Source organism: Ascidiella aspersa, chromosome 3 (assembly GCF_963924565.1).
Source record: "Ascidiella aspersa chromosome 3, kaAscAspe10.2, whole genome shotgun sequence".
NCBI classification, from domain to species: Eukaryota; Metazoa; Chordata; class Ascidiacea; order Phlebobranchia; family Ascidiidae; genus Ascidiella; species Ascidiella aspersa.
The window spans coordinates 37,770,085-37,842,173 of NC_139449.1; the positions used below are offsets into that span (position 1 = coordinate 37,770,085).

The 72,089-nt window shown below is 35.4% G+C and overlaps 3 protein-coding genes across 3 annotated transcripts; 2 read left to right on the forward strand and 1 right to left on the reverse strand.

The window, feature by feature from the left end:
• The first annotated feature begins 16,092 nt into the window (after positions 1–16,092).
• Positions 16,093–22,701, forward strand: LOC146162849 (uncharacterized). The gene is made up of 7 exons (XM_083385315.1): positions 16,093–16,100; positions 16,322–16,411; positions 16,782–16,838; positions 17,350–17,439; positions 20,732–20,791; positions 21,367–21,456; positions 22,052–22,701. The coding sequence occupies exons 1-7, from the start codon at positions 16,093–16,095 to the stop codon at positions 22,116–22,118; spliced, it is 462 nt and encodes a 153-aa protein (XP_083241441.1). The 3' UTR covers positions 22,119–22,701.
• A 5,736-nt stretch (positions 22,702–28,437) lies between these two features.
• LOC146162850 (uncharacterized) lies at positions 28,438–37,217 on the reverse strand. Its single transcript, XM_083385316.1, has 5 exons — positions 36,334–37,217; positions 36,014–36,177; positions 34,761–35,947; positions 32,035–32,076; positions 28,438–29,317 (listed from the first exon to the last, which is right to left on the reverse strand). The coding sequence occupies exons 1-5, from the start codon at positions 36,349–36,351 to the stop codon at positions 28,575–28,577; spliced, it is 2,154 nt and encodes a 717-aa protein (XP_083241442.1). The 5' UTR covers positions 36,352–37,217; the 3' UTR covers positions 28,438–28,574.
• Positions 37,218–53,754: 16,537 nt separating this feature from the next.
• On the forward strand, positions 53,755–69,754 carry LOC146162851 (uncharacterized). Its single transcript, XM_083385317.1, has 14 exons — positions 53,755–53,794; positions 53,886–53,961; positions 55,720–55,785; positions 56,134–56,223; positions 58,627–58,716; positions 59,736–59,792; positions 60,214–60,303; positions 60,644–60,700; positions 61,216–61,305; positions 61,936–61,992; positions 62,507–62,596; positions 66,625–66,684; positions 67,627–67,716; positions 69,327–69,754. The coding sequence occupies exons 1-14, from the start codon at positions 53,755–53,757 to the stop codon at positions 69,391–69,393; spliced, it is 1,020 nt and encodes a 339-aa protein (XP_083241443.1). The 3' UTR covers positions 69,394–69,754.
• The last annotated feature ends 2,335 nt before the right edge of the window (positions 69,755–72,089 follow it).

Sequence of the window (72,089 nt, forward strand, 5' to 3'; positions counted from 1 at the left end):
TATACTGTTTAAATCTGGCAAATCTGTGGGTCGTGCATAAGTCTTTTAGGGTGACGAGTAGGCCTACATTAACTGTGTTTCAACAAATGCATGCAGAAAAGCATTGTGTTTATCGCTGTAAATCGTAAAGGGTGGCGATCCTTTAAGGGAAATTAAGAGCTCACAGACTAAAAGTTCTAAAAACCCTGGTTAAACCAATATAAACCATGCCGAAAAGCTTTCTGCTAAACTCCTGTAAGCCTAAAAAAAATACTGCAGCATTTGTTAACTAAACTTCTAATTATTTGTGGGAATCTTAGTTTGGAAATCATTCCAAAACCTTGAAATACAAGCACGGACAATAACACGACGCAGCAGCAGAGATTTGCATAAACAGAACAAATTATCTTGCTTTGTGTTATGTATTATTATTTATCGTCGTTTACCACGTACTTTTACGCTTCAGTGATTACGTGTTATCGCGCCATTGATTCTTGTTTTGCATTCGTGGCGCTATCTAAAAACGTGCTCGCTTCAACTTGCTACTTGTTAGACTGGTACTCAAAAAGTAAACGCACTCAGTTAATCTGAGAACACAACAAATTGGCGACGAGGATGGGATCCATGCGATCTGCATATTTATTTTAATCTCCGCGATCAAAATAATAGTTTACTGAAGAAAAAGAGTACAAAAGAAAATGGCTACTAAAGAACTAGTGGAACTGTTCAAGCACCAGCTCGAAGAGCAGAAGAAACACATAAGTAGGCAAGCTGCTCAATTGGAGGAACAAAAGGCACATTCTGCTGCTCAGCTCGAAGAGCAGAAGATACACATAAGTAGACACATGGAGGAACAAAAGGCACGTCACAGAAAAGAACTGGATGAACAATATTCCAGAAACAACGAGCAAATGGCAAGCTTTATGGAAACTCTCCAAAAATTTGCAGCTGGCAAAAGTGTTTCCCAGCCTGAAGCTTCATTTCCAATCAGCACGGTGCCAAATTTTGCCCAGTTTGAACCAACCATGGAACTGTGGACAGATTATTACAACCAGTTTTTGACATTTGTAGGTGCACATTCTGTTCCTGGTAATAAAATACCACAAGTGTTTTTGACTAACCAGTCTGCAGTTGTGTATAAGCTTCTACAGAATCTTGCAACCCAACAACAACCATCAAAAGATATCAATGAGCTCACTATGGATAATATCATAACCTTTATGGCAGAGCAATTTGACCCAAAAAGGTTTGTTGTTAGAGAACGGTTCAAGTTCTGGAGTGAAATGCATCGGAAACCCGGCGAAAGTGTAAATGAATTGGCAGCAAGAATTCGCCAAGATGCTATTACATGCGATTTTGCTTCAATTAAGAATCCACAAGATGATGCCATGTGTACAAGGTTTATCTGTTCAATAAAAAATGAAGCAGTTTTAAAGGCTATTTTCAAGGTGCAACAAGGGCTGACATTTTCCAAGGCAATACAAATAGCTCTTGAGACTGAAGATGCAGCCAAAGTGGCAAAAGAGACCGCTTTGGGCAACATATTTACCCCTTCCGTTGAAGCAAATGTTGTAAGGGAAAAGAAAAATGTGGAAGTGAAGACCTCTCGTAATTTTTTCAAAGGTCCACCATGTGGTAGATGTGGTCGAAAGGGTCATTCAGGTACAACCTGCTTTCACAAAAACTCTATATGTCATTTTTGTAAAAATAAAGGACATCTTGAATCTGTCTGTTTCAAAAAGAAGAAGAGCCAAGTGAAATCCATCACCAAGCGCAGTGTTTTGCAAACCGTCAAAGCTATTAATTCAACTGGCAAACTGCAACAAGAAGTCAATATTGATGGTCGTACATTTAGATTTGAAGTTGACACTGGAGCTGGTGAGAATTTTATTTCCAAAGAAAGATGGCAAGAGCTTGGCAAACCCACACTATATCAAAGCAACTTGTTTTTTGAGTCTGCATCTGGACACAAGTTACCTACACTTGGTGTATTCGAACCAAGGCAAGTAAGTGCTAATAGCAAGGTAATTGATGTTCCAGTTAAATTTATCGTCACCCATATTTCTAATCTTAATCTTTTGGGTCGGAGTGGAATTTCTAAATTAGGGATATCTATTGATGCGCTGATGCAACTGAATGGCTGTAAATCTAAAATTAGTAATGTTACGCCAGCTAGTATCAGTGGTTCACATAAATCTTTACAACTTGCATGTGAACAGCTCTGTAATGAATTTCCGAATTTATTTACACCTGGATTGGGTTGTTTGAAAGATTTTGAACTTGATATTAGGTTTAAAACTAATGCAAAGCCTATTTTTTGTAAACCTCGACCAGTGCCCTTTGCATTACAAGAACATCTGGCACAAGCCTATGAGGCAGGTATAGCAAAAGGTGTTTGGGAGAAATCTCAATTTAATGATTATGGGACTCCTGTGGTGCCTGTGTGGAAAAAGCGATTACCGGGACAGGAAAATCGACCTATTCGTGTTTGTGGGGATTATTCTGTTACTGTAAATCCACAATTAGAAATCCATCGGCAACCACTTCCCTTACCTGAAGATTTAATGCGCCAACTTGGGGGTGGACATGGTTTTAGTAAAATTGATTTGGCTGATGCCTATAACCAGATTTTACTTAGTCCACGGAGCCAAAAGAGGCTTGCATTAAGTACGCATAAAGGGGTATTACTTCAAAAGCGACTTCCTTTTGGAATAAGTTCTGCGCCTGGATATTTTCAAGAAATTATGGGACAGCTAACCTCTGACTTAACAGGTGTAGCTGTTTATTTAGATGATATTTTGGTAAGTGGGTCAACTGCTAAAGAACACCTGCAAAACCTCCGCGCACTTTTGCAGCGACTTCAAGACAGAGGATTGAAATGCAAACAACAAAAGTGTGTGTTTGCGCAACCCAGTGTTGAATATCTTGGACATACGTTGTCACAAGTAGGAATTAGAAAAGGACAAAAGGTGAGTGCAGTATTGAAAATGCCTGCACCAAAAGACTTAGCTACTCTACGTTCTTTTCTTGGTTGTGTTCAGTTTTATAACAAGTTTTTGCCAAACTTAGCTACTGTGTCTGAACCTCTTTACAGGCTTACCCGTAAAGGAACTAAGTGGGATTGGGGTAAAAGCCAAGAGGCTGCTTTCAACAATTTGAAAGAAATGTTATGTGCAGATACTGTTCTGGCACATTTTGACCCTTCATTAAAAATAGGGGTTTCTTGTGATGCATCTAACGTAGGGATCGGTGCAGTTTTGTTCCACAGATTCCCAGATAGCAGCGAACGTCCCATCGTGACCGCATCTAAGACGCTGACAAAGACACAGAGGAACTACAGCCAAATCCAAAAAGAGGCACTCTCCATTGTTTTTGGGCTGCAAAAGTTTCACCAATTCCTCTATGGAAGGAAATTTATATTGGTAACTGATCACAAACCTCTATTAGCTATTTTTGGACCGACTAAAGCTACTCCAGCTTTAGCAGCCAATCGTTTGGCCAGGTGGGCATTATTACTTGGTCAATATAATTATTCTATTGAATATCGTAAAACAGGTCATCATGGAAACGCTGATGCACTCAGTAGGATGCCTGTTGGACCGGATCTGGACTTTGACAAAGAAGAAGAGGAGGAGAATACCCATGTGGTAAATGCAATTAAAGTGGTCAGCATGCAACTGAACCCCACAGATCCCGGCGTTTTGGTGAGAGAATCATCAAAAGATCCTGTTATATCCACAGTGATGAGATATACAAGAGAAGGATGGCCTGAGAAGGTAGTTCCAGGATCAGGTAAAAATAGTAGTTATACTGTGGAAAGCTTTAGAAAAATATTATCTTCGCTTTCAACATGTAATGGGTGTCTACTCTACGGAGCTAGATTGGTAATCCCGCACAGTATACAAACGCCTGTTCTAAAGTTGTTACATTTGGGTCACTTTGGGATTCAAAGAATGAAACAGTTGGCCCGCACGGCTGTATATTGGCCCAGAATTGATAATGATATTATGGAAACATGTCATAATTGTCATACTTGTCGTGTGTTTCAAAATAAACCACAGAAAATGACAAATCACCCTTGGATGCTTCCAGAAAAGCCCTGGAGCAGAGTCCATATAGATCATGCTATTAATTTTTTGGGTAGTAATTGGTTAGTGCTAGTGGATGCTTATTCTAAATATCCATGTATTCATCTAACAAGCTCAGTTTCAACACGTAGTACTACAGAGCTTTTAGAACAAGATTTCGCGCACTTTGGTTATCCTCATACCATCGTGTCTGACAACGCCACTTCATTCAAATCGGAGGAATTTCAAAGTTGGTGTAGAGAGAGAGGGATCATTCACCTCACAGGAGCTCCCTACCACCCAGCAACAAACGGAGCAGCAGAACGGCTTGTACAAAGTTTCAAGCAGGCATTAAAGAAATCCGACTTGCCACCACGAGCGGCACTGCAAGAGTTCTTAATGCAATATAGGCGAACGCCACTGGCAAGTGGTTATTCACCCAGCGAATTGCTGACAGGACGTCTTATCCGTACCAGGATTGATGTTCTTCTACCTTCTCCAGCACATGTGGCTCAGGGAAGGCAAACCAAGAGCAACAACAGAGACCGACGTCCCGGCTTTAATACGTTTAAAGTTGGAACACAGTGTTACGCACTTTGCGTTGCGCCTCGGCACACACAGGAACCTAAATGGGTACCTGCTGTTGTTGTTAAGGTTTTCGGCGAAAGAAGTTTCAATGTCAAGGTCATCCCCAGCGGTCCTACATGGAGACGGCATTTGGATCAACTTCAGCCAAGGTTTTCATCGGATACCGATGATGTTCTTCGAGGTGCGTTGGAGCCCATACGTGCTCCAAAGGGGTATTACCTTCGCAACCCCAAAGAGACTCCCCAGTGTCAATAATATGTTTTACTCTTTTTAAAGAGTAAAGGGGGAGGTGTTATGTATTATTATTTATCGTCGTTTACCACGTACTTTTACGCTTCAGTGATTACGTGTTATCGCGCCATTGATTCTTGTTTTGCATTCGTGGCGCTATCTAAAAACGTGCTCGCTTCAACTTGCTACTTGTTAGACTGGTACTCAAAAAGTAAACGCACTCAGTTAATCTGAGAACACAACACTTTGTAATAAAGCTTTCAAGTGATTGTTATTCTTTGACTTTTCATAATGTGTAAATTTAGAAAATATTGGCTTTAGTAAAGCAATTATTGCACACAGACTTAAAAATAATCTATTTTTTATGTTGATTTAGCACAGTGGTTCTCAAACTTTTTTAGAAAAATTGCGCAACGGTCCCTCAGCAACTTTTTAAATTGCTCACGGTCCCTTAAAAATATACACAAAATAACATTTGTTTTTAATGGTATCAATAGGATGGGTGCACTTGCTTCTTTGCTATCAGCTCGGCTATGTTAACCTCTAACGAATCACTTTTTTTGTGTGAAGCAATCACGAACAGTTTAAAACCGTGACCGTACAGCCCACAGTGACAGCGCAGCAAGCTGTAAAAACGTAACTCTCATTAGCACAATACAATATTATGACGTCACAATGGACAATTCAACTAAAAGTGTACAATAATGTGAATGAACAACTAATCAGCTTGCTTTGGAAAAGTAAGTTTCCTGAATTTTTTTTGCACGAGAGGGTTTCTTCCTCAGGAGCGTCGGGTTGTTGATTTTTTGTTGGGTGCTTCGCGGTCCCAGAAAATTGTCTCGCGGACCCCAAAAGGACCGCGGACCCCAGTTTGAAAACCACTGATTTAGCGTATGGCGATGTTAAACCGACATAAAAATGGCCATTTGTTGTCGCGATAACAATCTAGTGTTTTTTTTTCTTGATCTAGTGGTTTTTTATTGTCCAATCTAGTGGTTTTTCAATTTTGAGAGTGGCAGCCCTGATGTGCACCTTGGAATGCGGTGCACATATAGCAAGTGCACATTGTGCGCACAATGTGCACATTTTGGTTTTGAGCCCGTCTCTTGTTGTGGGTGAAAGTTAAAGTTAAATGCAGCTACTGTCAGTTGAGCTGGGTCAAAAGTAGATTAGCGGAAGCAAAGTTGTGTAACGGCACAAGCGCTATTTCTGCGATGTATGAGTTTTCCTGCAAAACATTCCAAAACTTAGATGCCGTATTATTATAAAGTCAGTAAACGAAAGATGTTGAACAAAAGGTCGTGGTTTGCACTTGGGTACGAAATTATTTTTAGTCCTACAAATTAAAGTAACGTTTGGTTGTAGATTACATAAAGGTTTGAATTTTGGCGTATTACAAAAAAAAAGTTTTTTTTTAATTTAGTCCAGTTTTCAACCAACAATGAAGGCGTTAAAATTCCTTATGCATTGATTGTAAAAAATCATCTACACTAAAAATTGTTCTAAAAAGTATTACTATTTGTGAAATACTGCATCAAGGCTAAAGTGTTGAAATGACAAAAATGGAAATTATATAATTTTTTTCTTGGCCTAAAATTGAAGAGATGATAATTAAAATATCGCTAATTTAAGGGTTTATTATAAGAAAGAAACCATACTTGAAAAAAAGTATTGTTTTATCTTTACTGAACCCTTATTAACCAAAAAATTGGCCTGGGTCCTAACCTACTCTGAAGCAATTGAATAGGCTTCCTATAGTCGCTTATCTAATATTGTCTAAGATTTGTATGTGCCCGTTTTTGATAATAAAACAATGTACCCTGGAAATTATACTGTGTTGTTTAAAGCGGCCAGTCAGCTGATGGCAAATGGGTTATGGATTTCTTGCTCCAGAAGACTTTATCAGAGGTGATTGGTTTTACTACCTCTGGACATTGGATTAACAACTCTATGTTGGCTGTGGATTTATCTTTTTATCGGCGCAACTGATTGGATTAAGGCCCGACTGGATCTTTATCGCTGGTGGTTAAAGCTCAAATTGCCGTGGAGGTTGCTATAGAAACAACACACCAATGGTAAATACAAATTGATAGCCTAAAACTTTTTTTTGTTTTTTTGTGGTGTTGCTTTTTTATAATAGAACTGACTAACATTAACGGAACGCATCAAAAAAACACAACGAATCAAAAAACGCTTTGCAAAATGTGTTAACGATATTAGTTTGACGAATAAATAAATTCTTCGCAAAAAAAGTTAGACTAAAAAAAAACTTAGCTTCGCAAGTCGAGAACGACCGTAGCACCGTTGCCTGCTACATTCTGTTAGTAGCTAACTTGCGTGAGATTTAAACTCATGACCTTGGATATACCAGGAGTGCAATTTTATGTGCTAATCGCTGATGTGTATAATGCTTTCACATCTCCTCAAATTAAGCTTTTTAGAATCCAAAAACAAATGCTTAAAATCAAACAGAAAGGAATCTTGGCAAATCATTGGTTTCATCTTGAAATTAGAACGTTGTCAAAAGTTTAGGAGTTTCTGTTATTATTCACGTTTAAGTATTGGTTTGTATAACAATATGCCCAGGGGCGTATCCAGAAATTTAAAAAGGAGGGGGTCCCGAATTTTCAACTTGGGGAATTCCCCGTTTTTCCTTCTGACGTTAATGATGTCATAAAATAGTGACGAATATGACGTCATAAAATAGCGATTGTGATAACGTCATAAATAATGAAAAAGTCATCAGAAACAACCGATTAACTTTCAGCAAAAGAGAACCTTTAGGCGCGAAGCGAACACGTGCGTCGACACTCCTGTCAGGCGCCAGCTGCGAAACGGCTTAGTGTACAATCGTTAACTTCAGGAGTAAATCGAAAACAAGACTGTGAAATATATGTGATTGATTTTGGTGGATTTGCCTACGGGACTACGCTAAATTACAAGCACGTCTTTCGCCAGCTGCAATACTAAACGAAGATCGTTTTCCCGGGTGTTATTCGACTAGCACAACATAAAAACGCCACTTCAATAGTTAATCAAAATCAGTGTTTTTAACCTTTTTAAATGTGTAGTTCTTTTAATCAAACAAAAAACATTGCTGAAAGGGAAGCAATATTATACTAAAACAGGCGTAAAAGCCGATTTTTAAAGAGTTAGCCGTCACACAAAGGTATTGCAAGTTTACATAGCTGGCACTTTTCTACAAAAAGAGCTATCATGCTTTCTATTTTTATTTAGCTTATTTTAATGCTAAAACAAATTATTTTGTTCTAATATTGTAACCATCAACTTTTCGTTTGCTCAACAAAAATCAAAAAAAAAAAAATTGCCAATGGCAACCAAACAAAATTTACTTACTTACGTTTTTTTTTTTAACTTAAAAACCAAAATAAAGGCAACGTTAAAATGTCACGCAAAAGTACAGCAAACCGCATAGTGAAAAAAATACACCTAATAAAAATTCACACATTTAACAAAATATATCCATTTTTGGGTATACTATGCACGGATCTGTAATGTAGCTTGATAATAAATTGCAAAAGCCAAAAAGGTCGAGTAAATCGACATCATCTTGGTTAAGACCTTTCAATACGAGCTTGTATCATCTTCAGTTGATGTGACTGAGAAATCCTTTTTTGTTTTGTCAGTGGTGAAAGTAGAACATTGTTCTTACTGAAACGACGAAACATGTCGGATTACTATAGGTTATTACTATAGTTTGGTTCCGTAATAACAATTTGGCTTGAAAAATTAAACAAAAAAGCGACGCTTAATTCAGTTGTTTTTATTGTAGTTTAATTCAGTTGTTTTTATTGTAGTTGAATAGAATTGCAACTTTTTATTTTAAGGGTTGTTGAAGGCAAGGATCCGATTACGAAGGTTTTCGACGGAGATTGTCCAACTACTTGTCTTAGGTGGGTTACACAAACCTTTTTAAATCTTTAAAAATTGAAGGATAAATCGAATGGCTATCTGAATTTACAAAAATAAAAAATGGGTGATTAAATATAATATAGTATATTAACTTGAGTAGACATGAAATAATTTTTTCGTCTATAATTTATATCCTTATTACCCAACACATTAATGCATTAGGGTCAAGCGTAATAATTATTAAATCAAGGCATAAAACATACAGCAAGTGTTTTTCGTGTAATTCTAGCACAAAACATATGGCAATATTAGTTTAGCATTTGTTATTTCTATTGTTGTTGTTGTTTTAGTAACAAACAACTTGCAGAAGTACTAACAACTGTTTTTAGTGCTTGTCCAGCCATCCACGACCCAGTATGTGGTTCTGACGGCAAAACTTACTCCAACCCTTGCGTTCTTGCTGCAGCAAACTGTGAAGCGTAAGTAACCCGAGAATATGAAAGACACACACACAAATGTGTTTAATAACAACTGTGATCTTGCCCCTCGGAAGCTGCTTTATTACCAACGATTACGGCTTTCCCTTTTCGGTGCTTTTCGGTGTAACCCGAGAATACGAAGTTAAACAAGCATTAAAAACACTTGGATTTAATAGTTTTCAACATGGCTGTATTGAACATGGTATGTTTTAATTCAAAACTCACAAAAATCAAACATTTATGGGTTTAGAATAATTACATCAACTTAAGGAAAATAAATTTTATTTTTCTAAAGACTGCAATATCATATTTACTAAATAATATATAATATTTTCGACATTTCATTTATTTAAAACTATCGAAACCATTCCTCTGGATATTTAAAAAAAAAATTATTTAGATTTTTTCGAAAATACACTTTTTAATTTTAAACCACTTTGACGCAAAGTAAAAAATCTTTCAACGAAAAGTTTTGGATTACAAATTTCTTTATAAAACCAAGAGTTTAGAAAGCGACCTGTCGATAAAAATATCGCTGTTTAATAAGAAGGCACTTGTTTTAACTTCTAAAACAAGCACAAACTTTCAACTGACAGTGTTACAACTGGCTTGATCCGAATATAAACAATGAAAATTAACACAACTCCAATGAAGTTTTAAACTGTCAAAAATCGCCATTTTGTTTTATTTCTTCTTTCGACCAACCATAAATAATGATTTAATTTCTTTGATTTTTTAGCCTATAAAAGGTTCGTAATCACGTCAAACATTATTAGATGAATATTGAGTTAAAAGCATTTCTACAAAAGGCCGTTTTTGTCCTGGCTAGATTAAAAAAAATCCCTAGAAGTAAAAAGCTTTACAGCATCATCATGAATAAAAATATTAAATTCGTTAAGAAAAATTTCTTTCCAATTTGTGTTCAACTTTGACCTGGTAAATTTAAAATCGTGTTGATGAAGGCATTAATATTTATATTCCATTAATATCATTATTATTACACAATGCCATGTATTTAATTTTAAAAATTATTTGGGGGTTACTAATGTTCCCTTCAAAAAATGCAATTCTCCTCTCAATGAAATTGAAAAAGTACTCTTTTTAATATCTAGGAAAATTATATTTTTATGTGACTTTTTGGACGTCGTAAGATTTTTCGGCGGCAGAACCATTTCTAATCATTGTTTTTTATCAAGGATTTGTATTTAACATGTTTAAGCGAAACACCAAATCATAGTAAAATAAATTCGTCTAGGTTTTGTGCTTTTTGCTCTTACTTTTACCGAATATACCTATAATTATTCAAAAGGAATTAATAAGTTCTTAAAGTAGAACTCTAATTTGCTTTATATCTTTGCCCTGGTTTTAGACGATGAAATTATGAAACCTACATAACAACCATCGGTCGTAAACATCAAATAAAGCAAAAACCGAGTAAAAATCATGTCAGCTTTGTTTACTTATAGTTGTGTTTCATGCAGGTTTTTGAATGGAAACGACCCAATCGTATTTGTACAAGAAGGAGCGTGCCCTTGCATTAAGTAAGTTTGCTCTGATTGGAAGATTAACATTATCAAAAAAACATATTTTTTTTAGGTAATTTTAAAATTATTCATGCTGCAAACATTTTTTTTTTAATTTACCTACGTTTTAAAAACCCAAACAGAAAATCTCCATCAGGGTAATGAAATTAAAACAGGCCAAAAATGATACATAGCAGTAAAATAATAAAGAAAAACAAAACAAACTCGCTAACAGGAAAATGTTTTTCTAATGGTCTATTTTAATAATTACCGCCTTGGTAAAAACGTGAATGAGATGATCTTAATCTATGGGTAACCCTAAAATGAAAAAAATTCCTTAATTTTTAGCAAAATAAATTTATTATTTTAATAGCCGAAATGTGAAAAATTCCTACATTTTCTCTTTTATTTTCAGTCTTTTTAAAACAACAGCAAATGATTGATTTATTTTTATATATTTGTAATTCCTATATTTTCTACCAATCAAATGATACCACCGTCGTGAAGTGTTCCTTGTTAACTTTGCGTATCAAATTGTAGCTTAATTACGAATGATTAGAAGCACTTTTTGTCACGGCTATAACTACACCTCACTGACGTAAAATATTATAGAGAAAACAGTTTAATACGACCCAAAAAAATATATAAAAAATCCCGAGAAATAGTATTTACAATTTGTGCGCTAGTATATTCTGAAACTATTGGTAAAACTGTATTTTCTCGAATTCCTACAACCCAAGTAAAAATTAAAATTTAGCGAAAGCATTTAAATGTATCTTTAGATATTTCCACATTGTGTGCCGAAACAAAAACGTTTGATAAAAGTAACTTACACTTCAATGTTGGGTTTTACTTAAAATACTTAAATCACGTTGCACATACTTGTCTTGTTCGTCGTTAATTGGCGTATGCGGCTCAAATATGTCGGGTTTAACCCATCTTTGGACACTCAGGTTTTGTACGTTTGACTACCAACCAGTATGTGGAAGCGATAAAGTGACTTATGGCAACCAATGCAACCTGGACGTCCAAAGCTGCCTTTCGTGAGTAGAACTTAGAACAGATTCAATTCTAACTCAAAAAAACAAACAATTAGTGTGCAAAGTATTTGCAGTATAAGAAGATGACAAGAATTCAATTATGAAAAATTCGAACAAATCTCACTGCAAATGGTCCCAGTATAATCGAGGTCGTGAGTTCGAACATCACCGTAGCCTAGCTTTACAAACAGGATGAAGCAGGCAACGGTGCTGCGGTTGTTTCTCGACTTGCTCCTCTTCGAGCCTGTGTAGTTCATTTGGTAGACCGACGGTCCCGGTATAATCGAGGTCATGAGTTCGAACCTCACCACAGACTAGTTCCACGAACAGTATGCAGCTGGAAAAGGTGCTATGGTTGTTTCTTAACTTGCTTCTCTCTGAGCCTGTGTAGGTCAGTCGGTAGAGCACTGATCCCGGTATTTCACTTAATAATCTTAAATATCTATCCTGATTTTTTCTTCAGAAGATCATATATATTTTTATCCAAGGTTTAGCAACAAAATAGCTTTCTAATATTATTCCAAACATGCACTATATATCGGACACCAATGACACCTTTGCGAAACCTTTCACATTGTTTTATAAGTTTTGCTTATTTTTCATGTTAAAGGAACGCCAAAAATAATAATATAATAATATTATAATTGTTTTAATTTAGACAACAGCAGGGTGGCGGAGAAATCACCAAAGAATACGATGGTGAATGCTGCGTAGCGTAAGTAGCATTTTACTTTATGCAATTGCTTAAAAAAAATAATAAACTTTACGAGGGTTTATCAAATCTTAAAAAACACACAATAGCAATTTAATGAAAAATAAGTTACTTGGCTTTATGTTACACAAAACTGTACTTGGCACATTTTTAATCAGCAAATCTATAAAGTCTATTTGTACTGTGACCTAAATTTAGGAAGTGATTTTTTAATTTTTTTTTTACTGATACCGTGGTTCACCCGAGACAAAAAAATGTAGGTGTCTACGTTAAAAAAAAGGTTGAGAACCCCAGGTTTAATACAACTTGAAGATTACAAACCAGCAGCTTTTTTAAGCACTCAACAATCAAAAAAATCCACAAAAGTAACAAGTTTATAAGGTGATAAGTTTACAACGGGTTTGTATCGGATGTTTGTATTCAGGAAATGCTCCAGGATATACTGGCCAGTGTGCGGAAGCAACCAGCAAACCTACGACAACGAATGTGTCCTGGGACTAGCAAGCTGCGAGTCGTAAGTTAGATGGGCGATTAAAGTTGTTCGATAATATCGGATCGGTGCCGATCCGATACCGAGTGATAGTATCGGTGCCGATCCTATGCCAAACTAATATTTTGGAACTTTAAAATGTTTTTCTTCGGTAATGTTTAACTTCAGTAATATATTTAAATTTTCGGAACTTTAATTGCGATCCAAAACAGCAATTCTACGTTTTTTTTTAATTAGACTGCAAAATATTGACATTACATAATATGTATAATATATTGTATCAATCAACAGAGATTGCACAAAATACAAATCACTTTAATTATTTATCTTCTTTCAGGAATAAGAAAGGTAACGGAGAAATCAACAAACTATATGATGGCAAATGCTGCAATATGTAAGTACCTGTGACGTCATAGCGATTAAGTTGACGTCATAACGACTAATTTGACGTCATAGTGACCAATTTGGCGTCATAGCGACTTACGTAACGTTACATATTTACTTTCGTCATACTAAAACTATCTTGGTGTTTAAATTTAAAGCTATCTATATGTTTTCACTTTGTTTTAAAATGATTGAGCTCGTGTTTTTGAAATTCAACGAAACCAATGTTTTGAAACTGTTTAGCGCAGTCAAAATATTTCAACTTGAACATGGATAAAACTTTGGCCAATTATCGGAACTCTATAAAATATAACAGGCAAAAAATCTCCGTTTGTGCGATATAAATATGTGCAATGATTATAAGAGGTGCTCTGTTGGTCTGGCTACAGTAAATGTTGTATCGTAATAGTTTAAGGACCACGGGCGTAAGCATTCCTTTCAAAATAAGGAAACTGATTTACGAACAAAAAACTTTTTACAGCGGCTGCCCCTTCACCTATTTCCCAGTGTGTGGTTCTGACGGAAAGACTTATCCGAATGATTGCGCTTTAGAAAGCGAAAGTTGTCTCTCGTGAGTAAAACTTGTAAAAAATATCCTCTTTCTGTCGCATTTTGTTCAAAGTATTCTGATTTTGTCGCAATTTAATTTAACAATATGACCCAGTGGTTAAATGTCTTCTTCTTTTTACGCTATTAAGTTACGATTAAACATATTTTAAGATAAGAAACTTATTAAATATTATTGGGTCAAGACACCTTATTAAATCGAACACACGATAAAACTTGCAAACCATCAACAACAACAAAATAATAATCACTAAACATTTATTTAAAAAAAGTACTCGCTTGCAAGTTACCTAATTCATTTATTTGAACAAACTAAATAATAAAGATTTTTTACTTCACGTCATCCTACAAATTTTTGTTATTTTATTGCCTTATCAACAAAGACTGTAAATAAACACTAATTTTAATTATTCCTATTCAGAGATCGAAATGGTCAAGGAGAAATCACGAAAGATTACGACGGAGAGTGTTGCCCAAAGTAAGCGGTTGTTAAAAGTCTTTACATCTAAGGATTAACTAGATGAGAATCTAATGCTTAGATATAAAATTTACTTTCGCCTAATTTGCATAAAATTACCAAAAGAAATATTTTAATTCTGTCGCATTATTACAAATGATAGCTGTTGTTGTGAATAAACACTAATGAATTCACGATCTGTTCGCGAAAGATATCAACATATTCAGTATATTTCTACCTTTATGTAATTGTAGTATAGACTTTCTTGTCTCAGTCAAAATCTCAGTCAAATATAGAACCTATAGTGACTGATTTTGATTGAGACAAGAAAGTCTATACTACATTGCTACCATTCGAAGTCATTGTCGTCATTAACGTGCATTAGGGCGAGGAGATATCTTCATTTTTTACATGTTCAGTTTGGATTTATGTAATTGTTTAGTATTTTGTTGCTCTGGAAAACTTCCCTGTAGTTTAAGTTCCTGACTTAATTGATTTCATAGGAACCATAGCTTTAAACAATGTTTTTTTTTAGTATCTGCACCCTCATCTATTTACCAGTTTGTGGATCCGACGGAAAGACTTACTCGAATAATTGCAGTTTGGAAGTAGAAAGTTGCATTTCGTGAGTAAACTCAAGAGCAATTTATTTGTACAAAGGTGGTCTTGCTGTTTTGTACTTTAATTTTTTTTAACCTTTGACCACCATAAAATTGTTTCTGCGAATTAATTTTTTAACCTTTAAAAAAACAAAAAAAATCTCGTATTTTATTTGACTTTAACTTGTATCAGTAACTGTTTGTGTTTAACAACACGCCAATTTATTTTCCTTCAGGTCGAAAAAAGGAAGCGGGACGATTGATTACGTACAAGCGGGAAGTTGTCCCTGTGAGAAGTAAGTGCAAGTTGTTCAGGTTTTAGCATGAAGCATTTATTTAAATATAAATTTTTGATCTCTCCTATTATGGTTGAACTACTAACGAGGATGGCCCACAATTTAAAAATACAACGCTGCTGTGGTTGGATCTTTACTTGATAAATCCAACATTTCTTAGTTGTTTAAACTTAACAGAGTTGTTCTATTTACGGCAGAGGTCGTGAGTTCAAATCTCACCAAATGCTAGTTTTTCGAACTGGATGCAGCAGGCAACAGTACTATTAGACCAGGGGTTCTTAAACTGAGGGGTCCATGGACCCCCTTAGTTTTTGGGGGTCAATAAATGCCTAATTGAAATATAAGTCTATATTCAAAGACCGAAATCAGCAGATTTATGACGTAATTTTTTAAATTTTTTTGCCTACCGTGGTCCATGCGAAGCAAAAAAAATTACAAAAAAAAAAAAAAAAAGCAAAAAAAAATCTTTTTTAACCCCTGTATTAGGAGACCAAAGGAATTCAGTCAAATAACTTCTTTGAACTTAAGTGTTTTTCTTAACATTTTTTTATAAAAGTTATTTATCTTAATTGTTGCACGTAAAACAATCAGGTTGCAATGTTAATTTTTAGTTGGCTTATTACTCACAATCGGACGAGTTTACCAATTTTAAAGGTTTAGTGTTTAATCTTGATAACAGGTAAAAAATCTCCCGTTGTGCGATAAAAATATGTGCAATGATTATATGAGCTGCTCTGTTGGTCTGACTACAGTACACGTTGTTTTGTAACAGTTTGAGAACCACGGGCGTAAACATTCTTTAAAAAAATGGGAATGTAAGGGAATATTAAAGCTGTTTTATAAATCGTTTAACTCTTTACTAACGTAATTCCCGTCATTATAATCGTTAGTATAAATGAGTGAATGTAATTTGTGTACACCTGCAAGTTGATAACATAACCTGATGTTTTTTTGTTTTTTTTTCATATTTTAAGACATGTTTTTTATGAAACCCCAACTAACTTTTTTGTTATTTACAATGTTTTTTTTTTTACAGCGGCTGCCCCTTCACCTATTTCCCAGTTTGTGGTTCTGACGGAAAGACTTATCCGAATGATTGCGCTTTAGAAAGCGAAAGTTGTCTCTCGTGAGTAAAACTTGTAAAAAATATCCTCTTTCTGTCGCATTTTGTTCAAAGTATTCTGATTGTGTCGGAATTAAATTCAACAAATATGAGGAAAGCTCTTTACATTAAAGTAATTAGTGCGTCGTAACTTTTCCAATTTGGCAAATCGACCTTTGTAGTGGAATATTTAGTTTGCGTAATATTTTCCTTACGCGAAAGTATTCTGCCTAAAAAATGTTGATCAACAACAAAAATAATACGCACTAAACATTTATATTTTAAAAAGGACTCGCTTGCATTTTACCTAATTCGTTTGTTAAACAAACTAAATAAAAGAACATTCAACAAAGACCTTACTTAAACACTAATGTTTTTAATTATTCCTATTCAGAGATAAAGATGGGAAAGGAGAAATCACGAAAGATTACGACGGAGAGTGTTGCCCAAAGTAAGCGATTGTTAAAAGCCTTTGCATCTGAGGATTAACTAGATGAGAATCTAATGCTTAGATATAAAATTTACTTTCGCCTAATTTACATAAATTTACCAAAATAAATATTTTAATTCTGTCGCATTATTACAAGTGATAGCTGTTGTTGTGAATAAACACTAATGAATTCACGATCTGTTCGCGAAAGATATCAACATATTCTGTATATTTCTACCTTTATGTAATTGCAGTATAGACTTTCTTGTCTCAGTCAAAATCTCAGTCAAATATAGAACCTATAGTGACTGATTTTGACTGAGACAAGAAAGTCTATACTACATTGCTACCATTCGAAGTCATTGTCGTCATTAACGTGCATTAGGGCGAGGAGATATCTTCTTTTTTACATGTTCAGTTTGCATTTATGTTGTTGTTTAGTATTTTGTTGTTCTGGAAAACTTCCCTGTAGTTTAAGTTCCTGACTTAATTGATTTCATAGGAACCATAGCTTTGCACAATGTTTTTTTAGTATCTGCACCCTCATCTACTTACCAGTTTGTGGATCTGACGGAAAAACTTACTCGAATAATTGCAGTTTGGAAGTAGAAAGTTGCATTTCGTGAGTAAAACTCAAGAGCAGTTTATTTGTACAAAGGTGGTCTCACTTTTTTGTGGTTTTAATTTTGTTTAGACATGTTTAACCACCATAAAAGTGTTTCTGCGAATTAATTTTTTACTTTAAAAAAAACAAAGAAATCTCGTATTTTATTTGACTTTAACTTGTATCAGTAACTGTTTGTGTTTAATAACACGCCAATTTATTTTCCTTCAGGTCGAAAAAAGGAAGCGGGGCGATTGATTACGTACAAGCGGGAAGTTGTCCCTGTGAAAAGTAAGTGCAAGTTGTTCAGGTTTTAGCATGAAGCATTAATTCAAATGTAAATATTTGATCTCTCCTATTATATAGTTGAACTACTAACGAGGATAGCCCACAATTTAAAAATACAACGCTGCTGTGGTTGGATCTTCACTTGATAAATCCAACATATCTTAGTTGTTTAAACTTAACAGAGTTGTTCTATTTACGGCAGAGGTCGTGAGTTCAAATCTCACCAAATGCTGGTTTTGCGAACTGGGCGCAGCAGGCAACAGTACTATTAGACCAGGGGTTCTTAAACTGAGGGGTCCATGGACCCCCTTAGTTTTTGGGGGTCAATAAATGCCTAATTGAAATATAAGTCTATATTCAAAGACCGGAATCAGCAGATTTATGACGTCTATTTGTATTGTGACGTCAATTTATGACGTCATTTTTTTAATTTTTTTGCCTACCGTGGTCCATGCGAAGCAAAAAAAATTTACAAAAAAAAAAAGCAAAAAAAATCTTTTTTAACCCCTGTATTAGGAGACCAAAGGAATTAAGTCAAATAACTTCTTTGAACTTAAGTGTTTTTCTTACACATTTTTTTATAAAAGTTATTTATCTTAATTGTTGCACGTAAAACGATCAGGTTGCAATGTTGACTTTTAGTTATTTTCAGTTGGCTTATTACTCACAATCGGACGAGTTTACCAATTTTAAAGGTTTAGTGTTTAATCTTGATAACAGGTAAAAAATCTCCCGTTGTGCGATAAAAATATGTGCAATGATTATATGAGGTGCTCTGTTGGTCTGACTACAGTAAATGTTGTTTTGTAACGGTTTGAGAACCACGGGCGTAAACATTATTTAAAAAAATGGGAATGTAAGGGAATATTAAAGCTGTTTTATAAATCGTTTAACTCTTTACTAACGTAATTCCCGTCATTATAATCGTTAGTGTAAATGAGTGAATGTAATTTGCGGGCACCTGCAAGTTGATAACATAACCTGATGTTTTTTGTTTTTTTTTCATGTTTTAAGACATGTTTTTTTAAGAAACTCCAAACCAACTTATTTGTTATTTGCAATTTTTTTTACAGCGGCTGCCCCTTCACCTATTTCCCAGTGTGTGGTTCTGACGGAAAGACTTATCCGAATGATTGCGCTTTAGACAGCGCAAGTTGTCTCTCGTGAGTAAAACTTATAAATGTTTTTATATTTTTTCTTTCTGTTGCATTTTGCCGGAATTTGATTGAACAAATATGAGGAAAGCTCTTTACATAAAAGTAATTAATGCGTTGTGACTTTTCCAATTTGGCAAATCGACCTTTGTAGTGGAATATTTGGTTTGCGTAATATTTTCCTTACGCGAAATTATTCTGCCTAAAATTTTTTTGTTAAAAGCTCTAATATCTTCAGCTTTTACAGTACACACTTGTCTTCGAAATAAAAAAACGCGTTTTTTGTTTTCATTTCCAGTATAACGTTATAACCCAGTGAATAAATGCATCCTTATTTTTACGATATTAAATTGAGATTAAAACCTATGATTTAAAGCTTACTAAATATTATTGGGTCAAGACACGATTTTAAATCAACACCATCAAACTTGCAAACCGTCAACAACAACAATAATAATAATCACTAAACATTTATATTTTAAAAAGGACTCGCTTGCAAATTACCTAATGCGATTTTCAACGAAACTAAATAAAATAACATTCAACAAAGACCTTACTTAAACACTAATGTTTTTAATTATTCCAATTCAGAGATAAAGATGGGAAAGGAGAAATCACGAAAGATTACGACGGAGAGTGTTGCCCAAAGTGAGCCATTGTTAAAAATCTTGTAAAGATTACCTATATGAGTGTCTAATGCTACGATTTAAAGATTAACTATATGAGTATCTAATGCTACGATCTAAAGATTAACTATATGAGTATCTAATGTTTAAATAAAAGTATTCCAAAAAGCCATTGTGAAAATTCTTAAATGCTTAGATATAAGATTTATAATGTCTAGATACTTATATATACTGCTTAGATATATACCTGATCGTTTTCACAAACAGGGACGGCGGAGCGATTTCAGGGCAAGGGGCGAGTGTTTTGGTAAGGGCAACATAGACCGCAGGAGGGCGTACCGTGCCGAAATATTGGGGGGTCCGGGGTGCTCCCCCGGAAATTTTTTTGCGGCCACGCCCTCTAGATTGGCTTAAAATGGTACCAAAAATGTTTTAACAAATGTCAACCATGTCATTTTACGAATTTTTTTGCATTTTTCCGTAGCTCAAGCCTTACTTTTGTCGGCCCACGTTGTGAAAGCAATATATTATTTTTCATGAAAAGGGCACTTTTGCCCCCCTTGCCCCCTTAGCAAAGGGCAGGAAGAGCGCTTGCCCCCCCCCCCCCCCCCCCTCTCCGGCGTCAACAAACCTAAGGGAAGTTACGATAATATCGTATAATTAAATTACGATTTGTGCGCCAAAGATTAGCTATGACAAGTTAACTTCATATTTATTCGAACGATTACTTTGCACAATGTTTTTTTTAGTATCTGCACCTTCATCTACTTACCATTTTGCGGATCTGACGGAAAGACTTACTCGAATAATTGCAGCTTGGAAGTAGAAAGTTGCATTTCGTGAGTAAAACTCAAGAGCATTTTATTTGTACAAAGGTGGTCTCACTATTTTGCACTTTTAGTTTTGGACTATCTTAACCACCATAGTAGTGTTTCTGCAAATCTATTTTTTAAATTTAAATAAACAAACAAAAATCTTGTATTACATCTGAACGATAAGACGACCTGACTTCATGTTTCTTATCAAATTTACCGTTTTGTTCTATTTGGTTTATTTTATCAAGTGTTTCTCAACCTTTTTCGCGACGGCCCAAATACTAAGCGTAAGTCAAAACAACAAAGCGACCTATTGAACTTTTTTGCAAACACAAGAAACTAACATCAATAACTACGAAGAAAGGTGCATATAAACAGGCTTAATAACTGTTTGTGTTTAATGACACGACAATTTATTTTCTATCAGGTCCAAAAGAGGAAATGGGGCGATAGATTACGTACAAGCGGGAAGTTGTCCCTGTGAGAAGTAAGTGCAAAACGTTTTGTATAGCAGATTTTGAAAATGTGGAACGTTTAGGTATAAAATGCGTGGTTTATTGGATGGTAAAATGTGAAAAATACCAAGTGTGCAGTTTATGAATTTTCAACATTGATTTAATTGTAAATTTGAGATCTCTTCTTTTATGGTTGAACTGTCAACGAGGAAGTCATACATTTTAAAAGTACAATGCTGCTGTGGTTGGTTCTTTACTGGATAAATCCTGCATATCGTGTTACAATATGCCACCTACTTTGTATGGGTTTTGATATTCATTCTAAGTTTAACTGAAACCTCCAGTCATTATCTTAAGGTTTATTCAAAACGTTTACAAAATTGAACCTACTTCTGTTTGGGCTTTGATATTCCTTCTATATCCAAATATACAACTTTCAGCTAAAATATTTGAGATTATTAAAAATAAAAAAATTTTACCAAAATCCTCTCAGCAATTTGTGAAACCCTTCTCAGTAAATAATATTAGATTTTGGCTAAAAAAATCGGTTAAGGAACCCTGAGTTGAGGGTTTATTCGAATGTAATACAACCGCCGTATATTTTCAGGCCGTGCACCAAGATCCTTGCACAAGTCTGTGGAAGCGATGGAACAACTTACGACAACGAATGTTTGATGGAGATTGGAAGTTGCGAATCGTAAGTGAACACAATACGAGTACACTACAATATGTCACAGTACAAGTAGAATACATCAATACGAGTAGACCACAATACGAATAGACCACAATATGTCACAGTACAAGTAGAATACAATACGAGTAGACCACAATACGAGTAGACCACAATACGAGTAGACCACAATACGAGTAGACTACAATACGAAGTAATTCGCATTTCAATTATTTAAAATAATCATTTATTTTTTTGATAAAATTAGGTTTTATCCTAATTTTTGAACATAAAACAATTTGATTGCTATATGTTGTGCTTTTTTGGTTGAGTCATTTATTGTAATCAGACCAGTTTTAATAGTTAAGCGTTTAATTTTTTTAACAATGACAATATTTTGATGTTTACTTGCTCTAATTATGACTTGACAGGGACTTGAATTGCGCAACTGATGACTTGGACTGAGATTTTGTTATTTTATGAATGACTTACATACGACACTGTTATCGGACATCTGTAATCCCATTTACACAGCTGTCCAACAATATTGACCTCTAGAGATACGTGAAAGCTAAAGTTTAATGCAGTTCATTATGAAAAAATACGTACTTTTTTGTTTAAGTGTGGCTAACGGGAATGGAGAAGTGACGAAGGTAAACGATGGAGTTTGTCAAACACCAGCAGCTTAAAGATGGAGAATCTTGCAAAGAAGTCGTCAGCAATTCTACTTTTTTTAATTACTCACGTTTATCTTCCACGAATGTGCAATTACCAGCTCAAATTGAAATATCCACTTATCAGAACCTAAACAACAGTAAAATGTCCTGATTAAGGGGTTGCTTCTGGATAAGTAAAATGGCTAAAATTGCTTTCGTAAATGACGATCAACCTCGTCTAAATTATTCTCCCATTTTTAAACAGACCGCTTTATTCTTTGTACAGACATCTCTATGATTTTACAGGGAAACTAGAGCGTAATTTTAACAAATATTTAAAAATATTTGGGCAAAAAGAATTACGAAAGCAATAAATCCTATTTTTAAAACACACATCACCTGAATTTTCCTTCTTTGACGAAATTAAGATCACTTACTAAACTCCTGCCAAATTAGGTTTAGTAAAGCAATTTATCAAAAACTACGTGCTCCGTTCCTTTGTTTTTGACTGGATTACTAAAACGTTAACAGAAAACTTGTTACACGTTATTTAACGATATAAACTGAGTTTTTGAACCTAAGCGCGAATAATTACATCTCTCTGATTATTTAATGTTTTCACGCATACTTATTTAACCAATAAATATACTTTTAAACAGTTGTCAAAATTATTTACTTTGCTCAAAGATAAGTCTTAAGTGTTCTATAAAACCTATTTAGTGTTAAGTCAGTTTAGACCAGGGATGTCCAACCTGCGGCCCGCGGGCCGCATTGCGGACCGCCTGATATTTACGTGCGGCCCACCACTAATTCTCACTTTCAGTAACCTTTATTAAAAACAGTTGTTTCGAATATCATCAAAACGTGAAGATCGCGCAGTATTTGATGTAGGCATAATCTTGTGTTTTTTATAATCGAGTCTAATGTCGCATTTCAACATCCATCGAGCACTTTGTGCACCCATCATTGCTAAGCAAGATGTTTGTTTTTCTGAATGTGTGTTTTTCCGGACCGCTTTAAGGAAATATGTCAGCCCAAACACGTGAAAACTTAAATTTTTGCATATTTGCGCATAAGTTCACTCTTGAAGAACGGGTGTTTATAAGTTAGGTTGTTTTATGACGTCACGATATGACGCAACTTATGACGTCACCCCTTTAATTTGAGAGATTTTGCGGCCCATCGAAATTTTTAAAGTGGCAATGAGGCCCATTCTGCTAAGGTTGGACATCCCTGGTTTAGACTTTAGGGCAGGGGTGTCCAACAAGCGGCACGCGTGCCAAATGTGACACGCGACCTAATAAAAAATGGCACGCAAGCCCTCCCCAAAAAATACAAACATTGTTATTTAGCCAATTGCCAAAAAAGCTCAATTTGTTATTCAGCCAATTGTCAGAAAATACTAAGTTTGTTATACAGCCAATTTGTTTGTTCACAATATACCATTGTTTGTTCACAATATAAAACAATCGGGGCAATCACGACAACCAACAATTACTTTTGATATAGTAACATTATACTGTGTGGAGGCCAGCATTCACATAATATTATACAGCTTGGTGTGAAAAAACAAAAGTCAGCTCACCGAAAGACACTTTGATGTAGTGATGCGCATTTCTACTAGACAGTTTTTTTTCAAGTTTAAATAAACGTTCTTATTTTTGGTAAAAAAGCGCTTTTATGATTAAAAAGAATTGGTTCGGTTACGAAACTTTGGCACGGGAAGAAGTTACAAGATAAAAATTGGCACGCCGGCTAGTTTGAGTTGAGTTGGACACCCCTTCTTTAAGGCCAAGGTATTACTGTTTGTAAAACCCATGCTGAAGTATTTTGCAATTGTTGTATGTCCGGCTGCTATTACATGCAGGACGCAGGTGTTAGGCCATTTTATCATTACAAAAATTCGAAAAAACTATGGCAGATCTAGTGAGAATTAGATACATTTATATTACATGAGTTTACAAATGTAAATACTACATGTCACTTGAAATGAATGGTAGGTCCGTCTGGCAAATCTAGCATGCTGATTGCTGAGTAAATGTTTCATTTTAAACACGGTTTTGACTTGACTTAAGCCACTATAGCGTTTAGGTGTGTTGCTACGGGTAAGTAAGGCGCTGCCTGTACAACGAGAGCCGATGGCTGCTTAAGTCTCTTACATGATTCTGTATATTTCCAAGGAGCAGGCCGCTAAACATACCTGTCCTTCTCCAGTTGTTTAGTAATAAAACTTTTATTGAACCAATATATACAATGTAGAATTTTATAAAGACATATTTTCTGGATTTAGTGGGCCTTAAACAACTTTAATTAATGTCTGTATTAATTTTTTTTGGTACTTTGTGCAAAAATATATTATTTGTGTACTGTATAATGTATATGAACTTTTTCTTATAGTTAAAGAAGCTCTTAGAATCCTTTACATAAACCAAGTAAAATATATTGCTTTTCTTGTGTAGGCTTTGGTTTTTTGTTGTACATGCACTACAGCAATGAGATTAAAGTTAAAATAACAACATGGTCAGAATAAAACACAGTTCGCAATAAGACCGAAATAGGCCAAATGGCTAATAGTTTGAATAAGATTAAAATCAGAATAAAACCCAAATGGCCTGAATAAGGTCCAAACCTAGCCCCAAACCCACCCCTAACTTCATTACTAACTTTCATTGATAATTTCTACACTAGCCTAAGTTCACCAAAGAGAAGTATGCAGCTCGAAATTCTTTGCGTAATATCTCCAAAAGTAAACAAGATATCGATTAGAAATTTTTACACATTACTCAAAGCAACCTAAGCTTGCCAGCAATCAGACTTTTTTTTTAAAAAAACATTAAAATATTAATATTAATATTCACGAATATTAATATTCAATAATATTCAGCCCTAAAATTAAAATGTGCTCTAAGTGACTTACATAGGATGACAGCTACGAGACTACTCTTCAAAATGAGATATGACTCGACTGCCAATTATTTAAGGATAAGTTATTAATATTTCTTCAAAAATTCATAAACGCCTATAATTTCAAATCGGGCAAAAAAGCAAAAGTCCCATAACTCAAGAAATAAAGAAGATTTTCAGTTTAAATTTTTGCACATCACTCAAAGCAACCTAACTTAGCCAGCAATCAGACTTCAAAAAAAATATAATAATTTCATTTATTCTGTCTTTAACAGCATCATTTGAGAGTGGTACTAAAGAAAGCTTGTTTTTGGTTTCTTTTCCCAGTACAATCTTGGCCATCTGCAGCGCAGCCGGCTTGACAAGTGTCTCGCCAATGGTATGTGGTTTTCCCTGTTTTGCTATTAGGTATGCCACTTCATAAGACGCCGTGAGAATCGGTCTATCCACTGGAACAAAACCTAAGATGTAATGGTAGCATTTGCATCAAATCGGAGCTTCTTCTGTTTTAATTGATCGAGTGTCGTGTCTTTATATTTCCCTGGACCGTGAACGTTTGTAAAATGTTCTCTTAATTTAGCTGGTACTAGGCTGGATTGCTCAACTTAACATTGCAAAGCATTGAGGGTACTGAGTTCCATCACTTTCAGTTGCACAAGTAAAGCCGTACTGCACATAATTCTCTGACCACTTCTTTTTTTGGCAGGCATGTTAGGCTTAAATTAAACAATATATTATGCCTGGCGCATGAAATGAACACTGTTAGAAGTGTGCTGTCTTCGTGCTTACTTTTATCAATCGTTGTTATTGATATGTTAAATTTAAAAAGGTGTTGCAACCATGAGCCTTTTTTACCATAAATATCTGCGTCTTAATACAATAAAGAAATAAAATGTAGGTCTACCAGTCCGGTACTGACTGGTGGCTGGCTACTGATCAATACCGTCAGTCAATACAAGACCTTGAGCAAACCTGCCTGCCTACAAGAAGTACAAATACAGTAAAGTAAGCGTAGGCTAAAAAATTTCGTTAAAAAATGAAAATAGAACTAAATTTCCTTTTAAAAGTAAAAGCCCTGCTTCTAACATTCGATGCAAAAAATGAGGAAATATATGTTTTGGGAAAATCAAGTTTTTCTTACCGATTATTTTTACAATGTTACGTAATAATATATATTTTTGCAACTGTGTTACATGAGATGGCATTATTACATCACACGTCAAACACACAGATGTTTATTTACCATCCCGTAAGTCGCAATCAAGTTTCGGCTGAACAATATTTTCCAAACATATTCTCTGATATACTGTTAAGTGGCCACCCTGAAACAGCTTAGTCAAACCACTGATGAACAATAGACAGCTTTTTCATATCATAATGGAATTCTACTACGATTGTCTGTAATAATTGGTTAAAAATTTAATTATATTTTTACCCAATTCTTGACTGTTGTTTTTTTCACTGCTGCGTCATTTGTGATGACTATACATTTCTCAAATATCATTGAGGTGTGCTGAATGTGATCTACCAGTGAGTATTTGAATGCAAGTTGTATAGTTATCTAAATTGTTCAAATGTGCCATGTTTCCTAGCTCTTATGTGGTTTACTCTGTGTTTGGCTCATGTGGTTTTAGCCTTGGTTTGTCCTTCACTTTGTATTTGTACTTTAAGCAGTAGAGAGCTCTAGCCTTTGTACTATAGCTTGTTGGTCTTTTAGTTGCAGTTGTTTACAGTGCTGATATGTTTATTAGTATTATTATAATATATACTTGTTTAAAAAAAATGTTGTTTTATATTGTTTTAGAATAAGAATTGTTTCACATGTTACTGTAGTATAAGTTAATGTGATTTTAACAGATAATGACTTCTCTTTGTTTGTGATTAAACTGAATTACCAACTGGATCTTTGAGTGTGGCTTGTTATATGTGAGGTAAAGGCTTTAAATATGTTGTTTTGATTTACCAAGAGACCTTTACTTTAGGTTTTACTTTTACCCAGCTTGAAACTACTAATATTTCCATCAGAAACAATAATATTTGACTAATGTAACAACGTAACTCCGTAACAAATGCTCAAATTAAAATTATTGTCATGAAAATGGATTTTATATTTAAATTCTCATGTTGTGATTGTCATTAATTGCGCTTTTTTCATTTTCGATTGTTACGATAAATTCTGAAAAGTCTCTGGTTAAATTCTCAAATTAGCAGTTGCATTTATCAGCAGGGTTGCGGAGTGCCGAGTCCATTAAAAAAGGAGTTGGTTAAGTAACAAAAAGTCTGACTCCAGGGAAAAAAGGTAAGTGCGATGCCAAATTCGCTAAATTCATTAAGTCCGGCTCCATGCGTACAGAAAACCATTTACCTAACTAAAATAGGGTGGATATACAGCAATCCACACATGGGGTTGCCATATGATTCACCTACTCACAATATGTCGTTGGTAAATATTCCACCATATGCTATTACACAATTTACTGCGATTGAACTTATCGGTTTCATATTTGGTACTGCACATGCGGGAGTCACTCTAGTAGTCTTACTCAAGTCCTGAGTCGGGCTCCAGCAAAATAAACCAATTCCACTAAGTCCAGAGTCTGATTATACAGCCATACCAACCTTATTCTCTTGCTAGTATATGTCTTGAAAGTAAATGCAATCAAGATTGTATATAAAACAGTATTATTATTTGATTAAACTCAGTTTGTATACATTTAACCAATTGATTTGTTTTATTAAAGTGATTGTTGGTGAGTGATGTTTTTCAATGAATACAGCGGAGTTCAACATCATACAGATTTGCCGAACGATAACCAACCAAGTTGCAACACTTTTTTGAAAAAGATGTTTCTGTGTGAACTTGGCTTGTTCTGCCCGAGGTAGGGACTTTAATTATGTTGTTCTTGACTTAATTAAAAATTTTCATTTTGCTTTACTGTTACATTCTGTTGTAATGCACTTCTAATAATTACGTTTGAAGTGATGATATTTTGACTTTCTTTTGTATTCAGGTTAAAATGTATATATGAAATATTCATATATTTTTATAAAGTAGTGTTTTCTGATATGTGACAAATTTAATGCACTTCTAATATTTTTGTAGTATTTTTTATTGGGATTGAAATATATAAATATATCTGAATTGCCTATAAAGTCATCTTAGTTAAACATTAATTTTAGTTGCCGTTATGTTCACATGCAATTTCTTAAATTTCTACAGTTTTTAGTATTTCAAGTTATTCTTTTTTGTGCTTTTGACAATTACAAGAATCTACTTTTGTTTTAATAACTGCTATTCCTAATATTTTTTAGATCAAGAGACACAAACAAGAAAAAGTTTAACTTAGAAAATGTAAGTATTTATCTTTAAACTGCTAAAAACTAAATATTCTGCCTTTTTTGATTTTCTAACCTGGAAAATATTTGCTTGCAAAAATTCAAATAAGTTTCCCCAAATATTTATTAATTTAAAAATACACAATATTTATATTTTAAGATCACACATCGACAAATTTTAATCGACTATATTTACAAAATTGTCGCTAAATGTTTTTTTGTTTTTATTCCTCGCTTCGACTCGATTGTTCACTTTCCAAGTTTTGCTTTGTTTATTCTCAAATTGTTTTCAGTTATTTCAATTAATTCCTTCTTTTTTTCTTCACTTGGATAATCCTCGGCTTTCTTTTTTGCTTCCAGAGCTCGTTCGTAATATTTCACCGCATCAGTGATCCGCGAGGTTCGCTCACACACAACACCGAGGTTGTTTAAACAAGAAGCGTAAACTCGATGCTTGGAAGCTTCGACGCCGAAAGTTGTTTCCATTAAAGAAATTGCTTTTTTTAAACTTCGCTCCCGACTTTCTTGATTATCGATTAAACCTTCGCAATATCCGATGTGATGCAAACACCAAACCAAGTTTAAAACCCGGAACTTCTCGTCGACGTTTTTGTATTCATCAATCTGCAGTCGGATGTCGCGCATCAGTGGAAGCACGTGATCGCGCACAATGGGCTTCATTGTGACGTCACTTTTAATCATCTTTAAGTTTGTCGACATCAACTCCCCAGCACAAAGCTGAACACCCTCAACTGCTTTCTCAGGATCCCGGTCATTTGCGGAGATAATTGAAGATATTTGAAAAACTAAAATCGATTCCAAATATTTCTTCTCTTCTGTCAGTTTAATTCCAAGTTGTCGAAAATCATGCGCTGTCGTTTGACCTTGGGCGATTTGCTGAAGGTCACCCGCGACGCGATTTGCTCGAACAAAGTTTTCCTCCTTCACAGAGGTCACGTATTGTCGGATGAGCGCAAGTGCAGTTTCCCTTTCTTGAATAAAATTAATTAAGAAAAAATTCTGTGTTTGTTTATTTGGCTTTGAATAAATTGTTTAATACGAATTAGTTTGTTTTCTTACATTAGTAAACCTATATTTATAACTTAGTTTTTACATTAGTAAACTATAAGGGTCTAGATCAGGGCTTCCCAAACTGGGGGTCGCGACCCCGCAAGGGGTCGCGTAACGAACTTCAGGGGTCGCAGAGGGTATACCAAGTTTTCAGAAGTTTAATTCGAAACACGGTTGCTAAAACTGGTGTAGTTACGCAAAACATATTCTACGTAAATAGGTTGAGCTCTGTTACTAAATAGTGGGACTTCGTAATTGACAGCGGACGAACGTTATCACGTGGCCGGTTTATGACGCAATAACTCTGCGGGTCGGGAGGCTAGCAATGTTACTAAAAACACAGTTTAAACTAAAGCAGTGCATGCTAGTAGCTAAATATTAAAAAAATAATCAATGGATAGCTGGTTAAAAAAATCGAACGATAAGGGTAATAAGCCTACGGCAGATGGTGTTGAAGCAGCGGTAGAGGCAGATACAACAGCGACTTGCACATTGAAAAAGCGCAAGTTCAATGAGAAAAACGAGGCTAGTCATGCCAAAAAGAGAATGTATAACGAAAGTTTTTTGCAATATGGTTTCACTTTCATTTCGGAAAACAATGAACACCGTCCATTTTGTTTGATTTGCAATCAAGTGTTGGCAAGTGAGAGTCTTAAGCCTGCGAAGTTGAAACGACATCTTCAAACCAAGCATGATTCTCATAGCAACAAGCCTGTGGAGTTTTTTCGTCGCTTACTGCGAAAATCGGAAAGACAAAGACAATCATTTGAAAGTGAATTTGTAAATGAAGGGAAGTATACAAGAGCATCGTTTGAGGCTTCCTTGTTGATTGCAAAAAGCAAGAAACCTTACAACATCGGCGAAGAACTAATTCTACCAGCTGCAATTAAAATGAGCGCAATTGATCACGGCAAAAAAGAGGCTAATGAAATGAGAAAAAAATTATTGTCAAACAATACTGTGTCAAGGCGAATTTCCGAAATCAGCGAAGATCAACGCGAGCAACTCATTCTACGAATTAAAGAAAGCCGTAAATTTGCCATTCAACTTGATGAGTCGACGGACATTACCAATATGGCATATCTTTTGTCATATATTAGATACATTTACAATAACGACATTCACGAGGATTTACTGTTTTGTCAACCATTGCATGAACGTACTACTGGGATGGATATTTTTCAAAAAGTTGATGATTTTTTCACGGAAGTGGGGCTATTTTGGACGGACTGTTTTGGTGTGTGTACTGACGGAGCTGCTGCGATGACAGGACATACAGCTGGGTTTCATGCACGAGTGCGCGCTGTGAGTGATACGCCTATTACTTTTGCACACTGCATGATTCATCGAGAGGCCTTAGTAGCTAAAAAAATTTCTCCTGATCTAAATGCTGTTGTGCAAAATGCTGTGAAAATTATCAACTTATTAAGAGTCGTGCACTCAATACCCGTATTTTTGCAAATTTATGTGGTGAAATGGAATCGGAGTTTAAGACTCTTTTACTGCATTGTGAAGTAAGGTGGCTTTCAAAAGCCAAAGCTTTAAAAAGGCTATTAATGTTGAAAAATGAAGTCGTGATTTTTTTAACGGAAAAAAATTCAGACTTGGTCTGCTATCTTCGCAATGACAGCTGGCTGTTGAAATTATGCTATTTGTCAGATTTGCTTGAAAAGCTGAACGAACTTAATTTGTCCCTCCAAGGAGAAAACACCAATATTTTTACACTGAAATCTAAAATTGAAGCGTTCATCAAAAAATTAAACATCTGGAAACAAAAGGTTGAAACTGATTCATTTGAAATGTTCTCATCAACAGAAGAGTTTTTGGCTAACAATGATGTGGAATCAAACGTTATTAAGCCTCTTGTAATCGACCATTTGTCATATCTGTTGAAACAGTTTCAGAAGTATTTTCTTCCAGAATTGAACAATACCAAATTAGATTGGATCCAAAACCCATTTGCAATGCAAAAACAAAGTACCGAGCACCTCACTCTTAAATCTCAGGAAGAGCTTGCTGATCTATCTTCTGACTCGAAGTTGCGGCTTGAATTTTCTTAAAAAAAGCTTCACACTTTTTGGCTTAGCGTTAAAGCGGAATACTGACTCAGCAGTAACCGCACTCCTACCGTTTGTCTCGACGTATCTGTGCGAGTCAGCGTTTTCAACATTCACAGCAATCAAAACAAAATACCGTTTCAGCTTGAGTAACATTGAAACCGCCTTGAGGCCAGCATTAACAAACATTGAGCCAAGGCTGGATTTGCTTTGTAGCAGAAAGCAGTCGCACCCATCACATTGAATTATTATGTTTGTTTTTTTGTTTTATTTGCAATAATTAAGCTACCATCGTGTAATCGTAATGTAGTAAGCTTTGAGCATCTGTAGCTTGTTTTCAGTTTCTGCCTTTCAATAATTATCACAAATGCATATTTCGCACTGTTTATCATTTTAACCTTGAAGGGTCGCGAAAAATTTTAGGAGATTAAAAGGGGTCGCGAGCGAAAAAGTTTGGGAAGCCCTGGTCTAGATAACATACCAATGAAAAAATGATTGAGTTCCAAATAAGAGTAAAATAAATTATTATTAAAAGCACTACAATTGTTTAATAAAATAACGAAAAAACACTTCAATCTTACTATTTGAATCAAAATAATCTTCAATCGAGTTTCTTGTTCCACCTGCAACGTAAAAATACAAAAAAGTTTATAATTTTATTTATCCAATATGACGTCATGCCGTGGGGAAAAAACAACTTCCTGAAATATAAGATTTGGTGATTGTAGGTACATTAGTTAAGTGAAGATTATCTCGCCAAATTTAAAATTTATTTTTTATTTTAAAAGAATATATTTTTACACTAAATTAATTTAAGTTACAAAAAATATTTGAAAAATACATTTGTGAAAAATGTAAGTATTCTATGATTGTGTCATCCTGTCGAGTAATTGAGTTTAAGACCCTAGTTTCGTTGCTAGGCAAATCAAACCTAAAATGCTGAAAGTAAATTAGGTTGGTAAAACTCTATTAAAAAATATATATAGACGAGACATTTTCTACTTTTGTATTTTTTGATCACGAACATGTGAGTCAAAGTAAAATTCTATATAAAATAAATAATGTGACATGACTTTGCAAGGCGACTGAAAGCTAGTCTAAATTAGCGTCAGCCTGGTGGATTAATTGTTAAACCCCTGGTATACAATAAATCATTAGTTTTGTTTTCACGGCTCACTCATTCAGGAAAATATATTTTTTGTAAGGCGATGGTTTTTTCGTTAATCCGCCTGCAATGTTAAAATATATCCTTGTCCTACTATTTTTTTCTGTAATTCAATCAACTAACTAAGGTGTTAATGAAATGCTTAATGCATTTAATGAGCTAGAGCAGGCTTTCTTAACCAGGGTTGCGAGAACTGTTTCACAGGGTGCGGGGATGCTGAATCAGACACAGAAAATGTATTACTGTAATTTATTTCCTTTCTGGGTTAAATGTAAAACTAATTCACATTTTGGTAAAACTAATTTACATTTTTTTTTTGGCGTTACTGTGTATCAGTTACTTGTATAAACTAAAATTACAACGGTTTTAATATTCAAGCAATTCTAGAAGTGGTGCGAGGATTGTTTGGTGATTTAAAAGGTGTGAAGGGACCACACAATAAGAACTAAAAAACAACACTACCTAAATCAGAAAAATCTATAAAACCATGGTATTAAGACCAACGACATTACACAGCCAAATACGCAGTAATATCCAGTGAAGCATAAGGACAAAATCGTCTAAATAAGCCGTAAATTCTTTGGAATAAAGCCTAAATTCGTCGGAATAAGGACTAAATTAAACGGAAGAAGGCCTAAATAATCCCCGAACCTGTCGGTAGAAGGTATGGGACGATCGGGGACTATCGGTCTGGCAACGGTCGTTTTGGTGACTACGTTTGGACGCCCTAGTGACTAGTCTGACCGGCGCTGTCAGGGCACCGCTGTCAGGGCACCGCTGTCAGGGCACCGCTGTTTTGGCACCAAATGTTTGGATATATTGGTGGGTGCGGTAATGGGTAGGGTTAGAAAATGGGTTGGTGTTGAAATTATTAGGGGAGTTAGTAATGTACTTAGGGGTGGGGTTTGGGGTTAGTTAAAGTGTTGTTTAGGCCTGGTTCTGACCTTTTAGGTCTTATTTCGAATTGTGTTTTACTCTGACGTTGGTGTTGTTCTTATTTCGGTCTTATGGCTGGAGTCCGCGTGCAGCAAGAAAAAAGGGCGGAGGATAGATTTGATTCACAAACTTGAAATTTGTAGTTAACGTTTAAGGTAGGCTTTCCTACGTTAAGCCGAGACAGTCTCGGTTTCAGGGCTTTGTCTTACATAAGGTAATATGAGGACTAAGAACTGAAAAAAACTTTCGAAATTAATGGTTGACTTTAAGGTAATAATGTAATTCAGTTTGCTCACATGTAAAGGTTTAGTTATTAAACTTAAGAGCGAAACTAAAACAGTTCTTCAATACCACCTGTAACCTCCAGATACATCAGGCTGTCCAGTTCTTCCTTGTTTATAAATCTGTTTTCCATCAAAATTTAAGTCGTACATCCAACATAGCTCTTCCCTTGTTTCTGAAATATTCATGTGCTCTGGCCTCTTGATATACAAATGTAAGCTGCAAATATTCGATTTTGTGGATATTTCTTGTTTTTATTGCTCGTGACTTGCTTTGCTTTAAATGGTGGTTTATTTCTCAGCAGCCAATTACAATGTTAAGTCAGACCCAAAATGTTTTCTTCACTTTACAACTCGATCGCTTGAAAAATTTACACCTACTTAGTAAGTTTATTAAAAACCTTTCTCATTTTTAAATTTCTGACTAAATATTTACACTTATGTATTCTGCCTAAAACTTTATTAGCTCACTGTATTCAACTTTTCTTAAAAAAATATATAATAAAAACTTACTGGCTTACTTTGTATTAATAATGGCCTGGTTATTGCTTTTATTTTACTAAATCTTTTCGGATTACAAAACAAAATACACTCAACATAAGCAAAACGCTCACACATTGTATTACTTCTAGCTGAAACCATTACATAAGTTCACTGAATAAAGGTATTTTAAATAACAAATCATCATACGGAGTAGTTGCATGCTGTAGTAGGCTACATTTGGATAGCATCTCTCTAATATATTATCGCAAATTTGAATTAGAAAAAACAGTGCTAATTAGAGCAGTTAAGAAAATATGATTTGCCAGAAGAGTTATTTCATGACATATTTTCACGCCAAGCGATTGAATAATGAAAATAAATAGTAACTAACTGAAAAACTTATGTTTATATGGTAGTAAACCACGATTACTGATTGAAATACCTTGAGTCGATGAGGCGGCATCTCCCAGCTGTCGAGAGGATGTACTCGGAGTGTCAGTGCTTGCTGGGCTGACTGCTTGGTGTGAAGACGATGAACTCGCCGCCGAGGTTACAGGCAAACTTGTTGATAAGGACAGAGAAGCAAGGTCACCAGTTAGGTGAGTGGCTGTATAAAGTAAAATTGTAGCAAACTTTGTATAAATACTTGCGCGTTCATGAAGTCGAAGTTTGCTGCAAATATTAAACATAATATGCAATGTACAAACATAAAGCAACAAATATATATAAAAATAGCAAGCAAATACTTGAATACCTGGCAAAAACACTCCTGTGCGAGAGGAGAATTGACTCAGAGGCAGCCTTTCCCCCTCTTCGGATGCTGGTGCGTCGAGATCTAAAGCTTTGGAAGCCTCGATCGCTTGTTGGGCCGCCAGTGTATGGTTGAACTTGGAGAAATGTTGTTGGAGTTCGTCTCTCACCGCCGCCATCTTGGGACGTTGCAAAGGATCCTGTTGCCAGCACTTTCTCATGGTCTTCTGAAGCAGGTTGATGATATCTCTTTCTTCCGTGCTGAGAGAGCTTTTGTATTTCTCGATCTCAGCACAGTCGGGTCGTTGTCCTTTGGTGACTGCATCTTTGATTGCCAAGTTATCGCTGAAGGTGGTGTAAGGCTGCTGTCCACTGATGAGTGCGTACAACAAGACGCCGTAGCTGAAGGTGTCCTGCTGTGGTTTGGGCTCCACGCCCGGGTTGGTCAAAACTTCGGGGGAGGCATAAGACATGGTGAGTTCCTTGCGATCCTGTGAAACCTTGGGAGCTGAAGTCTGGGGGGCTACGACGGTCGTGGTGCGAGTAAATGAGGCCAGTTTGGCGGCGCCGAAATCTGCCAGCTTGCATCGCATGTCGCTGTTGAGGAGGATGTTCTCTGGCTTCACATCGCCGTGAATTATGCGTTTTTCCGATGAAAACTCGTGGGCGAATGCGAGTGCCGTGGCTGTTTCCAATGCAATGCGAAGGCCCAGCAGTGGCTTCAGCACACGGTTAGGCATTTGAAAAATACCACCCAGGTCACCACCCTCGTAATATTGGGTAATAATCCCAATATTGTTGGACCACTTCGTCCATCCGTGGACTCTTGCGATATTTTCGTGGTTGGCTCTCTGAATCATTTCCACTTCATCTTTCACCCTGCACATTATGTTCTTTAAAATCTTTTATTTTTTTAACATATCTTAATAGGACAAGACAAGGCACCTTGCAATTAGAGCATTTGTTTGAACTCGGCCAACAGTGAAACACTTAATGGCCACATATCCAAGTTTTGAGTGCTGTCCCAAGATCACCAACGCTGAGCCCCCTTCACCGAGAACACACGTGTCTGGGTAGCACCAGATCTCATTCGCCTTGTATTCTTTCAACTAGGAACGTAAAATAAATAAATCAAGCTGACTGGATTCAAAGCTTTTGGTATTAAAATTAAAAGAAAATTATTAAACTTAAAACGACCAAATAATAGCATTTTGAATAAGTTTTTCTGGTCGAAACTTTATTGATCTTCGAGGATTGGGACTTACATCAAATACACTTGACATGGCTTGAGTTGAGTGAAATGTGTAGTTGAAAGTTAACAACTGACAAACTAAGCAAGCTATTACAAAACAAGAATAAAATGGTTAATTTCATAGGTTTTTACATTACTAAACTTTAAATTCTTTCCAAACTTCGACGTTCTTTCTGTCTAAAGACGTAACGAAAAGGTTTTTATATTTCGTCATAAAAATATGCAGTAGGTCGACGTCATGTTGGTCATACAATGTAAAAACAATGAATGACCACTTCAGGTAACTTATTTTATTGAATAGGTAAACCAGTCGTTATCAAATTTTTATAGTTGGTGGCACACCAGAAAAACACAAAAAATCGCGACATACTATGTACAAAACAGCAATATCATAACCCAGTGGTTTTTAACCTTTAAAATTTCTATCCGCACTTTTTTGTTTCGGAAAATTTCATCCGCACGAAACCAGCACAGTAAGACCTTCAGTTTTTACCTTTAGTTTATTTTTAATGAAAGGGTTTGTGTATTAAAACTGTGTAACTAAGTCTTGACCGATTTAAAATATATAGCTCAGGCTGCAATGAACCACTACGAGACTATATTAGTACCTGTAACGCATAAGTGGGCGCACCAGCTTATTTGATTACTGTATTACACATAATAAAAAATAATAACATGCACCATTTTCATCCGCACATTTATCCGCACGACGTTAGTCATCCGCATTACACTTTTTTTCATCCTCACAAGTGCGTACCATCCCACAGGTTGAAAAGCACTGACATAACTTGTCAAACGCCATTAATACACTGCAAAGCAATACGTTTTCAAGACCCGCATGCTTGCCCACGAATAGGATTTTTTTTCGAAATTACAAAAAGTTGCGTGGCACAATTAAGACTCGAGACGAACTTTACAAATCACTGAGTTCGATAAGAGCTACAACATTTCTGTGCTAACCAACCATAGCTAAGTAAGTAGTAGATACAAAAATTGCTGCAGTTGTCTCCAATAAAAAATCACGAATTAAAAACCGGGATTTGTAAATTGACTATTCCTGGTTCACACAGGTAAGGGCTTAAACCAGTGTTTGTCACTCTCCCGCCTGTGGGCGTTAGAGAGTTAGAGGGGCGTTGTGACTGACTGATTTTTTCAAGGACTCACGATCGAGCAGGTTCGCTAATAAATTCACATAAGCAAACGTCAAATTGCACCTTTTCCTGTAACTCATGTACTGTAAATAAACTTATATATTCCTATAGTAATTAAACATCATGAGCGGTAATTTCGAGTATATAGTTGATTCAAGCACTTTGAAGAAAAACACTAATGTTCCTCCATATACTTGCTACAGGGGCGGATCTAGGGGGGGGGGCCCAAACTGAAAAAGATGTACATTTTTTTTACTTAATAGGCAGCTTATTTTCGCGGTTCGCTAGGTAGTATTGCCTATTTTCGCCAAAATAAGACATATTTTCAAGCTTTGTAGTGGTGTACGAGCTTATAGCGCCATATAATGAATATTTTCAAAAAATGGTAAAATTCGTTTCGCGCACTCGCGCAAAGCGGCGTTTTTCAGATTTGCAGCGACGGCTTAAGTGACCGTAAGCTGACCTCGACTATATAATACCTAACTTAAATCCAAGTACAATTAAAAGCTTTTTGTTGTTAATACACATCTGTATCAGAACCAGCCTGCCAATATACTTCATCCGGCCCGCCGCCTCTTTGACAAATTAGACACGAGTCCATTTGAAATACGTTTTGACTTTTTTATGTGTGTAAATGCGAAAAATTTTCGCGCTTCGCGCTAATGATCTTTATGCATCCAATGTGTTTACGTTTTGATGCTCTTTTTGAACTAGATCAGCGCTTCTTTACTGTTGCGCCGTGGAAAGCTGCCAAGTGCGTCGCGGACAAACGAAAAACGTATTCAAACATAATTGACAAATATTTTTTAACCATTTTTTTTTAAATGTAACAAAAACACAAAACTCAAAAGAAATACCGGTATGCAAAAAAAATCGCGCTCGCTAGCTTCGCTCGCCAGGTGTGCCCCAAATGGTTAACAAACACTAAAATAGATTAACTATCAAACTTTATCGCGTTTTCTCAAAGTAGTTTTATTACACTTTTTTAATAGTAGTAGGGGGATGACGACGTGTGGACTGGAATTTTAAACCAAGTATACGCTTTTTTTAAAGACTTTACTGCCTCCTTAAAAGTAGGCTAATTATAAACACGTTTTTAAAGTGCAAAAAATCCGAGGCCCACCTGATTCACAATTGTTACAAAGTTGTAATAACACAAAATCTCATTTAACATATGTTGTGCGGCCCGCAGAGACCTTTCTGAGTTTGGTTTTGGCCCGCGACTACTACACAAAGGTTGCCGACCCTTGTGTAAGGATTTGAATAACCTATCCAATGTTAGGATTAACTCTGCATAGAGTTTTGCTCATTTCAGCAACCTTATTTGGCGAAAACCAAAAATTCATGGCCCCCCCAAACTGAAATCCTAGATCCGCGCCTGACTTGCTAATAAGCACTTTGAAGAAAAACACTAATGTTCCTCCATATACTTACTAGTTCGTAAAACAACAAACTGCTTTTGGCCTACATTCAAAGTCAGCGATGAAGTTTAATTTGATAGCAAACTGGTAATTTTATTGTTCCAAGTGTGTGCGACAGATAAATGCGTGACCAGCAAGTTCTACATAACGTAGTTCTGAAAAAACAGAAATATAACAAAAACAATAATTCTGACAAAAGTTAATTTTTACCAGTAAAAATTAAGGTTTAATGTCGGTACACTAATGCTATAGTTAAAGCTACAAGGGAGACAATGGTCAACTTGATATTTTTATCATACTCTTACTTTCACACAGCCGTAATGTGATTCTAAAGTGTCATAGAGTTCTCACACAGAAAGTTGAATCGTTCGTGTTTAAATCATTGTTTGGCGCCAAACATTGCTAGCCGCTGATTGGTCAAACTTGTGGGCGTTGTTTCGGGGGCGTATGCTGCGGCAATATCTTATTGCGATTGTGACGTCAAATAACGGTGTGTTGCGCTACAAAGACAATCAACTCTGTCTTCAGGAATTTTAAACAACAACAATTGTTACGTTACATTCAATAATGGAAAGCGTTTCTTACGTCATAAAGACCAACAGCGATCAAATTATATTAAAACGAATGTTCAGGCGCTTTCGCGTTAGAAAGATTTATTGGAATCAAGTAACATCAGCTGACGCGCGACTTGTTCATTCTGGGCTCGCGATTCCTTTGTTCTAAGGCAGGGGTTCTTAAACTTTTTTTAACCCGGACTCCTACATTTTAAACATTACGTTTTTAGTTTCAAAATGACGTCATAAATTTACGTCACAGTACAAATATAGATTTCACAAATATGCTGGTTTCAGTCCAAAAATTGGAAAGTGAAATGGAGTCCATTTAATTTTTAATGAAACTTAAATAATAAGTAATATTTCAATTAATCCTTCAAGGGCCCCTAAAGTTAGTTCACGGACCCCAAAGGGTTCATGGACCTCAGTTTAAGAACCCCTGACCAAAGGCGTAAAAAAACGATTTCGGTTGGCAAAAGTAGAAATTTTTCAACGTTGACGTTGACGGTTAGGAGCGAGGAAATTTACCGTTAACGCTGGCGACGCGTTATGTGTGAACTGGACGACGCTAGCGTCTCGGGTGAACCAACCTTTACAATCGGCGAAATGTTTTGAGGCGTTTCTTTTCTGCCGATGAATACTACACAAGGGCCGCACGTTTTTACCGCAGAGCCATTTTGCCTTGGAAACCTGTCGTATATTTAACCAAAATCGCAGCATCCTTAAATTGTAATTTTCGGCATTATTTGCCGCCCTTGAGTGAAATATTTGCGCACTGAAATTTTTTTGCTCTTTGCGTATATTTACAATATATGGAAAAGCTTGCCTAACAAAGTGAACATTTTGTCAAATCAACATTAATAGTTATGTTAGTTATTTAATAGTCGCAACGAGAATTTATTTTATCTTTTTATTTACAACATAATAGGAAACAAGGCCTCTAAAAAACTTGAATTACAACAAATTGCTTTGGCGCTTATTATCAATGTTCATACAATCATAAATCATCCTTTAAAGACATTTTAAATGTAATATATCATTAATTCTGATGATTGTGCGAAATGCTTAAAGTTAGATTCAATTTATTTTCGGCTTTGTCGAACTTTTGCTCGTTTGCTCAGTTAATAGAGTAGTGGTCGCGCTATACCAAGGGTGTGGGTTCGAACCTCGCCTAAATGGTTGCCTAATATAGTTTAGTCGGCTGATCAGCTCTTGGTAATGTTACAGTTGTTATGGATAAATCTGAGTACGATAATAAACTTCACAATATGTTGGCAGACAAGGACACTTACTGTCCTGTTACGGTTAATCCCACTAAAGGTATAGAAAAACAACTTAACAGGTACATGGAACGGCTGAAGAAAGAAGAGAAGGTGAACAACTACGAATGGAACCTTCTCAAAAGTTTTGATGCTACATCAACATTACTCTATGGGTTACCCAAAATACACAAACCGGAAATCCCGCTTAGGCCTATTGTTTCATTCATTGGGTCCCCCACGTATAACTTAGCTAAACGTATTTCTTTAATTTTATCCCCTCTTTTAGGTCAAACAAAATATCATGCTATAAACTCGATTGGTTTCGTTGAAGAAATTACAAATTTTCAAATAAAAGAAGATGAAAGCATGGTCTCGTTCGACGTTGTCTCCCTGTTCACCAATGTCCCCGCTAACCTGGCTATACAAGTAGCTAAAGAACGTCTTAACCAAGACAACACACTGGAAAACAGGACTAAGTTTAATATTAATGATATACTAGAAGGGTTAACTATATGCCTAGAATCTACATACCTTAAATTCAAAGGAAAACATTACAAACAGATATTTGGAACAGCTATGGGATCACCGGTTTCAGTAACTGTGGCAAACTTGGTTATTGAGGACATCGAACAACGGGCCATGAATTCATTCCATACCCCCCCCCCCCCCCCCCCCCCCGCGAATCTGGCGAAGATACGTGGATGATACGTTTGTCATAATAAAAACAAACTTGATACAGCAGTTCCTGGACCACTAAAACAGCTTAGAACCTACCATTAAATTCACTATGGAAACAGAGAACAAATGCTCAATTTCATTCTTGGACTCATTAATCACTCGTAACCGGTCAGGTAAAATATCTTCCAAGGTATTTAGAAAAGTAACACAATCAGATCGCTACTTGAATTTCAGATTACAAAAAAAATTCTCCACCGGCCCCCGCGTCAAGTCACCCTCTACCGCAACATTTTATGTTTCTCATGCGTCCTGCGGTAACAAACTAAATGCCCACCCCAGCGCTAGACACTCGCTCACCCAATAACACCCTATTGACACTTGATTATTAGGCGAAGCTTATCGCGAAGTAATTGGTCGCCCGAAAAAAACGCTGACGCCGCATTTAAAGCAAGCTTTATAAATGTGTCGCCGATATTCTGCTTTGAACATCCCTACTCACAATGCTTCCCTGCGTTAATTGCACGGTGGGTGGAAGTTTTATGCAGCCTCATAAACTTTTACAAAGCACCTACATACCACTCTACGCTATATCTGAAAATTTGAAGGTTCTACGATGTATACTTTTTCCATAAAGCTTCGGACAAAAATCGGTCTGAAACATGCCATAGGAAACCATAGCAAACCAAAAAAGACTAGACGGGGGTGCGGTTATTGTATATTTTGTCAGGGGGTATATTTTCGGGGCTTAGTGTTTTTTTGTTTTTTTTTAAATTTAACAATATTTTTTTAATTTTTTGATATTTTGTATTTTGCATTGTATATTTTATATTACATATTTTATATTTTTTTCCTTAACTTGTTTCTGCAAGCAAAAACAGATATGGGCCGAAAACTTCCCGCTTAACTTCTGGCTATTATGCGAAAGGGGTTCAAATATGGCGTCGTAGTATTTGGGAAATAATCGAAACACATATTTGATAAATAGAATTTGCGCAGATAATGCGTACAAGCATGTTATTACACTTTGGCCAGCTAACATGTTTAAAAAGCAAATATTATCATTCTGCTAAACTGGTTTAACGTACATGGTTCGCTATACTTTTGCCAACTTTTACTGGGTAAATTTTTACCATGGCTTATTCCGAGCAATCGTAGTTATAACAGACTTTAAATCTGTAGTTTCGAGCAATATATAAAACAAGTTTATGTGCCTAATAAACCACCTTTTAAATTGAAAGTTTTGCCAATTGAAATCCAATAAACGCAGTGTTCTTAATATTTTTTTCAGTATGACGCCATGTTATAACGTAGCTTTGTAACGTGCTCCCTAATAATGCGTTCAGCATTATGTTTTGCTTGCTGCGCCCTTGCACAATTTCAATTTGTTAAGGCCTGGTGTTGATATGTTTGATTGGAGTAACATGCGCAACAGTGGCAAATAGAGAGGCGTACACTGCCACCAGATTTCGCATTTACATTTGTGACGCTAAATATGTTGTGTTGTAAGAGCAATAATTTTTTTTTACTAAGAGAAGCCTCTTTCTAAAAGGCAAGTCGCATGCGCCTAGTTTACGACAAAACACTTCACTGTATGAACGTTGCACGCGCCGGACAATAAAGCGCAGCAGGATACCAGCAGCCGCCTCGTTGCGACGCGAGCTGAATAAAGCAAGTGATATGAAAGCATTCTGTATTGCAGTTTTCTGCCGCTAGTTAGGAGTAGATAGCTATTATAAACTAAAGCGATGACGTCACATTATTGGTGTTTTGTCCCCCAATCAAAGGCATCAAGGGGTGCAGCCTCATAAACCTCGACATTGCACCTTCATACCACTCTACGTCATGTCTGAAAATTTGAAAGTTCTAAGATGTATACTTTTTCTATAATGCTTCGGACAAAAATCGGTCTGAAACATTTTCGGGCAAAAACAAGATATGTCCCGAAAATAAATTTTCGGCCCATATAACTAGACACCCTGAGTAGGCAAACTATCAACTTAAATAACTTGACACTAAAACTGTTACCTCACTGCGATAGATCGACTTTATATCAAACATAAACAAATTAATATTTACTACGAATCCGTAATGACACTACGATTAAAAGTCCATTAGTCGCTTCCCGCCAGCGAGGCTCGTTATAACTTGATTGCTTTGGCCATGGTATTAACTGCCGTATCGAACACAAACAATTATGCTAGCAAACCGTTTCGCGCAGCAACTGACTGAGTTTTAACGAAATACTCAAAAGCCATTCAAAGGAAAAAAACTAAATGACTAAAAGTAGTAAAACTACATTAATGTATACAACAAACATAATTACTAAATCGTTTGCGACGTTACAGTGCTTGACAAATGGAGGTGTGACATGCTTGTAATCGACAGTCGTGTACTGCCCATAAATGCTACAAAACAAATAATTAAGAGTAAAATATTAACAATTTCTTGGAGAGAAATAGCCCCTGTGTTCCCCTGACTAAGCCTATGACCGTGGCCCCCCAATTACCGCTCCGTGCCCCCAGGGGGGCCGAAGGCCATGGTTGAGAAACCCTGTCCTAACGTAACCGTGCAAAACTTTTTTTCAAGCGCAATTACCTGCGTGGAAATCAAAATCAAATGAGGTATATTGGCTTAATAAAAATAATTTTTTATGTTTCCAACTTGCGAATTTTGTAATTAAGAACTCCTTGAACTATGTTACCGCGCAAAACTAGGTTTATAGAGTTCGCAAAATATTGCATTTAATGCGGCAGTTTTAATAGTAATCAATTTTCAGTTTTTGACGTGATTTTACTTACGTTGGAGGCAGTATGACACCAGGATTACGTATTTGCTGAATATCACGCAATGCGAACATTGGCTGCTACAACTTAAGGTTTTACGTTTGTGGTTCCCTATTGATATATGTCACTGTTTTTTACGTAAAAGATGTTTGACGTGCTTAGCCGTTGGGTATTTAGTCGTTTTAAGTAAAAAAAATAAGGTTTTGTTAGTGATTCCCGATCGATATACATATCACGAAATGTCATTACATTGAAGCCGATTAGGTTAGCGCTTATTTACTGAAGCATCCCGAAAATGATGTGGCGCCGGCAGTTTTGCTAAAGTTGCAAGATTACAAATATTAACCCCGCTGTTCAATTATTTGTAAATTTTCAAAAGAGTTTGTTAATTATACTTGATTTTTGTAAAATAGATTCTGTCGGATTATACTAAATTCCAAAGTAAGGTTGATCGCTGTTAAGTAACAACCGTAAAACTAAAGATAGTTATGTTTGTTAAATGCGTTCAGTTTCTATAGAAGCGCAGCTGAACTGCGGGCTTTATGTTGCCGTACAGTTTAAACCAGGGGTTCTCAAACTGGAGTTCATGGACCCCTTGAGGGTCCGTGAACTAGTTTTATGGGGTCCATGAAGGTCTAATTGAAATATTAGTGTATATTTAGGAAGTAATCAATTTATCAAACAAAACAGTTTATTTAAAAATAAAACGGTTTTGCACTGAATGTATTAAGACTAATTTTATTTTCACATTTTCGGACCGAAATCAGCTGATTTAAGAAGTCTTTTTGTATTGTGACGTAATTTTATAACGTCATTTTGCCTACCGTGGTCCACGCGAGTCCCCAAAAACTTTTATGGGCCGCGATAAAAAAAGTTTAAGAACCCCTGGTTTAAACACTGCGACAGAATCTCTGTTTAAATAGGTACTTTTAAACTAAATATCGTTTGTTTGGTAATTGCTGCTGTTTGCTAAAGTTGCGAGATTAGTGAGACCTAATACTTTTGCTGCTCTCACAAGGGCCGCATCCTACTTTAATTGTGAAAAAGTATTTACTCGACCCAGCCCTCTTTAACCACGCAAAATCGGGGCATTGCCTGAATGCACATGATATATCGCGCCTATTGCGAAAGGCTGCATATTATTGTTACAAGTAAGCACCCTAGATTTAACCTGGGCAACGCCGGGTATTTCGTCTAGTAGTTGAATAAAATGACCGATTTAAAAAAAATAAACCAACCTCCCAAAATGTCACTATGAATCCTTTTTTGAAGCTAAATGGTTTAACATTAGTTTATTATATTCATTAAAGTTATTTAAAATCAAACTAATAAACCGAAAGAGTTAGTATAGACGCATTACAAGGTCGTATGTTATACAGGCATGATTAAAAACAATTTTGCCATTTTTCAGAAAATATATAATGTGCGTATTGTGATAAAGTGAATAAGATAAGTTCACTTTGTGAAATACCAGTGCTAGACAGATTTATGAGGAGGGTGACATGGAATTACAAATCCAAAGCAGCAAAGATTTTTATTATTTTATACGACAAAAACTTACTTGGTTTTGGTTTGGAGTATCGGCCATGTTATTCCTTGTGCTTGATTAGTTGATACAGTTTCTTTTACCAAATATAACTTGTCTGTAAAATGAAACAAGATACAAAGTTAATGACAGTATGGGTATATAGCCTACTGTGATATCTGTGATCTAGCCCTGCTGAACTAGCACTGCCCAACGATTGGCATACACATAATATTATACCAGGTACAGAGGTACGCAGGCTCAGTGGGAGCAAGTCGTGAGACGATAATTATAGCGTTGCCTGCTGGATCTTGATCGTAGATACAAATAGTGATTGTCAACCTTTAGCACACGGACCTATGTTACGCGAACAGCTTTCTGGCTGCCATCAAAGTTTTATAGAAATGAACGCAAGTGCATTGCGGCAAGACGACCCCTAATCTTAAATGTACGGCTAGCGCTGAAAATAGTTGTTCTTTATTCTTTATTTTGCTTATTAAATCTAAGTAAACTTGAGTAAAAATGGTTTCTTTTGAAACCAGGTATGCTCGAAGTAACATTAAAAACACCACAGATTAAAGTGCGGCAGGAAAAGGTTGAGATCCACTGATTTAAGGTTTTGATGTTATAAACTAACCTGACATTCCTGTTCATATACCTACACGACATAACACATTTACCTCAGTACAGCAGTAAGGCGCTTGCACCAAGCTGCAGGCAACAACCAAACGCTAGCTCTTTGTTGAAGGCGGACTCCAAAGTATTTCCTTGTTCTAAAGGAAATTACGTTAGGGCTCCATCCATTTAGTTTGCCCCTCAATGCCTTTAATCATTTCCTGTCTGGAAACTACGCGAGCTATTGTAAAGGTAAAAAAATCCCCAGCTTGAATTTAGTTTGCATAGAAATGCGTATTTTCATTGTTCTATAGTTAGTTTAGTTGCTTCACTGGCGCAATGATAATAGCTCCATTAGACTTTTTTACTTGAATTTAGGAATGTCCGTAATTTGGTTTAGGATTGGCACCGATACAACCCTAGTATCGGACGAGTATCAACGATACCACCATTTGGTATAGGGGAATGGCCTTGATCCGATATTATCGGACAGCCCTATACTTGCAGCATGCCGAATTATTTCCCTAAAATTCGCGCTAAACTTGACACTAGTAATGACATAGAACTTGCGTAATATGCAGTTAATTTCTCACTTGAACGTATTCACATTCAATCTGAACCCTGAAAGTCTGGGCAAACACTCACAATCACCTAACTTTAATAAGAACAGGTTATGCGAGTGTTAAGCATTATTTGACGAGTGTTAAAGACACTAACGTTAATAGAGAATGATTAAACTGAAGGATGTGACCAGTGGAAGATTCAGGGGTAGAGAATGAGATTATGCTCCCCAAACATGTACTTGCACTTGTTAACCGCAACAAAACGAAGTAAATCCGGACCGCTAAAACCAGGGGTGTCCAACATACGAACCGGGGTATTTTAATGTAAATCTTTCGACTTGATCAAGTTGCCCGTTTCAGTGGCGCAGCCAGCCGAAAATTAGGGGAGGGGGGCAAAAAGTATGAATTTTTTGTTTAGCTTTTGTCTTTGTATTAACTGCCGTAACGAACACAAATAACAATGCTGGCAAACCTTTTTAGAGCAGCATCTGACTGAATGTTAACGCAATACTCAAAATCCGTTCAAAGAGCAAAAACTGTTTAAAAGTAGTAAAACTACATTATTGTGTAGCAAACGTAATATTTACTACATCGTTTGTGACGTAACAGTGCATGACAATTGAAGGTGTGACATGCTTGTGATCGACTGTTGTACTGCGCATAAATGCTAAAATAACATATTATTAAGAATAAAATATTTTTTTGTCAAACTGAAGTCGAATCCTTGTTTATAAAGTAAACGTTAAACATTAAAACTGGTGAACTCGTGCGAATATGAGCAAAATCTCAAGTAAAAAATAACATAAACGCAACATATAGCAATTGAATTGTTTTATCTTTCAAAATTAAGATAAATTAGACGGGGGTGCGGTGTTGTATATTTTTTCAGGGGGTGTATTTTCAAGGTTTAGTGTTATTTTTTTTTAATTTCAAATTTTTATTTTTTTTTTGTTTGTTATGTTTTACTATTTTTTTAATTGACCTAATTTTATATATATACTATGTCTTAGATGTGATAGGGGTAGTTGCCAGGGTTTCATTTTATTATACGTTAGTTTGGTAAAGACTATGCACAATTAATTTAAGAATCGTTTTGCAATCAAAATGTTTTATTTTTTTTTTATTTTTTTTTGCCGCTTTAAAACAAAAATTCTATTTCCAGAGACAGTGACAAACTGGCACTTGACGCCTGAAAGCTTTACTTTCAAGAAAACTTTCAAACTTTTTTAACTTATGATTCAATCTGGTGACATAGTTCACAAACGTCATATAAATGAAGTTACTAGCAATGCCTCCCTGATTTACGATGGGTGAAACTTTATTTGGCCTTGCCTCTTCATGTAATACCGCGATAATAAATTATAATACGGCAAGGTATTTGGAAAATGATCGAAAAATATATTTGATAACTAGAATTTACGTAAATAATGCGTGCGGACATGTTATTGAATTTTGACGAGGTAACTTGTTTAAAAAGCAAATATAATAATTCTCATAAAATTATTTAACGCCTATAGTTTGCTATGCTTTTGCCAATTTTACTCGGTAATATTTTACCCTGGCTTGGTCCGCATTCAGCTTTATGTTTTGCTTGCTGCGGCCCTTGTACAATTTTAATTTGTTAAGGCCTAGTGTTGATATGTTTGATTGGAGTAAAATGCGCAACTGGTGCAAATAGGGAGGCGTACACTGCCACCAGATTTCGCATTTATATTTGCGGTAGTAAAATATGTTGTTTTGTAACAGTAGTAGGTTATTTTACTAAGTGAAGCCTCTTTCTTAAATGCAAGTCGCACGCGCCAAGTTTTACTAACGCAGCCACTTCGCACAATGAACGTAGCACGCTCGGGACAATGAAGTGTAGCATGATGTCAGCAGCCACTTAGTCGCTTCGCGAGCTGAACCAAAGGAAGCTATTCTGTAGTTTTCAATATGCAAACACGTTTATGTGCCTAATAAGCCACCTTTTATATTGAAAGTTTTGCAAATTTAAATCTAATAAACGCAATATTTATTTATTTATGACGCCATGTTATGACGTAGCTTTGTAACGTCGTCGCTAAGAATGCGTTAAACTTAAGCTTTTTGTTGTTGCGGCCCTTGTAATTATATTTGTTTAGGCCTGGTGTTGATATGTTTGAATGGTTTAACATTTACAACAGGTGCTAACAGAGATGTGTCCACTGCCTCCCGGATTCGCATTTAAATTTGCGGTGGTAAAATATGTTGTGTTGTAAGAGCAATATGTTTTTTTGCTTAGAGAGGCCTCTTTATGAAAGGCAAGTCGCATGCGCCTAGTTTTACTAGGCAAGCCATTTCGAACAAAAGCGTTGCACGCGCGGGTCAATAAGGCGCAGCAGGGATGCCAGCAGCCGCCTCGTCAACAGGACTCAAAACCAAAACGTGCATAATGTGCGCTTGTGATACGTACGCGAACCGAAATGTGCACTATCGCTCAATGTGCAACTTACAATGTATCAGTGAACGTTATACAGAAAAAGTAATACATGTTATTTTTCGTGCCATTCTTTTTATTATGATATATTTTCTATTTGAGTTCCACTTTTATGGATTTCCGATTATATGGAGTGGATTTATTATGCATGTTATTTTTCGATCGATTCTTTTTATAATTCTTTTTTTTTAATTGAGTCCCAATTGTATGGATTTTCGGTTATATGGGTTAAATTTACCAAACAAATAAGTTAACAACTGGAGGTAACTAAACCTGCAAATTTAGCCTTAAAACCCGTAAAAGTATTTTTAAACGTTCATAATTTTTAACTACTCTGCTTATGTGGGAATGGTTATGACGTCATTGGGTGTCGGATTGTGATACTTTTTGTTCGCGATATTGGTTATCGGAATAAAGTGTCAAGTTTTGTGCACCCCTAACCAATTGCATGTTGATAGGACCTTTTAAACGTAAGGCAACACTTCTTGTATTTAAAGATCTATGTTTGACCATTTTTAATCTCATTCAACTGCAATATTGCATTTTAATTTTGTTAACTTAGAAAAAAATTGGTTAGAATTAGTTGAACATTGAATAGCGATACGTCTGCTTAGATTGTTTGTGTTTGTTTTTAAATGATCAATGAATCCTAGAAATAACTTTCGTAATTAGTGGCTCTATCGACCTCGTAATTAGTGGCTCTATCGAATTTAAAAAACTTCAACACAAAAGTTTATTTTATAAAACCAGAAAACGAGGGCGTCACGGCACACATATAGCACAAAAGCAATTAGGGAACAAAACAATACTCACTTCAGGGCGAAATACCAATCGTAAGATAAAAAGTTGGAAATGGTTGAATAGAAAAATTTTAAACGGAAAACTGCAGCAGCAATATTTTCGAAATACTTTAAGCAAGATTATAAACGAAATACTATCGATAGGTAGGTAATATGAAAATGCGTCAAAAACAAATTAAATATAACCTCAAATGACAAAGGAAAATGAAATTATAGTAAAGTAAATAAAAAATGAATAAAAAAGGAAAGGCTATCGAAATAAAAAAAATTAAAAATCAATACACTAAAGAAAAGTTAAAGACGACCGTAAAAAAATGCTACAGAAACATAAAAAATATATAATGTTAGATTACAGAGAAAAAAATAATTACTGAAAATAAAAAGTAAAGGCATAGGCTTACATTTATAAAAAATGCTGAACTGTTACCTAATCTGAACCGTTTTTTGTAAAATTTTAAGGACCAGAACCGGAACTGAACGGAATAATTCGAAAGAACATAAACCTTAACCGAACCCCAACCTGTAAACAAAAGCGGTTCATTTCAGCATGACGTCACAACTTGTATTTTACAGAGTTAAGTTACGCCATGTTCGTAATTTTATGACAAAAATATGAATATTGATTAAATAAAACGTTGATTTTTCTTTTTTTCTATATATTATCAATGAGTTGCTGTTTTTTTAATACGTCACGTAACTTTGCTTAAATGACTTTACAATTCAAAAATTATTCTTGCCTCTAACCAACGAAATTGCAAACCGTGCTCAAAATGCGTCCGATTCTCTCGGTATCCACCCGACGAATGACAATATGCAACACAACGCCATCCAAAACGCAACCGCACACAAAGTTGTCAGAAGCGCTAGAAAAACTGAGACTTCGAAATAAAGTCCTATCCCTGAGGGAAAACCAAGTCGATAGCGCCTTACCATCACACCTGGTGGAAAAAGTGATCACCGAAAACAGAGTGTGCAACTTTTTAGCCACCTTTGCCGCACCGGCACATTAATAACATATCAAATTCAAGTGAGGTGCACATTAGATGCAGATTTAGTGTACAGTTGGCGCAAATATCGAAAGTGCACAATGTGCACTGAACCGTGCACGTATGACAAGGGCAGATTGTGCGCACAATGTGCACCAGGGCTGCCACTCCTAGTGGTTTTCCACTAGATCTAGTGGTTTTTTAAATAATCTAGTGTTCTAATGGTTTTCTTGGAGAATCAAGTGTTTTTTTGTCACCTTAAAATCGAGTAATATACTTTATGTTATATCCCACCTACCACTGTTAAAAAGGGTAGCTGCCCGTTAAAAATTCTCTTTTTAAACCAAATGTGAAAAGCCTGCTCATGATCGACGATGGCTCGATGCTTGTTAATAACAAGTTGCTCTACTGATTACTGTCAGTGTCAGGCAGCAGGTTTTGTCTAGAAATTCCTATAGCTTCCGTGCTGCATGAAATCTGTACGGTGTAGGTAGGCCAGGGATGTCGAACCACTGTCCCGCGGGTCACAAAGTGACTCACCACAGATTTTTAATGACCCACTTGTCTCTGTCGAAATAGCGAAGTGTTATCAATCATTTTCTTAAAAGGATTAATGTAAAAAATACAGTTCTTCGTTAGATAGCACTATACTGTTTAAATCTGGCAAATCTGTGGGTCGTGCATAAGTCTTTTAGGGTGACGAGTAGGCCTACATTAACTGTGTTTCAACAAATGCATGCAGAAAAGCATTGTGTTTATCGCTGTAAATCGTAAAGGGTGGCGATCCTTTAAGGGAAATTAAGAGCTCACAGACTAAAAGTTCCAAAAACCCTGGTTAAACCAATATAAACCATGCCGAAAAGCTTTCTGCTAAACTCCTGTAAGCCTAAAAAAAATACTGCAGCATTTGTTAACTAAACTTCTAATTATTTGTGGGAATCTTAGTTTGGAAATCATTCCAAAACCTTGAAATACAAGCATGGACAATAACACGACGCAGCAGCAGAGTTTTGCATAAACAGAACAAATTATCTTGCTTTGTAATAAAGCTTTCAAGTGATTGTTATTCTTTGACTTTTCATAATGTGTAAATTTAGAAAATATTGGCTTTAATAAAGCAATTATTGCACACAGACTTAAAAATAATCTATTTTTTATGTTGATTTAGCGCAGTGGTTCTCAAACTTTTTTAGAAAAATTGCGCAACGGTCCCTCAGCAACTTTTTTAATTGCTCACGGTCCCTTAAAAATATACACAAAATAACATTTGTTTTTAATGGTATCAATGGATGGGTGCACTTGCTTATTTGCTATCAGCTCGGCTATGTTAACCTCTAACGAATCACTTTTTTTGTGTGAAGCAATCACGAACAGTTTAAAACCGTGACCGTACAGCCCACAGTGACAGCGCAGCAAGCTGTAAAAACGTAACTCTCATTAGCACAATACAATATTATGACGTCACAATGGACAATTCAACTAAAAGTGTACAATAATGTGAATGAACAACTAATCAGCTTGCTTTGGAAAAGTAAGTTTCCTGAATTTTTTTTGCACGAGAGGGTTTCTTCCTCAGGAGCGTCGGGTTGTTGATTTTTTGTTGGGTGCTTGGCGGTCCCAGAAAATTGTCTCGCGGACCCCAGTTTGAAAACCACTGATTTAGCGTATGGCGATGTTAAACCGACATAAAAATGGCCATTTGTTGTCGCGATAACAATCTAGTGTTTTTTTTTCTTGATCTAGTGGTTTTTTATTGTCCAATCTAGTGGTTTTTCAATTTTGAGAGTGGCAGCCCTGATGTACACCTTGGAATGCGGTGCACATATAGCAAGTGCACATTGTGCGCACAATGTGCACATTTTGGTTTTGAGCCCGTCTCTTGTTGTGGGTGAAAGTTAAAGTTAAATGCAGCTACTGTCAGTTGAGCTGGGTCAAAAGTAGATTAGCGGAAGCAAAGTTGTGTAACGGCACAAGCGCTATTTCTGCGATGTATGAGTTTTCCTGCAAAACATTCCAAAACTTAGATGCCGTATTATTATAAAGTCAGTAAACGAAAGATGTTGAACAAAAGGTCGTGGTTTGCACTTGGGTACAAAATTATTTTTAGTCCTACAAATTAAAGTAACGTTTGGTTGTAGATTACATAAAGGTTTGAATTTTGGCGTATTACAAAAAAAAAGTTTTTTTTTAATTTAGTCCAGTTTTCCAACCAACAATAAAGGCGTTAAAATTCCTTATGCATTGATTGTAAAAAATCATCTGCACTAAAAATTGTTCTAAAAAGTATTACTATTTGTGAAATACCGCATCAAGGCTAAAGTGTTGAAATGACAAAAATAGAAATTATATATTTTTTTCTTGGCCTAAAATTGAAGAGATGATAATTAAAACATCGCTAATTTAAGGGTTTATTATAAGAAAGAAACCATACTTGAAAAAAAGTATTGTTTTATCTTTACTGAACCCTTTTTAACCAAAAAATTGGCCTGGGTCCTAACCTACTCTGAAGCAATTGAATAGGCTTCCTATAGTCGCTTATCTAATATTGTCTAAGATTTGTATGTGCCCGTTTTTGATAATAAAACAATGTACCCTGGAAATTATACTGTGTTGTTTAAAGCGGCCAGTCAGCTGATGGCAAATGGGTTATGGATTTCTTGCTCCAGAAGACTTTATCAGAGGTGATTGGTTTTACTACCTCTGGACATTGGATTAACAACTCTATGTTGGCTGTGGATTTATCTTTTTATCGGCGCAACTGATTGGATTAAGGCCCGACTGGATCTTTATCGCTGGTGGTTAAAGCTCAAATTGCCGTGGAGGTTGCTATTGAAACAACACACCAATGGTAAATACAAATTGATAGCCTAAAACTTTTTTTTGTTTTTTTGTGGTGTTGCTTTTTTATAATAGAACTGACTAACATTAACGGAACGCATCAAAAAAACACAACGAATCAAAAAACGCTTTGCAAAATGTGTTAACGATATTAGTTTGACGAATAAATAAATTCTTCGCAAAAAAAGTTAGACTAAAAAAAAACTTAGCTACGCAAGTCGAGAACGACCGTAGCACCGTTGCCTGCTACATTCTGTTAGTAGCTAACTTGCATGAGATTTAAACTCATGACCTTGGATATACCAGGAGTGCAATTTTATGTGCTAATCGCTGATGTGTATAATGCTTTCACATCTCCTCAAATTAAGCTTTTTAGAATCCAAAAACAAATGCTTAAAATCAAACAGAAAGGAATCTTGGCAAATCATTGGTTTCATCTTGAAATTAGAACGTTGTCAAAAGTTTAGGAGTTTCTGTTATTATTCACGTTTAAGTATTGGTTTGTATAACAATATGCCCAGGGGCGTATCCAGAAATTTAAAAAGGAGGGGGTCCCGAATTTTCAACTTGGGGAATTCCCCGTTTTTCCTTCTGACTTTAATGATGTCATAAAATAGTGACGAATATGATGTCATCAAATAGCGATTGTGATAACGTCATAAATAATGAAAAAGTCATCAGAAACAACCGATTAACTTTCAGCAAAAGAGAACCTTTAGGCACGAAGTGAACACATGCGTCGACACTCCTGTCAGGCGCCAGCTGCGAAACGGCTTAGTGTACAATCGTTAACTTCAGGAGTAAATCGAAAACAAGACCGTGAAATATATGTGATTGATTTTGGTGGATTTGCGTACGGGACTACGCTAAATTACAAGCACGTCTTTCGCCAGCTGCAATACTAAACGAAGATCGTTTTCCCGGGTGTTATTCGACTAGCACAACATAAAAACGCCACTTCAATAGTTAATCAAAATCAGTGTTTTTAACCTTTTTAAATGTGTAGTTCTTTTAATCAAACAAAAAACATTGCTGAAAGGGAAGCAATATTATACTAAAACAGGCGTAAAAGCCGATTTTTAAAGAGTTAGCCGTCACACAAAGGTATTGCAAGTTTACATAGCTGGCACTTTTCTACAAAAAGAGCTATCATGCTTTCTATTTTTATTTAGCTTATTTTAATGCTAAAACAAATTATTTTGTTCTAATATTGTAACCATCAACTTTTCGTTTGCTCAACAAAAAAAAAAAATTGCGAATGGCAACCAAACAAAATTTACTTACTTACGTTTTTTTTTTTAACTTAAAAACCAAAATAAAGGCAACGTTAAAATGTCACGCAAAAGTATAGCAAACCGCATAGTGAAAAAAATGCACCTAATAAAAATTTACACATTTAACAAAATATATCCATTTTTGGGTACACTATGCACGGATCTGTAATGTAGCTTGATAATAAATTGCAAAAGCCAAAAAGGTCGAGTAAATCGACATCATCTTGGTTAAGACCTTTCAATACGAGCTTGTATCATCTTCAGTTGATGTGACTGAGAAATCCTTTTTTGTTTTGTCAGTGGTGAAAGTAGAACATTGTTCTTTCCGAAAACGACGAAACATACTATAGGTTATTACTAAAGTTTGGTTCCATAATAACAATTTGGCTTGAAAAATTAAACAAAAAAGCGACGCTTAATTCAGTTGTTTTTATTGTAGTTTAATTCAGTTGTTTTTATTGTAGTTGAATAGAATTGCAACTTTTTATTTTAAGGGTTGTTGAAGGCAAGGATCCGATTACGAAGGTTTTCGACGGAGATTGTCCAACTACTTGTCTTAGGTGGGTTACACAAACCTTTTTAAATCTTTAAAAATTGAAGGATAAATCGAATGGCTATCTGAATTTACAAAAATAAAAAATGGGTGATTAAATATAATATAGTATATTAACTTGAGTAGACATGAAATAATTTTTTCGTCTATAATTTATATCCTTATTACCCAACACATTAATGCATTAGGGTCAAGCGTAATAATTATTAAATCAAGGCATAAAACATACAGCAAGTGTTTTTCGTGTAATTCTAGCACAAAACATACGGCAATATTAGTTTAGCATTTGTTATTTCTATTGTTGTTGTTGTTTTAGTAACAAACAACTTGCAGAAGTACTAACAACTGTTTTTAGTGCTTGTCCAGCCATCCACGACCCAGTATGTGGTTCTGACGGCAAAACTTACTCCAACCCTTGCGTTCTTGCTGCAGCAAACTGTGAAGCGTAAGTAACCCGAGAATATGAAAGACACACACACAAATGTGTTTAATAACAACTGTGATCTTGCCCCTCGGAAGCTGCTTTATTACCAACGATTACGGCTTTCCCTTTTCGGTGTAACCCGAGAATACAAAGTTAAACAAGCATTAAAAACACTTGGATTTAATAGTTTTCAACATGGCTGTATTGAACATGGTATGTTTTAATTCAAAACTCACAAAAATCAAACATTTATGGGTTTAGAATAATTACATCAACTTAAGGAAAATGAATTTTATTTTTCTAAAGACTGCAATATCATATTTACTAAATAATGTATAATATTTTCGACCTAAAGATTTCATTTATTTAAAACTATCGAAACCATTCCTCTTTGGATATTTTAAAAAAAAAATTATTTAGATTTTTTCGAAAATACACTTTAATTTTAAACCACTTTGACGCAAAGTAAAAAATCTTTCAACGAAAAGTTTTGGATTACAAATTTCTTTATAAAACCAAGAGTTTAGAACGCGACCTGTCGATAAAAATATCGCTGTTTAATAAGAAGGCACTTGTTTTAACTTCTAAAACAAGCACAAACTTACAACTGACAGTGTTACAACTGGCTTGATCCGAATATAAACAATGAAAATTAACACAACTCCAATGAAGTTTTAAACTGTCAAAAATCGCCATTTTGTTTTATTTCTTCTTTCGACCAACCATAAATAATGATTTAATTTCTTTGATTTTTTAGCCTATAAAAGGTTCGTAATCACGTCAAACATTATTAGATGAATATTGAGTTAAAAGCATTTCTACAAAAGGCCGTTTTTGTCCTGGCTAGATGAAAAAAAATCCCTAGAAGTAAAAAGCTTTACAGCATCATCATGAATGAAAATATTAAATTCGTTAAGAAAAATTTCTTTCCAATCTGTGTTTAACTTTGACCTGGTAAATTTAAAATCGTGTTGATGAAGGCACTAATATTTATATTCCATTAATATCATTATTATTACATAATGCCATGTATTTAATTTGTTAAATTATTTCGGGTTACTAATGTTCCCTTCAGAAAATGCAATTCTCCTCTCAAAGAAATTGAAAAAGTACTCTTTTTAATATCTAGTCAAATTATATTTTTATGTGACTTTTTGGACGTCATAAAATTTTTCGGCGCCAGAACGATTTCTAATCATTGTTTTTTATCAAGGATTTGTATTAAACATGTTTAAGCGAAACACCCAATCATAGTAAAATAAATTCGTCTAGTTTTGCATTTTGCTCTTACTTTTACCGAATATACCTATAATTATCAAAAAGGAATTAATAAGTTCTTAAAGTAGAACTCTAATTTGCTTTATACCTTTTGCCCTGGTTTTAAACGATGAAATTATGAAACCTACATAACATCCATCGGTCGTCAACATTAAATAAACAAAAACCGAGTAAAAATCATGTCAGCTTTGTTTACTTATAGTTGTGTTTCATGCAGGTTTTTGAATGGAAACGACCCAATCGTATTTGTACAAGAAGGAGCGTGCCCTTGCATTAAGTAAGTTTGCTGATTGGAAGATTAACATTATCAAAAAAACATATTTTTTTATGTAATTTTAAAATTATTCATGCTGCAAACATTTATTTTTTTTTAATTTACCTACGTTTTAAAAACCCAAACAGAAAATCTCCATCAGGGTAATGAAATTAAAACAGGCCAAAAATGATACATAGCAGTCAAACAATAAAGAAAAACAAAACAAACTCGCCAACAGAAAAATGTTTTTTTAATGGTCTATTTTAATAATTACCGCCTTGGTAAAAACGTGAATGAGATGATCTTAATCTATGGGTAACCCTAAAATGAAAAAATTCCTTAATTTTTTAGCGAAATAAATTTATTATTTTAATAGCCGAAATGTGAAAAATTCCTACATTTTCTCTTTTATTTTCAGTCTTTTTAAAACAACAGCAAATGATTGATTTATTTTTATATATTTGTAATTCCTATATTTTCTACCAATCAAATGATACCACCGTCGTGAAGTGTTCCTTGTTAACTTTGCGTATCAAATTGTAACTTAATTACGAATGATTAGAAGCACTTTTTGTCACGGCTATAACTACACCTCACTGACATAAAATATTATAAAGAAAACAGTTTAATACGACCCCCCCAAAAAAACTGTCTTTTCTCGAATTCCTACAACCCAAGTAAAAATTAAAATTTAGCGAAAGCATTTAAATATATCTTTAGATATTTCCAAAATGTGTGGCGAAATAAAAACGTGTGATAAAAGCAACTTACACTTCAACGTTGGGTTTTACTTAAATACTTGAATCACGTTGTACATACTTGTCTTGTTCGTCGTTAATTGGCGTATGCGGCTCAAATATGTCAGGTTTAACCCATCTTTAAACACTCAGGTTTTGTACGTTTGACTACCAACCAGTGTGTGGAAGCGATAAAGTGACTTATGGCAACCAATGCAACCTGGACGTCCAAAGCTGTCTTACGTAAGTAGAAATTAAACTTAAAACAGATTCCACTTAACTAAGTTTGAATTGAGGGACGAATAACTGGAAGGTTGGCTCACACTAGACGCGTTTTACTTCTAGCGTTAGCGTCTGGCGCAAAACCCTATCGTCCAGTTCACACATAACGCGTTACAAGCGTTAACGGCAAATTTCCTCGCTTCTAACCGAAAGCGTCACAGTTAAAATATTTTTAACTTTCCGCAACCGGAAGCGATTTTTACGTTAAAGCAAAACGCGTCTCGTGCGAACCAGCGTTAAGCATTTACCATGTTGGGCCAGTTGTAAAACTTTGTGGCAATCATATTTACTTGATCAAATTAAGAGAACATTACCAAATATTTAGTCAAATATATAAAAGCTTTATTGAAGTTATTAATTCTAGCTCAAAAAAACAAACAATTAGTGTGCAAAGTATTTGCAGTATAAGAATATGACAAGAATTTAAAAATTCGAACAAATATCACTGCAAATGGTCCCAGTATAATCGAGGTCGTGAGTTCGAACCTCACCGTAGCCTAGCTTTACAAACAGGATGCAGCAGGCAACGGTGCTGTGGTTGTTTCTCGACTTGCTCCTCTTCGAGCCTGTGTAGTTCATTTGGTAGACCGACAGTCCCAGTATAATCGAGGTCATGAGTTCGAACCTCACCACAGACTAGTTCCACGAACAGTATGCAGCTGGAAAAGGTGCTATGGTTGTTTCTTAACTTGCTTCTCTCTGAGCCTGTGTAGGTCAGTCGGTAGAGCACTGATCCCGGTATTTCACTTAATAATCTTAAATATCTATCCTGATTTTTTCTTCAGAAGATCATATATATTTTTATCCAAGGTTTAGCAACAAAATAGCTTTCTAATATTATTCCAAACATGCACTATATATCGGACACCAATGACACCTTTGCGAAACCTTTCACATTGTTTTATAAGTTTTGCTTATTTTTCATGTTAAAGGAACGCCAAAAATAATAATATAATAATATAATAATTGTTTTAATTTAGACAACAGCAGGGTGGCGGAGAAATCACCAAAGAATACGATGGTGAATGCTGCGTAGCGTAAGTAGCATTTTACTTTATGCAATTGCTTAAAAAAAATAATAAACTTTACGAGGGTTTATCAAATCTTAAAAAACACACAATAGCAATTTAATGAAAAATAAGTTACTTGGCTTTATGTTACACAAAACTGTACTTGGCACATTTTTAATCAGCAAATCTATGAAGTCTATTTGTAATGTGATCTAAATTTAGGAAGTGATTTTTTAATTTTTTTTTTACTGATACCGTGGTCCACCCGAGACAAAAAAATGTAGGTGTCCACGGTAAAAAAAAGGTTGAGAACCCCAGGTTTAATACAACTTGAAGATTACAAACCAGCAGCTTTTTTAAGCACTCAGCAATCAAAAAAATCCACAAAAGTAACAAGTTTGTAAGGTGATAAGTTTACAACGGGTTTGTATCGGATGTTTGTATTCAGGAAATGCTCCAGGATATACTGGCCAGTGTGCGGGAGCAACCAGCAAACCTACGACAACGAATGTGTCCTGGGACTAGCAAGCTGCGAGTCGTAAGTTAGATGGGCCATTAAAGTTGTCCGATAATATCGGATCGGTGCCGATCCGATACCGAGTGATAGTATCGGTCGATCCGATACCGAGTGATAGTATCGGTCGATCCGATGCCAAATCAATATTTTGGAACTTTAAAATGGTTTTCTTCGGTAATGTTTAACCTCAGTAATATATTTATATTTTTGGAACCTTATTTGCGAACCAAAACAGCAATTCTACGTTTTTTTTAAATTAGACTGCAAAACTCTTGACATTACATAATATGTATAATATATTATATTATTCAACAGAGATTGCAGAAAATACAAATCACTATAATTATTTATCTTCTTTCAGGAATAAGAAAGGTAACGGAGAGATCAACAAACTACATGACGGCAAATGCTGCAATATGTAAGTACCTGTGACGTCATAGCGATTAGGTTGACGTCATAACGACTAATTTGACGTCATAGTGACCAATTTGGCGTCATTATGAGCAATTTGACGTCATAGTGACCAACTTGACGCCATAGCGACTTACGTAACGTTACGTATTTACTTTCGTCATACTAAAACTATCTTGCTGTTTAAATTTAAAGCTATCTATATGTTTTCACTTTGTTTTAAAATGATTGAGCTCGTGTTTTTGAAATTCAACGAAACTAATGTTTTGAAACTTTTTAGCGCAGCCAAAATATTTGAACTTGGGCATGGATAAAACTTTTGCCAATTATCGCAACTCTATAAAATATAACAGGTAAAAAATCTCCCGTTGTGCGATAAAAATATGTTTAATGATTATATGAGATGCTCTTTTGGTCTGGCTACAGTAATTGTTGTATCGTAATAGTTTAAGAACCACTTGCGTAAGCATTCCTTTCAAAATAAGGAAACCGATTTATGAACAAAAAACCTTTGTTTTACAGCGGCTGCCCCTTCATCTATTTCCCAGTGTGTGGTTCTGACGGAAAGACTTATCCGAATGATTGCGCTTTAGAAAGCGAAAGTTGTCTCTCGTGAGTAAAACTTATAAAAAATATCCTCTTTCTGTTGCATTTTGTTCAAAGTATTCTGATTTTGTCGGAATTTAATTCAACAAATATAAGGAAAGCTCATTACATAAAAAGTATTAGGGTGTTATGACTTTTACAGTTTGGTAAATTGAACTTTGTAGTGAAATACTTGATTTACGAAATATTGTTTTTACGCGAAAGTATTCAGCTTAAAAAACATTCTGCTAAAAGCTCTAATGTTTATAGCTTTCACACATTTGTATTTCACATATAAAAACGTATTTATTTTCTGTCCTACATAACGTTATGACCCATTGTTTAAATGGATTAGTTTTTTTACGCTAGTGACGATTAAAAATATTGTAAGATAAGAAACTTATTAAATATTAGTGCGTCAAGACACCTTATCAAATCGAACACACGATAAAACTTGCAAACCATCAACAACAACAAATAATAATCACTAAACATTTATTAAAAAAAGTACTCGCTTGCAAGTTACCTAATTCATTTTTTTTAACAAACTAAATAATAAAGCATTTTTACTTCACGTCATCCTACAAATTTTTGTTATTTTATTGCCTTATCAACAAAGACTGTAAATAAACACTAATTTTAATTATTCCTATTCAGAGATCGAAATGGTCAAGGAGAAATCACGAAAGATTACGACGGAGAGTGTTGCCCAAAGTAAGCGGTTGTTAAAAGTCTTTACATCTAAGGATTAACTAGATGAGAATCTAATGCTTAGATATAAAATTTACTTTCGCCTAATTTACATAAATTTACCAAAAGAAATATTTTAATTCTGTCGCATTATTACAAGTGATAGCTGTTGTTGTGAATAAACACTAATGAATTCACGATCTGTTCGCGAAAGATATCAACATATTCAGTATATTTCTACCTTTATATAATTGTAGTATAGACTTTCTTGTCTCAGTCAAAATCTCAGTCAAATATAGAACCTATAGTGACTGATTTTGATTGAGACAAGAAAGTCTATACTACATTGCTACCATTCGAAGTCATTGTCGTCATTAACGTGCATTAGGGCGAGGAGATATCTTCATTTTTTACATGTTCAGTTTGGATTTATGTAATTGTTTAGTATTTTGTTGTTCTGGAAAACTTCCCTGTAGTTTAAGTTCCTGACTTAATTGATTTCATAGGAACGATAGCTTTAAACAATGTTTTTTTTAAGTATCTGCACCTTCATCTACTTACCAGTTTGTGGATCCGACGGAAAGACTTACTCGAATAATTGCAGTTTGGAAGTAGAAAGTTGTATTTCGTGAGTAAAACTCAAGAGCAGTTTATTTGTACAAAGGTGGTCTTGCTGTTTTGTACTTTAATTTTTTTCTTAATTATTGACCTCCATAAAAGTGTTTCTGCGAATTAATTTTTTACTTTTAAAAAAACAAAAAAAATCTCCTATTTCATTTGACTTTAACTTGTATCAGTAACTGTTTGTGTTTAATAACACGCCAATTTATTTTCCTTCAGGTCGAAAAAAGGAAGCGGGACGATTGATTACGTACAAGCGGGAAGTTGTCCCTGTGAGAAGTAAGTGCAAGTTGTTCAGGTTTTAGCATGAAGCATTCATTCAAATGTAAATATTTGATCTCTCCTATTATGGTTGAACTACTAACGAGGATGGCCCAACGAGATTGTTTAAACTTAACAGAGTTGTTCTATTTACGGCAGAGGTCGTGAGTTCAAATCTCACCAAATGCTGGTTTTGCGAACTGGGCGCAGCAGGAAACAGTACTATTAGACCAGGGGTTCTTAAACTGACCCCCTTAGTTTTGGGGGTCAATAAATGCCTAATTGAAATATAAGTCTATATTCAAAGACTGAAATCAGCAGATTTATGACGTCTATTTGTATTGTGACGTCAATTTATGACGTCATTTTTCAAATTTTTTTGCCTACCGTGGTCCATGCGAAGCAAAAATAAAAATAAAAAAAAATTAAAAAAACAAAAAATTTTTTTAACCCCTGTATTAGGAGACCAAAGGAATTCAGTCAAATAACTTCCTTGAACTTAAGTGTTTTTCTTACACATTTTTTTATAAAATTGAGTTATTTATCTCAATTGTTGCACGTAAAACGATTAGATTGCAATGTTGATTTTTAGTTATTTTCAGTTGACTTATTACTCACAATCGGACGAGTTTACCAATTTTAAAGGTTTAGTGTTTAATCTTGATAACAGGTAAAAAATTTTCCGTTGTGCGATAAAAATATGTGCAATAATTATATGAGGTGCTCTGTTGGTCTGACTACAGTAAATGTTGTTTTGTAACAGTTTGAGAACCACGGGCGTAAGCATTCTTTAAAAAAATGGGAATGTGAGGGAATATTAAAGCTGTTTTATAAATCATTTAACTCTTTACTAACGTAATTGCCGTCATTATAATCGTTAGTGTAAATCAGTGAATGTAATTTGTGTACACCTGCAAGTTGATAACATAACCTGATGTTTTTTTGTTTTTTTTTCATATTTCAAGACATGTTTTTTTAAGAAACCCCAAACCAACTTATTTGTTATTTACAATTTTTGTTTTATAGCGGCTGCCCCTTCATCTATTTCCCAGTGTGTGGTTCTGACGGAAAGACTTATCCGAATGATTGCGCTTTAGAAAGCGAAAGTTGTCTCTCGTGAGTAAAACTTATAAAAAATATCCTCTTTCTGTCGCATTTTGTTTAAAGTATTCTGATTTTGTCGGAATTTGATTCAACAAATATGAGGAAAGCTCTTTACATAAAAGTAATTAGTGCGTTGTGACTTTTACAGTTTGGTAAATTGACCTTTGTAGTGGAATATTTGGTTTGCGTAATATTTTCCTTACGCGAAAGTATTCTGCCTAAAATTTTTTTGTTAAAATCTTTTTTCCTTTCCAGTATAACGTTATAACCCAGTGAATAAATGCCTCCTTCTTTTTACGCCATTAAATTGAGATTAAAAACCTATGATTTAAAGCTTACTAAATATTATTGGGCCAAGACACGATTTTAAATCAACACCATCAAACTTGCAAACCATCAACAACAAAAATAATACGCACTAAACGTTTATTTTTTAAAAAGGACTCGCTTGCAAATTACCTAATTCGTTTGTTAACCAAACTAAATAAAAGAACATTCAACAAAGACCTTACTTAAACACTAATTTTTTTTAATTATTCCTATTCAGGGATAAAGATGGTAAAGGAAAAATCACGAAAGATTACGACGGAGAGTGTTGCCCAAAGTGAGCCATTGTTAAAAATCTTGTAAAGATTATCTATATGAGTGTCTAATGCTACGATTTAAAGATTAACTATATGAGTATCTAATGTTTAAATAAAAGTATTCCAAAAAGCCATTGTGGAAATTCTTAAATGCTTAGATATAAGATTTATAATGTCTAGATACTTATATATAATGCTTAGATATATACCTGATCGTTTTCACAAACAGGGACGGCGGAGCGATTTCAGGGCAAGGGGGCGAGTGTTTTGGTAAGGGCAACATAGACCGCAGGGGGCGTACCGTGCCGAAATATTGGGGGGTCCGGGGTGCTCCCCCGGAAAATTTTTTTGCGGCCACTCCCTCTAGATTGGCTTAAAATGGTACCAAAAATGTTTTAACAAATGTCAACCATGTCATTTTACGAATTGTTTTGCATTTTTCCGTAGCTCAAGCCTTACTTTTGTCGGCCCACGTTGTGAAAGCAATATATCATTTTTCATGAAAAGGGCACTTTTGCCCCCCCCCCCCCTTCCCCCCCCCCACCCCTTGCCCCCTTAGCAAAGGGCAGGAGCGCTTGCCCCCCCCCCACACTCCGGCGTCAACAAACCTAAGGGAAGTTACGATAATATCGTATAATTAAATCACGATTTGTGCGCCAAAGATTAGCTATGACAAGTTAACTTCATATTTATTCGAACGATTACTTTGCACAATGTTTTTTTTAGTATCTGCACCTTCATCTACTTACCAGTTTGTGGATCTGACGGAAAGACTTACTCGAATAATTGCAGTTTGGAAGTAGAAAGTTGCATTTCGTGAGTAAAACTCAAGATCATTTATTTGTACAAAGGTGGCCTTGCTGTTTTGCCCTTTTAATTTTGTTTAGACATTTTTTAACCACCATAGTAGTGTTTCTGCAAATCTGTTTTTTAAATTTAAATAAACAAACAATTCTTGTATTACATCTGAACGATAAGACGGCCTGACTTCATGTTTCTTATCAAATCTACCGTTTTGTTCTATTTGGTTTATTTTATCAAGTGTTTCGCAACCTTTTTGGTGACGACCCAAATACTAAGCGTAAGTAAAACAATAAAGCGACCTATTGAACTTTTTACAAACACAAGAAACTAACATCAATAACTACGAATCCAATTGACATGAGTTATTTCGAACAATATATTAAGTACCATATTATACGAACCAAAAAGCGCACCCGGCTATAAGGCGCACTGCCAATAAATTGCTATGATTAGTTTTTTGTTCATACATAAGGCACACCGGGCTATAGAACGCACCATGTTTTAAGAAGTAGTTTACCGTGTAAGACGCTGGTTTATTTATATAATAATAGTATCGGTAATGGTTTTGAGTGTAGGCAATAAAGCGCTACCGTACTTGATCCATACATTAGGCGCACCGGTTTATAAGGCGCACGATCAATTTATGAGAAAATATAGATTTAAATTTCGTAGAATACGGTATTGGGAAAAATCTTGCTAGAACCAACTTTAAAAGTCAAACCGTACAAAACTACTGCAGTCGGCGACCCAACCAAAAATCTAATGGCGAATCATAGGTTGAGAAAAAATGTTTTCAACCGTGTACGCGTCCCTAGTGTACTTCTCAATAGCTTTGTAATCGACTAAAACCATTTGATCCTGTCGAACTAAACCATGTGAACTGCAGTAGGCCACCCAACCAAATTAAACAGCAAGTTGATTAAATTTAGGTTAAAAAACACTGTTTAAACATCTCCGCACCTCTAGTATACCTCTTGACTAGCTTTGTAAACGCATAAAACCATTTGAACCTGTCGAACTAAACCAAGTGAACTGCTGCAGTCGGGACTTGCAAAATCAAACAGCCACACATTTTGGGTCGCGAAGCTAAGAAACACCAATCTATTCTTAACTTGAAGGAAAACATTTAAAATTCGAAACAAACTATAAACTGGACAACATATTCTGAATAATACTGTTCGACATCCATTCCACGGCTAATTCTAAACGCTTGACTTAGCCAATTGTATTAGTAACTGTTAGTGTTTGTGTTTAACAACACGCCAAATATATTTTCTATCAGGTCCAAAAGAGGAAACGGGGCGATAGATTACGTAGAAGCTGGAAGCTGTCCCTGTGACAAGTAAGTGCAAGTTGTAGTTTTGACAAAAAGTATATAAATGTTTGATCTCTTCTTTTATGGTTGAACTGCCAACGAGGATGGCACACATTTTGAAAGAACAAAGGTTCCGTGATTGGTTCTTAACTAGATAAATCCAACATATATCAGTTGTTTAAACTGAACAGTTGTTCCATTTACTGCTGAGGTCGTGAGTTCGAACCTCACAACCGGCTAGCTTTACAAACAGAACGCAGCAGGCAACGGTGCAATGGTTGTTTCTCTACTCGCACCCCCTGAACCTGTGTAGCTCAGTTGGTAGAGGGAGTTTTTAAAAAAAGTTAGGGAGATCATTTATCCTATCACAAATTTGTAATCGTACATCTTTCGCTTAGTATTACAAGCATTTTATATAGCACATTTTGAAATGTGGAACTCTTCGGTAAAACATGCGTGGTTTATTGGATGGTAAAATGTGAAAAATACCAAGTGTGCAGTTTATGAATTTTCAACATTGATTTAAATGTAAATCTTAGACCTCTTCTTTTATGGTTAAACTGTCAACGAGAAGGGCACACATTTTAAAAGTACAATGCTGCTGTGGTTGGTTGTTTACTTGATAAATCCTGCATATCGTGTTACAATATGCCACCTACTTCTGTATGGGCTTTGATATTCATTCTAAGTTTAACTGAAACCTCCAGTCATTATCTTAAGGTTTATTCAAAACGTTTACAAAATTAAACCTACTTCTGTTTGGGCTTTGATATTCATTCTATATCCAAATATACAACTTTCAGCTAAAATATTTGAGATTATTAAAAATAAAAAAATTTTACCAAAATCCTCTCAGCAATTTGTGAAACCCTTCTCAGTAAAATAGATTAGATCTTGGCTAAAAAATCGGTTATGGAACCCTGAAATGAGGGTTTATTCGATTGTAGTACAACCGCCGAATATTTTCAGGCCGTGCACCAAGATCCTTGCACAAGTCTGTGGAAGCGATGGAACAACTTACGACAACGAATGTTTGATGGAGATTGGAAGTTGCGAATCGTAAGTGAACACAATACGAGTACACTACAATATGTCACAACACAAATAGAGCACATCAATACAAGTAGACCACAATACGAGTAGACCACAATACGAGTAGACCACAATACGAGTAGACCACTATACGAGTAGACCACTATACGAGTAGACCACAATACGAGTAGACCACAATACGAGTAGACCACAATACGAGTAGACCACAATACGAGTAGACCACAATACGTGTAGACCACAATACGAGTAGACCACAATACGAGTAGACCACAATACGTGTAGACCACAATACGAGTAGACCACAACACGAGTAGACCACAATACAAGTAAACCACAAAACGAGTAGACCACAACACGAGTAGACCACAATACGAGTAGACCACAATACGAGTAGACCACTATACGAGTAGACCACTATACGAGTAGACCACAATACGAGTAGACCACAATACGAGTAGACCACAATACGTGTAGACCACAATACGAGTAGACCACTATACGAGTAGACCACAATACGAGTAGACCACAATACGAGTAGACCACAATACGAGTAGACCACAATACGTGTAGACCACTATACGAGTAGACCACAATACGTGTAGACCACAATACGTGTAGACCACTATACGAGTAGACCACTATACGAGTAGACCACAATACGAGTAGACCACAATACGAGTAGACCACAATACGAGTAGACCACAATACGTGTAGACCACAATACGTGTAGACCACAATACGTGTAGACCACTATACGAGTAGACCACAATACGAGTAGACCACAATACGAGTAGACCACAATACGAGTAGACCACAATACGTGTAGACCACAATACGAGTAGACCACAATACGAGTAGACCACAATACGTGTAGACCACAATACGAGTAGACCACAACACGAGTAGGCCACAATACGAGTAGACTACAATACGAGTAGACCACAATACGAGTAGACCACAATACGAGTAGACCACAATACGAGTAGACCACAATACGAGTAAACCACAATACGAGTAGACTACAATACGAGTAGGCCACAATACGAGTAGACCACAATACGAGAAGACCACAATACGAGTAAACCACAATACGAATAGACCATAATATATCACAATACAAGTATAGCCTAGAATAAAATACGAGTAGCTATATTTACGAGTAGACTACAAAGCGAGTTGAACACAATACAAATAAACCACAATACGAAGTAATTCGCATTTCAATTATTGAAAATAATCATTTATTTTTTGGTAAAATTAGATTTTATCCTAATTTTTGAACATAAAACAATTTGTTTGCTATATGATGTGCTTTTTTGGTTGAGTCATTAATTGTAATCAGACCAGTTTTAATAGTTTAGCGTTTTATTTTTTATAACAATGACAATATTTTGATGTTTACTTGCTCTAATTATGACTTGACTGGGACTTGAATTGCGCAACTGATGACTTGGACTGAGATTTTGTTATTTTATGAATGACTTACATACAACACTGTTATCGGACATCTGTAATCCCATTTATACAGCTGTCCAACAATATTGACCTCGAGAGATACGTGACAGCCAAAGTTTAATGCAGTTCATTGTGAAAAAAGACGTACTTTTTTGTTTAAGTGTGGCTAACGGGAATGGAGAAGTGACGAAGGTAAACGATGGAGTTTGTCCAACACCAGCAGCTTAAATATGGAGAATCTTGCAAAGAAGTCGCCAGCAATTCTACTTTTTTAATTACTCACGTTTATCTTCCACGAATGTGCAATTACCAGCTCAAATTGAAATATCCACTTATCAGAACCTAAACAACAGTAAAATGTCCTGATTAAGGGGTTGCTTCTGGATAAGTAAAATGGCTAAAATTGCTTTCGTAAATGACGATAAACCTCGTCTAAATTATTCGTCCATTTTTAAACAGACCGCTTTATTCTTTGTGCAGACATCTCTATGATTTTACAGGGCAACTAGAGCGTACTTTTTAAAAAACATTTAGAAATATTTGGGGCTAAAGAATTACGAAAGCAATAGATCCTATTTCTAAAACACATATCGCCCGATTTAATATTTTTGACGAAAGGTAGATTTCGCCAAATTAGGTTTAGTAAAGCAATTTATCAAAAACTAGGTGCTCCGTTTCTTTGTTTTTGACTGGATTTATTAAAACGTTAACAGAAAACTTGTTGCACGTTATTTAACGATATATTTTAAGTATTTCAACCCAAGCGCGAATAATTACATCTCTCTGATTATTTAATGTTTTCACGCATACGTATTTAACCAATAAATAAATATTATTTTAAACAGTTCTCAAAATTATTTACTTTGCTCAAAGATAAGTCTTAAGTATTCTATAAAACCTATGTAGTTTTAAGTCAGTTTAGACCAACCTTTCTTAACCTGGGGTAAATTTACCCCTGGGGGTAAATTTGCTCACTTTAGGGGGTAAATTAGCTATCAATCAAAATATCCACATCAGCTGACGAGACAGAAAAATAGTGCTAGCTGTAGGTATTGGTAGCATAGTTTCCTAGAACTGCTTTTTTGAAGCTTACCCTATTGCTTTTTTATCGCCTCGTATCGAGAACGTTATGCTTTGCTAATTGATCATTTTTTTTAGTTTCTTGGCAATATCCTTATCTTTCAGTTACTTCATTAATACGTCATTTACTGTTGGAATAGATGTAGTCACGGCATAGATTAAGGCAGTGGTCTCCATCCTGTGGGTCGCGACCCCAAGTGAGGGCGCCTAAAATTTTTGTGGGGTTGCCATAACTCACCATATTCGTAATTATTTAGTACGATTTATGTATTTAGTTTTCTTTACAATGAGGTCCCACTAATAAACGTGACTGAGTGCATCTTCTACATAAAAATGCTGTTTTTAGCTTTCAAGAGCTGCTATATCAGTTAACGTACATTTGACCAAATTTGTGTTTTTTGATTTAGCGCAGCAAATGTCGCACTTTTTCTAAAACCACACCAAGTTACATGTACAAGTGTGTCAAACGTAGACAGTAGACGGAGATGTTTAAAATCGTCCCTCATTTGTAGCATCATAACAAATGCTGTTGATTTCTAGTAAAACATCCGCATTTTCTGAGGTTGCATTCTACAGGCCAAATTAAAAAGCATATCCACTTAACATTTTTTACTTTTCATTATGAATACATTTCCCGGCGAAGTAGGTGCCCGTTCTGCTGCATTCTAGCACTTGTTTTAACATTACCAAACATTGTCTCCAAAATGGGGTCGCAATGTAAATTCTGATTACATCTTAGTTAAATTGGGGTCGCTCATTTCAAAGATTGGAGACCACTGGAGAACGTGTCTGCGAGCAGTTTTGAAAGTTTCGATACACTTTTTGAAATTTCAGTGCTGGTTGACATGTGATTGCCTAATTTTGTCACTGGGTACGGCTTAACTGGCCAAGTTAGTTTATTGTTGATCTTTTTAGTCCACTGATTAAGGCTTTAAACAACTCATTGACTGATTATTATTCTCTGTAAAAGTAACAAAAAATGTAATCTTAAAAATGGCATGTCCCAAAAGAAGAGAAAGTACCAGAAAAATTATTTTAATTTTACATTTACATATTTTATTGAGAATGGTCTTTAAGTTCCTCAGTGTTACTCGTGCGTGGAAACATTTTTAAAGAGTACCATGAATCCGGCTCCATTAAAAAGGCTCCTAGCAAATTCTCATCCAATTATGATGAGCAAAAACTGGCGTTTTTTAGTCAAAACTGTCTAGTCTGAAATAAAAAAAATAAACCAAGCTGGAATGTTTTGACAGCAACTCGTTGCCAAACGCAAGGGAACCCGTCGCATTGATTATACCTGATGTAATTTGTTACTTTCTTTTTTCTAATAGATGTGAACTATTTTATATAATGGAGGGTAAATCTGATATTCATCTTTGTTAAAGGGGTAAAACATACGAAAAAGGTTAAGAACCCCTGGTTTAGACTTTAGGGCCAAGGTATTACTGTTTGTAAAACCCATGCTGAAGTATTTTGCAGTTTTTGTATGTCCTGCTGCTGTTACATGCAGGACGTAGGTGTTTAGCTGTTTTATCATTACAAAAAATCGAAAAAACTATGGCAGATCTAGTGAGAATTAGATACATGTATATTACATGAGTTTACAAATGTAAATACTGCATGTCACTTGAAAAGAATGGTTGGTTTTTCTGGCAAATCTAGCATGTTGAGTAAATGTTTCGTTTTAAACACGGTGTTGAGACTTAAGCCACTATAGCAATTAGGTTTTCGTGGTTTATGTGATTAGACTAGATTTCTGCTGCATATTTGTGCATGATTTTCCTATGGAACAACAAGTGTTTTTGAAATTAATTGCTTTGTAAAGTTTTGACAGCAAATTTCCA

What these genes read in the sequence shown, in the direction of transcription:
- LOC146162849 (XM_083385315.1), top strand. An exon ending in GACGGAGAGTGTTGCCCAAA is followed by an intron (nt 16,839 to 17,349) that starts GTAAGCGATTGT and finishes ATGTTTTTTTAG; the next exon opens with TATCTGCACCCTCATCTACT. An exon ending in GAGATTGGAAGTTGCGAATC is followed by an intron (nt 21,457 to 22,051) that starts GTAAGTGAACAC and finishes TTTTTGTTTAAG; the next exon opens with TGTGGCTAACGGGAATGGAG.
- LOC146162850 (XM_083385316.1), bottom strand. An exon ending in TGCCGCCTCATCGACTCAAG is followed by an intron (nt 32,077 to 34,760) that starts GTATTTCAATCA and finishes TTTACGTTGCAG; the next exon opens with GTGGAACAAGAAACTCGATT. An exon ending in AGATTATTTTGATTCAAATA is followed by an intron (nt 29,318 to 32,034) that starts GTAAGATTGAAG and finishes ATTTTATTCAAG; the next exon opens with AAAGGGAAACTGCACTTGCG.
- LOC146162851 (XM_083385317.1), top strand. Translation starts at nt 53,755, where the DNA reads ATGGGTTATGGATTTCTTGCTCCAGAAGACTTTATCAGAG. An exon ending in GCTGCAGCAAACTGTGAAGC is followed by an intron (nt 56,224 to 58,626) that starts GTAAGTAACCCG and finishes TTAAACACTCAG; the next exon opens with GTTTTGTACGTTTGACTACC. An exon ending in GACGGCAAATGCTGCAATAT is followed by an intron (nt 60,701 to 61,215) that starts GTAAGTACCTGT and finishes TTTGTTTTACAG; the next exon opens with CGGCTGCCCCTTCATCTATT.